Source organism: Mixophyes fleayi, chromosome 8 (genome assembly GCF_038048845.1).
Source record: "Mixophyes fleayi isolate aMixFle1 chromosome 8, aMixFle1.hap1, whole genome shotgun sequence".
In the NCBI taxonomy this organism is placed as follows: domain Eukaryota; kingdom Metazoa; phylum Chordata; class Amphibia; order Anura; family Limnodynastidae; genus Mixophyes; species Mixophyes fleayi.
The window spans coordinates 10,390,747-10,452,223 of NC_134409.1; the positions used below are offsets into that span (position 1 = coordinate 10,390,747).

Sequence of the window (61,477 nt, forward strand, 5' to 3'; positions counted from 1 at the left end):
TAAAATGACATCACAAACTCAGCCCATAATTATATTTTTAATAAATCAATTTACTCTGTGCTACTAACTTACTGTTGACATATATATATATATATATATATATATATATATATATATACATATATATATATATATATATATATATATATATATATATACGTGAGTTTGCCCCTGTGCTTATAGCAATAACTAATTAATATGCACTATATTGTTAAAATAATTATTATAAATTTAAATGAGTAAAAAAAAAAGATCTATCAACAAAGGATTCCATTCCTTTGGGAGGGTCACGGGAAACTGCTTTGTTGCTGTTTGTCTTGTCTCTGCATTGATTTGCGCTTTGCTTTGCTGTTAGGGCGCATGCAAATTTTCTTAAGAAGCATGGGCAGATGAATATTCAACAAATGGCTGTCATCGCAAGTCCAGGAAGCCGAGACAGCCACTTATCAGGGTTGTTGTTCCGCCTGAACACTTGATAAATGGTCACGATGTTATATTATAATTGCTAACTCTCCCGGAATGTCCGGGAGACTCCTGAAAACAGGGTCAGTCTCCGGCAAGCAGGCAAGTCTCCCGCATCCCGCAATTTCCCGGTCAAAATGACGCGATTCGCAGTGAATTGTGTCATTTTGGCCCCGCCCCCAGCGTCAAAACATAATTTCTGTAGTGGGAGGCGGAGCCAAAATGACACGATTGGCCATGCCCCGCCCCTCCCGCCCTCTAGTCACGCCCCTCTCCCGGACTGCACTGCCTGAAAGTTGGCAAGTATGTGTTACATTTCTTATCTGCTGTGATAAGGGATGAAAATCATTGTGCCAAAAGTACGCTCAGTGGTAAATAGCTAATGTAATACAACATTAATAACTTTAGTTGTATTGTCCTTAACGTCCTTTCACGCTGTAAAGCCCACCTGCCTACAATTTATAAGGTCAGCCTATTTCCGAGGACTTTATCATCATCATCATCACCATTTATTTATATAGCGCCACTGATTCCGCAGCGCTGTACCGTATAACTTAAAATCGATGTTCAACAGGGATTTAAGCATTCCTCTAAATGTTTATTAGGTCTAGGTAGCACTGTGGTGTAAAGCTGGGTACACACGACACGTTTATTCCAATAATCGGCTCAACCAGCTGACATACGACCGCTCGTTCAAAAGTCGGGTCAGTGTGTGTAGTGACACGATGGTCGTAAGTCTGCCCAAATGGATGATTGTCGCCTCGTTTGGTTCGTCGTACCATTTAATATTTTCATTACAATCTCGTTTCCGCTGTGTAGTGTGTATAAGCTTCCGACCGATCCACAACAGTGAGTACGAAATTACAGTCATTGCTCACGACAACATGGCTGTAAAAAATCGCCAAAGGGACGTCCGCTCTTCCGTTTATCATCCTAAACAAGGCAAAGTGTATGCAGTCCATGGACCGAGCGATCGGAACATCAATCGCATGTAAAATCGCTCGGCATAAAAAGTTGTTGGAAATTTCTGTAGTGTGAACCCAGCTTAAGACTTAGCTTTTCTCTTAGGTATTTCCTTAAGTTTAGAGTTAAGGCCTTTGGTCGTCAAGGGGAGGAGATCTCGTTTAACAGTTGAATAATAGCGAATACTAAAGCTGTCAGGTCTGTGGCTACTGCCTTGTGGGTGCCCCTTGCTAGCCTTGCCTAACTCTTCCAGGGTACAGCTATAGATTCACTCAGCAAAAATGTTGTACCCCCCTCCTCCCAGTAAACCGGGGACGCCCACCTAAATGCACCTTATTTAGATAATCTCGGTCTGTAGGTTTGTAAATAACTCACATTCATACACTTAGGTCACAGTTCTGCTCCTATCAGAGGATGCAACTTTTCCCCCTCCCCCCAGACACCATTCTCACAAGTTAAAACCAAATGTGAAGCTTCAATTTGACCCTCTATGTGTTTCCCCATAAAAAGGGGGGATGCTCGTGAACATTTGCACTTGTGTAAATGACATCTACTAGGTGCGTGCTCTGTGGAGAATATCTTATCCGCAGATGCATCATTGCAGAGATGAGGGAAAAATAATCCACTCCTGTAAATGGGAAATATTATCAAGAGTGACTGATACATATTTACTTATCATAAACAGAGACAATAAGGAACTACACAACAATTAAGTTGATAAAATACAGTCATTTATGTGCAATAAAGCAACATACGCTCTGTACATTGATCATTTCTAACAAATGTAAGTGACCTTGAATCATATTTTACTGCATATATATTGCCATGTGAAAGGATGGGGTAAAGTACAGAATGCTTGTCGTTGTATTACAGCCTCATTATTGATGACGTCTAATGCTGGTCCATTTAATAGCATCACTACCTGTAATACACCGTACATAGCATAGGCAAACCAAGGGTGGGGGGGAAGGGGGGGGGGGGTTCCTAGTGCCTGGAAACTCCCCTCCAAGCCTGTGGCACTGTATAATTGAGGTGGGTGGACCCTGCTCCCACTTCACATGGCTCTGCTTGAAAAGGGAGAGCTGCGTGCACCTAACAGTAGTGTAGGCAGCATTACCCATGTATATTATGGGGATAGGAAGAGTTGGAGAGCAGCCAAGCACTAAAGTCTAAAATTATAGCCACGCCTCCATGCATGCTGGTCACGCCCACTGACGGCGTGGTGTGGAAACCCCTCTCTACAAATCCTGCATTTGCCCCTGCATAGGGTCTGATGGATGAAATTTAATAAAAAAAATAAAAATAAAATTATTTCATGGAAAATAAGCCAGGTAAACTGGCATAGTACTTGCTCTGCACCAGTCCTATAAAATCGCAGCGCGCGCCAGCTTTCTGGATTACTTAAAGAAAAGCTCCACTCCAAGGATTTTGATTATTTAAAATAATTATGCTGACTGCTACAAGCTACTGTAATAATTCCTGAAACAGGACTGCGGCCTGAAGTTGACCGCTGTGCAAGATTAAACCGGCATTTCTACTTGAAGTCCTCCTTTCAGTCTCTTCATCGAGTCTGGTATAAGATACAATGTCTCATTGTTATACACAACTTTTATATTGACACACACACGCAAACAGATATTGAACGGTTACTGATCAATAGATTTATCCATTATTTGGTAAAATCGTACAAAATGAAACAGATGTTTTGTGAACTTGTTGATTTCTGACAAATATCTGTTCAATCCGTGTGAAAATGTGGTTTATTCTGAAGTGTCTATTGGCGCTGTTGGGATACTGATAACGGGCATTGTAACGACATACACCTGGGTAGGGGATGCTTTTTTTAATTGTTCTTCATTAGAGTCATTTTTGGCACTTTTCATTCCTGAGAGCTCGATGACCGACGGAGATGAACTTCTGACACTACCCAACTCTAAAATCTCACCAGATTCCGTCTCTGTTTCTTCTCCAGAACATCCTGTCGTACTCTGATCCTCGAAACCAGTTCCTAGTGCGTTTACTTCAGCTGGCACAGACCCCCGCCTCTCTTTCCTGTTTTCCAATACAACAGGCCTTGTTTTCAAAGGCACAGAACAATTTATATCGTGCTCCGTCCCCAAGTCTGGTCTCACAATGTCCATCGTGACGTCAGATGTTATCGAGTCCGAATTGTTGCTCTGTAAAATACTGAGCTCATTATCAGGTGACGACAATTGTTTTGAGATGGATATATAGCTCCATTTTGGCATTTCCCCCACGCTATTTAGTCGTAGACTCCGCGAACTCGTTGCTCTCACGCTACTTGGACAAAACGACCTTGAGGCCTGGTGTGACCTTGAACGTGTAGATGGATTAATATCTACAGCTTCCTTGGGGTTCATCCCATTTATGATGGGTCCAACGTGACCAGGCTCATCCTTCATCTCACGGGTAGGAAGAGATTGCAATATTGGTTTTGCTTCCTGCAAATAAGTTTTCCTGTTACTCTTAATTTGTTCCTCCTTGGAAATATTCCCATGCTTTGCAAAGTCCACCTTCTGCTTTGTTCCATCCGCTGATAAAAAGTGAATAACGACTTTGTCTGATAATAAGCCTTTATCGGCGTTGTTCCTCTTTAAAGTTGCAGTTTGTAATATAGATTTATTAGTTTTTATTGTGTGCTTGTTACAGCCCATGTTGTTTTGCAGAATGGAGCTTGTTCCTGTTCCAATCCGTGTATTACCTGCTGGTCCTTGGCAAGTGGAGTAGAAATTTGAATTTGTAGTGAGGTTCCTCTGCAAGTCGGACAACGTGTTAAAGAAGATAAACTTATCGTGGATGCGGTAACTATCCGGATGTGTTTCCCCATTTACTCTCTGCAAAATACAACAGTCATTTGTTATATGCATAAATAATCACCAAGATCCTTTAATTCTCACGTAGCCTAATCATATAATATATTTTTGTAAAATTAAAAAAAGTTTAAAAATAATTATGGTGATATTCCTTTATTCTCATATGTATTAAAGAATAGATAAATCACAAAATATAAATGTTCTCAGCAAAAAATAAAATTATGTTTTATATTAATTTACTGTGCAACAGTGCAATCATTATACATTACAGCTAAATATTTGATGGATAAACACTACCCATCACCGTACGTGGTGAAACATAATTACTTGCCTCATAAACCAATGAAACACTTAAGGGTAGAGATATCTAACCTTCTAAAAAAGGAAAGTGGAGATGTTGCCTATAGCAACCAATCAGGTTCAAGCTAGATTCATCTATTTAGTACATTCTAGATCATGATAGCTAGAATCTGATTAGTTGCTATGGGCAACACCTCCACTTTTATATTTTTATAAGGTTTGGTACATCTGCCTCTTAGAATCCAGCCCTAGAACAGACTACAAGACACATTATTTAATTAATAGTAAACTGAAGGGTCCTGTGTTATCACTTGTAAATGAGAGCGAGTTCCTACTGACTACATGGCAAGAACCATTGTCTGAGCTGTAGTACCGCTTGTGACCAGTGGGCGGACACAGACCTCTCCCATTCAAACCTTGCAGATTGTATATAGCAGTGTTGGCTAACCTGTGACACTCCAGGTGTTGTGAAACTACAAGTCCCAGCATGCTTTGCTAATATATAGCAGCTAATTGCTGGAAGGGTGTGCTGGGACTTGTAGTTTCACAACACCTGGAGTGTTACAGGTTAGCCAACACTGGTATATAGGATTTATCAGTGTAAGCAGCGCATTGAAACTGTAAGTACAGATATCAAAAAACAATAGGACAGAGGTCTCTTTGCCAAAGAGGTTACAATTTAACCAGGTATTTGAAAATATACCCAGAATATCGTTAGATAAGCATGGTAAACATTTTTTTCTTTTTATACATTCAATTTTTAATGGATGTAAAAAAAGAGTACAGTCTATGCCAGTATTGGTTAATCTGTGACACTCCAGGTGTTGTGAAGCTACAAGTCCCAGCATACCCTTCTAACAATAAGCTGCTATATATTGGCAAAGCATGCTGGGACTTGTAGTGTCACAACACCTGGAGTGTCACAGGTTAGCCAACACTGGTCTATGCAAATGGCACAGTGAACAGAATAGAACAGAAGCATAGGATGTAGATCACATAACAACATACTTGCCAACTCTCCCGGATTGTCCGGGAGACTCCCGCATTTTGCGAGAGTCTCCCGGACGAGTGTGGCAATCTCCCTGATAGGAAGGGGGAAAAATTCAGTTTAAACGCCGCAATTCACCCGGAATCGCGGCGTTTAGCCCCGCCCCCGCTGTAAAATGACGCGATTTGCGTCATTCCGTCACGGGGGCGGGGCCAAAATGACGCAATTTCGCAGCCCAGCCCCCTGCACGCCCACGTCCCAGCCGGCATCTCCCGGAAAAAGAAAAAGAAATGTTGGCAAGTATGCATAACAAGATATCACTAATTTACGTCCACGAAATACGGTATATGGTAAATATTTTAAACTGCTTATTATTTTTGTATTGATAAAGAAATAAAAAAAATTTTTTGCAATGACTGAGGGGACAGTTTTTATCGTGAAAGCTTTTAATTACATTGCTGAGAATCCTTCTAGAAACGTACGTCTCTGCTGAGGTATAACATGGAGACGCAAAGTTTAAGTGCGCTCTGCACGCACTGGGGCAAAACCAAGCGTGTTGAGTGCACGCTACAAATACGGCCAACTGTGGTCAATCAAAAATGGCGCTATCCATGGATAAGATCTAATCTGTGTAGATTTATTAGCCACTTACTAAACTAATCCAATGCATGCTGCAATATATTCACATGTTTTGTGACAGATAAATGTAATTTTTTTTTTCATTTGTAAAAGCATTCGAGGAAACACATTATTACCTCAACACGGGCTCCTACTGTCTTCTGTTTAACAGTTATTATTTTAACGTCAGATTTTTTCATCTCGTCCTCAATGCTCAGAGAGACTTTGGTCGTATTCTGGAGATTGTCTCTGTTGCACATCTTTTCTCTGTTATAAAAACAAACAAAATCTGTTGCATTCTGGAGTCATCGCTCTAAAACTTTGGGCATATATTGAAGATATTAAATAATTTAATCAAACATTTTTTGATAGGTTCAAAGTGAATCTGAATAGGAGACATAAGTCATGTATATTTGGCTATATAAGGCTATATACTGCCCCTTGTGGTGCAGTTGTTTTGATCGCTGAACATTCAGTAAAACTAGCCAAGGGTTGGTGTAGGTTTCATTTAACTTGACACCTAATGCATCAAAATGTTTTGGCTCGCCCCCTGCTGGTTCTAGCTGGAAATTAAATTACTGATGAAATCATTATTCTGTATGTTTGACACAACTTTTTAGGTTCATGATTTTGAAAGAAATGACCCGAGATAGAAACATACAACCACATTACCTGGATGAATTTTTATGGTCTGTGATATTTTTGGCACGTCTAGAATTATCGGTCGGTGTCACCGTCCCATCAGTTGTCATGTCATCCTCTCTGGGGGGCCGATGTGCATTTTCTGTTGTCATTTTTTGAAGTAAAACAAGGTGAAATGTATCAGATAATAAGGCTGAAGCAGAACTAAAGTGTAATTAAAACAAGTCCGATGCCACCGTGTAAAATGAGAGGTTATAGATGCAAAAAATTGTCATATAAACAATGTAACAAAACACACCACCGAAAAATAAGATGCCCATCACACGGGTATAAAAAATCATATATATATATATATATATATATATATATATATATATATACACACCTAAAATAACACACTGGAATAATACGGCATAGCAAATAAAGATGGCCGACAACCGCTGTGTTCCTTTGCAGCTTGTATTAACCCACATACAAAAATGAGATTTTGGGTCCCAAATATTAAAATGAGCCTCTGGAGATTGTGCATTAGGGAAATGTGGGAATTATGGGGTTAGAAGGTGGCCACAAAAGAGAATAGGTGCCTACAATACATTAATTGGGACCAATTGACAGTTGACAGCGGTGATAACTGAAGGCTTTCTGAGTAAGAATGTCAGCTCTTTTACAAGCCATGGCGGTGGTAAGATTGGTAAGGCAAAGGTGATGTGTGAGATAGACCGGGTTTTAATCATTTTTAAATGGACTAGGCTGGAGTGAGCCCTGAATCGTGACCCTCATTATTATCCAATAATTAGTATTTAGTCAATATTAACCACTAGTCTGCATTAGTCAGGATTAGTTGTTAGTATTATCCATTAGTCAGTATTAACCATTAACAACCCCCTGGTGATAGTAGCTTCCTACAGACTTTATAAGTGGAAGGAAATGACCTTTTGTGAAAATTCTATATTATACAAGGCAGGTGGTAATGTAATAGGAAAAGGTTTAGGCCCTAGACATCTGGAAGATGGGAAAAGCCTACACCTGCCTAAACTTTCACAGAAGTGTAGTAATTAAACAGGGAATATACGTCCTTCCTCAGTATTAGGCAGAATTATTCAGTAGTCAGTACTATTATTAATCATAGTCATACGCCCTCAGTGCTAGTTATTAGTTAGTATTAGCATTAGCAATAAGTCAGTATTATTCAGTGCTTTGCAAACTAACCAGCGGTCATGGAATTGTGTAGCAGTTCTCTAGGAGATAGGAATGAGCTCCGGTTACGGCTGCATGGAATGCCGGGGACACACCTGATGGGCGAGATTCTTTCCTCCTGACACAGTGTATCAAGGTTTGGGATACTTTCCAGCTACATAAAAATAAAACATAAAAATCACCAAAACCTAATGAACAAGATAAAAAGTATATTTTTTCCACCTTTAGATAACTTTAATTTACGGGTTTGTTTGTGCCCTCCTGGATAGATAACTTTATATTTATGTTTTCTGCTGAAATTTTCACCATTGGGTCTCTTTGCTGTAAACACAAAACACCTTGGTTTGGCGCCACTGTGCCTAGATAGTCAGCCCAGCACAGATTGCGATGCGCACCTACTCGCTGCCACCGGGAGACCTGCGCATCCTAGAAGTGACACCAGTTTTCTGAAGGCAGAAAAATCTGAAGAAACGCAATGTGCAGAAGCGTCACATTAAAGTCCAGCCTCCTACAACGTAAACGCCAAATTCATTAAATAAAACGTTGGAAAGTCAGGACTGTCTTTATTGCATGTAGCATGTGTGTGTTTTTGACGTTTCCTTCTACATTTGGTAAAGTGCGTCTTATATACGCTTCTCAGACAAATTTCAACATGGATGCACAAAATGGGTAGCATTACAAGTATAGGGCGACACTCAATCTCTGCCAGCCCAGAGCGTTTGCAAAACTCTTCAGCGTAATAGAAATGGCCGTAGAACCCTCTGCCCAGGAACGACGGTCCTTAAAAATGCGCCATTTGCACCCCTTTACCCCATCTTAATAATTGTGCACCTCTAAAAAAAAAATTGCACTGCTCGTCAAAGCGGGGCGCACTGGTGCGTTAGCTCCGCAAGAGACGCCCTCACTTTACCACACTCTTCCCATTGGTCGGTACAAGCTTCTCCTCCCCCAATGCCACCATCTTGGTCTGTAAACCTTTGGAGTTTGGCAGAGTCCTAGAGGCACAAATCAAGGTGAACGAGGGGTAACAACACGGACGTCCTCCACTTCCTAAATAACCTCCAAAGTCTTCAATGATCTCTGCAGGGATATTTTTATTGGAATAGACACAGTTCTGCGCATTGGTTACAACTGTACACAAAAAGCCTTTTTTGGTGTATTCAAGGAAAGCATAAATAAACAACTCCGCTTAGATGATAGAAAACTCTGATGAAACACACAGAAAGGAACAGACAAAATGAAGCAATGTAGTTAAAATTTGCCAGAGGAGACATGCAATCAATTAATTTAAGTTGGATTCAAGGTGGATAAACCCTTTACTAACTAAACAGATTAACTTAATGTCCTCTTTTAAGACATGATATCAGCAGGGAAGGTTCTGTTTGTTCCTACACAATTGTGCATATAATGGTGCTGAAAAGTGAACTATTATCTGTCATTATATTACATGGATGTTATACATAAAATACCAAGTTAAATCCTTTGTAATTGTATTTTCATGACATCACAAATATGATGTTTAAAATCCTATATTTAATATTTAAAAAAAGTTAATATATAAAAAGGTGATAAACAGATTCAAAGGTCATCAGTAACATATATTGCTGCCAACAGGACACTTTACTTATTGGATCAACGTGGAATGGATATTCACAGAAATATGGCAGCTCCAGTGAGCAACTTATTTCTGATACATAAACACTGTTCTGACAGATGTGCAACAGTAAGATAATGCAGTTTCCACTCCATATAATATATAGCAGATAATGTTACTGTTTCTCTTTTGCAGCTATTAAATACAGAAAGAATGAGGGACATTGCTGGGGAACCTCACCTCACTTCTCCAAGGTCTCCTCTGGGATGCAGAAACTGTTCTCCACTTTGTACTTTTTGTAGATTCTCTCTCTGTGGTAGGGAAACAGCCAAGTACACAACACACACTGTATAATTCATGTTATATATCAGTATCAGCTACAAACGGTGGGATGGAGGGGTGGGAGTAGTGTTACTGTATAAACTTTATCAAAAGGACAAAAATTGAGTACTTTACGGATTTTTAAACCAGCATATCATAAGCTTTATAAGCAGCAGTAAGTTCCTTGCCCAGTCCAGTTGTCTACCGGATTCCTCGCGGCATCTCTTGGCTTCCTGGACGAATCCAATCCCCCCACTGGTTGAAGGCAATTCCCCTGATAAAGTCACGTAGTGACAAAATGTATCATTTAAACCAAAAAAGTTGGGCTCTCCTGTTATGTACAGTATAAGGTTCACATTATACAACAACGAAATTAAAAGAAAAATTAAAGTTATCCTTCAATGTCCTTATTTTAATGCAATATTGCAACAATGTTGCCTTCAGTTTTTATGATTAAGATACTATTCATGGGGAAACACTTTTCAATGAACATATAACAACATACATGGAGAAATTAAGAATTTAGGGGGGGGGGGGCAGTAAACCTGTGCTCCCCCATTCGTAGTTGCACTAAATTGATTTGAGAATATGTAATCTTTGTAACTAATTCTTTCTTACACTGGCGCTGAAGAATGATATATATTGTACAGAAATACGATTCATTAATTTTTCTTTTAATCGCATTTTGTTGATTTATGTGAACTTTATACAGAACTCAACTTTTTTTGGCTGTAAATGATACATTTTGAGTGTGGAGGTTCTGAATTCATCCTGCTTTCTGTAGAGCTCTCAATTTATGTAGAGATGAAATGTATAAGGTGTGACTATGAACAGCTAGGTTAGGAGGAAGGCGCTTCTCTATCTGAGCAGACAGGGTATGAATGACAGCTTTGCAGAGTTGCTCTGAAGAAATGCACTGTGTGAATCGGCTCTTAAACAGGGGCGGGGTCGCTGTTGTCACAGTAACTCAAATGACTATGTTCCCAGATTTTTGACAGGAGATCCAATCAGGACACTGTCCTATAGATGTGGGAGGAGCTTCAGATGTCTGTAATGCAGCAGTGGAATATCAGGTTAACACTATATAATATTTTTCACCTTAATGGTTCAAACCTGAACATTTCAATTTTGAGACTTACTAGTCGTTTTTTAATGTTTTCATTCAATTGCTCGAACTTCACCTATGAAAGTTCTGTTTGGCGATGTCAAAGTAAAATCCCCCCCCGGAGGGCGCAAAACTTGTCACACGAAAAGTATACGTTACTGCCACATTACCGCCAAATAAGACCTGTTTGCGCAGGGGAACATCCACTGCAGCCACCCGCTCACGCGGGAACACCCCTAAACTGCGAAACCCCTAATCCCTGAAATTCATTCAAATATCACACCCAGCAAAACAAAATCTTCTTTGCATTCCTGCTCTTAGCCCACGTGACCATCCCCAAAAACTGGCTTCGCTCACCCTGTGCACTTTTGTATTTAAAATTTTCTATCTAACAATCTTGGATTACAGAGTACAGAAGGCAGCTTGAAAAATATGAGAAGTAAAGTGAAAACCATATATGACCTTTCTTTTAAAGAAGCTCTTTAAGATCTAAAATCAATTAGAAGCCACAAGGTCTATTTCTGTGAAACGCTAATTATTTCTTCAATAATTTCTCTACTCTTTCAAGTTGATGAGCGATTAAACACGGAACAAAGGAAATGGATTAGCGGCTGATACACTATCTACTGACCACATAGAATGTAATGTACTCTTATCTGTATCTAAGGATGGAAATAAGAGTTCATCTTATGACAAGAAATCTTCTCTACAGCTAAACTTCCCGATAAGCCCCCAAAAATGAACCCTTTAAAAGCCGGTCCTCTGCGTTACTTTGGAAGCGCCAGTTGCTTCCCCTCCGCCCTCGTATGGCTGAGATTTTGGTCTATTATGAGGGCTGGAAGCCTCGTTGTTAATGGAGACCTCCTTTCGTGGCTTTGTCAATAATAAACTACAGGCGGTTTCACCTTGTGTTTCAGAATCTTGCACGGTGCAGATATCTGCTGAGGGGATTGGTCGTATTTCTGAGCGGCCGCCCTCATTGTTCTTCAGATTTCTGAAATAAAAATAGAAGACAAGTGTAAATAGCGGAATGATGGCAGCACGATACATATAAGGCTAATGTCCAACGTGACCAGTCTTTATCCCTCCGTTCCAGGGTCCTGTTAGGTAATCTAGGGTCAGCCTCAGCTTGATAAGCAGCTCTGCCTTATGCCGTCCAACAATTGTCTATGGACTCAAAGCCGAAAAAACATTCTGCTCGGACTAATGCTATCACAGAAGCTCCATCACTCATTACACGGCTCCTGTCTGTCCGGTAATGCCACTGGTGACTTGGTATATTAATGGGGGAGTTTAATTGAAAATAGGCTTAAGGCAGATTGAGGCTGAACCCATTAAAACAAGTTTGGGAGCCCAGACCAGCCTAGTAATACTCTCGGACAAACTGGGTTTTCTGGCCAATGATAAGGTGGCAATAACATGATTTGCAAATTATTGTTACCAACTTTCTGCTGCCTAATGGTAGAAAAATAAGCGTATCTAAAGTTATCTCTAATCTGAGTGAGATGGAGAATTCGACCAACGTGTATCAAGTGAGAGTGAACAGATAGTGGTCCGGGCTCTGACCCCGCCTCTGCTCTGACCCCGCCTCCCTCCCATCCCTATATATGACAATAACATTTGCCACTTATCAAGTAAAAAGTCCCTTAGTGCCACAATTTAATCAAAATGTCACTGGGGCAGCTGCGTGATACATTCTCCCTAACAGAGAGGCATCGCCTCCGAGGGAATGTTTTAAAGTTGTTTGTAATCTTCAGTATGGCCAGTCCCAATCGTTATTACATGACCTGTGGAGGGCGGCCCAGCCTTCTGCCCTATAAATAGATTACAGCAGAGGACTAGAAGGCAAATCTCATCAGCGTATCTAACTGTAGCCCTGAAATAACAACAGGGACAGCGGTACAGGGGGCAAATGCCCCCTTTACCCCAAATCATGATTACATGATATAAAGTTTTGCCCAGCTAACACTGTCATGGCTCAGACAAACACCCCCTAACCTTGGCACCAGCACATACCCACTAGCCACGTTTTCCCCTGTTGGGAGAAATATTGTCCAAATAACATGAATGGAATCCACCAAAAAACATGATGTGATATAAGTTCTTGTATGACACCTTTATTACACTATACCTGGTTTATATTCCCTGTACCCTGATTAATATTCCGCTCTGTGATACATTCTGCACTAAGGTGTTTTACCTTGAGGACAAAAGAGAATTTCTCTGTGTTTCCAGAAGTTGTCCAGCACCGTTCTGACGAGTCTCCAGTTCGAAATCAAAATACAGGGGAATGTTTAGGGACTGTATCCTCTGCATGTAGCTGAGGTGGAATTTCTATAATAAAACAAATATTTACACGTCAAACCTGACCAATGAGCGGATACTTTGGGTGTTCGGAACAACGGCGTTCTGTGCAACATCATTATGCAACGTAAGGCTCATTAAGACTCATCTTGTAATGGTCACTGGAAAAAAATCTGGATCTAAATTTACTGATGCACCTGAAAAATTGTATAGTGAAGAGTGAAACACTATTTCCAAGTCCAACTTAATAATGGATTAGGACCCTTTTAATTTAGAGACCTGGGGCTAAATATATCAAGCTGCGATCAGATTCTAGCTGTCATTCTGTAGAATGTACTAAATAAATGATAACTGGAATCTGATTGGTTGCTATAGGCAACATCTCCACTTTTCAAACCCGCCGGAAACTCTCAGCTTGATACATTTACCCCCTGGTCTCCGGGACCTAAGAGGTGGTCCGACCCCTCCCATGGGACAGTTGAAACATTTGCATAGGGCAGCAGCCCCCTCTTGGCTGACAAATCCTCACACATAGGTGTAAAATCGGGTGCATTTGTGCTGATGATGTCACTGCTGCCTAGACAAATTACTCCACCGAGGAAACAAACGTTGGTACCATCACTTTGCCATGCTCTTCTCATATATACAGACGCAATTGCGTAAAAACTGGGGCATATAATCATCATTAGCTAATTATATAGCGCCACTAATTCCACAGCGCTTTACAGAGAACTCACTCACATCAGTCCCTGCCCCATTGGAGCTTACAGTCTAAATTCCCTAACACACACACATACACACACATACACACAGACTAGGATCAATCTGATAGCAGCCAATTATCATACTAGTATGTTTTTGGAGTGTGTGAGGAAACCCAAGCAAACATGGGGAGAACATACACACTCCACACAGAACAAGTAATTGAACTCATGAACCCAGCGCTGTGAGGCAGACGTGCTAGCCGCTATGCCACCGTGCTGCCCATATCATCATCATCATCACCATTTATTTATATAGCGCCACTAGTTCCGCAGCGCTGTACAGAGAACTCACTCACATCAGATCCCTGCCCCATTGGGGCTTACAGTCTAAATTACGTAGCACACACACACACACACACAGACTGGGGTCAATTTGTTAGCAGCCAATTAACCTACCAGTATGTTTTTGGAGTGTGGGGGGAAACCAGAGCACCCGGAGGAAACACACGCAAACATAGTGGCTAGAGAGCCTCATTTTTTGCTATTTCATAAATGTCCCCTTTCAATTAATGTCAAGGTTCTCAATATCAATCTAAAGATTAGCTTACATACAATACTTCTGATTTTGTTCTGTTATGTATGCTGCCAAGTTTCATATTCAGAGTTCCTGTAAGAACTTATTGACAGCCACAGTTCCTTAAAGACCCAACACACGCACACAAAAGTAAGAGGTGAAGATAAATCCAGTTTTGGGGCTTTTCTGGTATCTACGTTGGAGATAATATAGAAGCATGAATAGGATAATGATTTGCAGGCGTCTAGAGAGACTGAACATAAAAAAAAAATAACTTTTCAAATGAATAGAACCAAAGTAAATGGGATTATACTGCTAAAGGATTCTGAAGCTCTGGTTGCCATACGTTTATAATGTGATATAGGAGATAGGTATATTAATAGCTGCTGTCTGAGTTCACAGATAAGTCATATAAGTCTGTAACTGTCAAATGTGGTTACAAGCCAGGTCTGCAGAAAAGGGGTCATAGTGTTCAGTGGTCTCAGCCCACCTGGTAACCACGATACCCATGCGTTGCTCATTGTATATTCAGGGTAAATGCAATATCCGTCCTACATTTTAAAGTTCATCATAGCGCTGTGCTTCATGCTGAACACTATGCAAGAACCATGCAAAGTATATTTACCGAAAACATGTTACCAAACCCTGGGCTTTTATTTACAGCAATTGATTAAAGGGTGTCAATGATTCATTTCATGCACCTAGAGAGCCGGAGTGGTTTTCTGCAGACTTATCTGGTAACCGCAAGGACATCCAAAGGGACTTATAATATGCATATAATTTACAGTATCGGGGTGTGATCTTTCTTATAATGCACAGGTTTTCCTAATCATGCAAATAATAGTAATGAGTCATGGTTAGATATTATTTTCATGATGTATACATATATTAGCATTATTCATGAGTTATGTATAAGAGACCTTCCAGCACAGTCTGTTTCAACAGGTGCACAAATCTGATATTACAGTGTGTTTTTTTAACATCAATGAATTAATTCAGCCCAAGATATTGCAATAGGGATGTGGCCAGCATGTGGCTCAGTGGTTAGCACTTCTGCCTTACAGCACTGGGGTCATGAGTTCAATTCCTGACCATAGCCTTATCCGTGTGGAATTTGTATGTTCTCCCCGTGTTTGCGTGGGTTTCCTCCCACACTCCAAAACCATACTAGTAGATAAATTGGCTGCTAACAAATTGACCCTAATCTGTGTGTGTCTGTATGTTAGGGAATTTAGACTGTAAGCCCCAATGGGGCAGGGGCTGATGTGAGCGAGTTCTTTGTAAAGCGCTGCGGAATAAATGGCGCTATATAAATAAATGGTAATAATAAAAAATAATAATAATAGGGAGAAACATCCGAAGGTAATGGGTCACGTTCGGAGTATTATAATTATACTACTGTACGTTAGTTATTTGATCAAGTTGTACAGGCGTCTTAATTATTTGTAGCATGACAAAAAGATTAATTGATCTCTGATCTGCACGGTCATTTACTGCTCCTAAACTCTCTTCCTGTTGTCTCAGTTCTCATTATGAAAATGGCACAATATGTAAAATAGAGGAACATACGGGTATAATAATGGAGAAGTACAGGCAGAACAATAACATGATAGGGGGAATTCCACATGGAGCCAGTTGAAGCCAAATTTCACTGGTAAAACAGGCAAAATTCCACAGCCGAATGCACACTTAGGCGAGTATTCTGCAAACCCCTTTCTAAAATTGAGCTCAAATTTTGGCAAACACAACCCTTAAATTTACTCCTAGCCTGCACCAAAGGGATGACATAAAATGATGTCTCTCCCAAATGTCCTGGTTGGTGGACCTTAAAAGAGGGCGGGGCTTTCAAGTAAGTGGGTTGGACTTTGCCCATATTCCTGGATGTTTTTGGATGGACCAGGGTTTGGGCCGATCAGGGGATGGGCTTTATTTTATCCTGATTTAGTTTGTCTAAATGTTGAGAGGTTTGAAGCTATGCACAGCGTATGCGCCTGTGATTAATCGGCAGATCGGGTAACATTGTCACCTTTGTATAATACAGTTTATAATATACAACTTACCTTTGCATGTTTGGCCAGTAAATCCTGTGAATATTTATCTAGAGCATCGAATCCAGATAACAGCCTCTGGGCCATTTCTCCCTTAAAACTGAAGAACATGAACTGAAATACATTAACACGTCTCAAAAAAATTATTGAACGGACACTTTTAAAAAATAAATTGCAATGTGATCCTTTCTACCGAACGAGTTGTGTGACAAGTGTATAATTAAATTGCTGTCTCTATTTATTGTCCTTAGGTTAACTTGCCCTTTGTCTAGTTTAATTTATTATACCGTAAGAAACTGACATAAACTGAGAATATTTGTCACATTCACTATTTTCCTCCTGTAAAAGATATACAAATGTTGCACCATGAAACCAACACATACAGACTACATCACCAGGGGCAAACGCAGGATTTGTAGAGGGGTTATTCCACACCACGCCACCAGTGGGCGTGACCAGCATGCATGGGGGCGTGGCTATAATTTTAGACAGTGTTTGGCTGCTCTCAACTCTTCCTATCCCCATAATATACATGGGCAATGCTTTTCAAGCAGAGCCGTGTGAAGCGGGGGCAGGGTCCAGCCACCTCAATTATACAGTGCCCCAGGCTTGGAGGGGGTTTCCAGACACAAGGAAACCCCCCCCCATCCCCCCTCGGTTTGCCTATGATCACAGGAGTAAACAGAATTAACGTGTTGCACTGAGTGCCCAATCTTTGGACTTCTGTGTAGGGGTCACGATGCAGATAGGAGTACCAGTAATTAACGTACAACAGAAGTTTTATTCAGCATAAACATTTCCTTACACCAGAAGCAGATAATAAGTAACTTTCTATTCCAAAGTGGCCCACAGTGGCCCACATCCTTCGTCACAAGTACGAACCTCTTTCATCCAACCCACGTGCTTGTTTTTCTGGGGGGTTTTTGTATGATCTATTTGAATGCATATATTACACATAGACAAACCGAGGGGGGGTTTCCTAGTGCCTGGAAATCCCCCTCCAAGCCTGGGCACTGTATAATTGAAGTGGCTGGACCCTGCCACTGCTTCACACGGCTAATTAATGCCTGGAAGTGACTGTTTATTTGACTTATGCATTGTCCATTGGGACGTTAAAAAAAGGGATCACTGATCCCTATGAGGCTGTAAGGATCAGGCACATGGACGTTTTGGGGAACATTGGATAAATGCAGGATAGATACAGATACACCTTGTACTCTGTCTTTCATTGCTCCTGTGATCTAGCCCATGCGACAAGCAGCTGCCACTCTGGTTAGGATCAATGTAAGGAAGGAAACTCAGAGGAGAAGGAGCAACACAAGCTGTCTATGTTCATCCACCCTAATGTGGTCTGATGTTACAACAAATACAACATCAATGCATGAAATCAGCACTGGCTGCGGAATAGAGAGATAAGCAGTATGGGATTATGATGGAAGTTCACAATGTTATAATAAAGAGTTGCTGTCATGTTCTAGTATTCTTATAATATTATATATTTATATTTTTCAAACAAATACTATTTATTTCATTAACAGCCTACTACCAAATGTTATCACTATACCACTTTCTTTTGCAGATAGCGAACAACATTTCAGGGATTTCTGTTTGCAGAAATAGAACAAATAATAAATAAAGCCATAGAAAAAGTTATTTAATTTTTATTAAGGCAATGACATCTGAGCATTGCCCACAATGCAATCATCACAATAAACCGTCCTCAAACTGCTTGTGCTGCTCCCACCAAGTGAGTCCTTAAAGCCGCAATCCCACATAAAACACCGTGGCCGCTATAAGAAGAATGCTGGCATTTACAGTTCCCCCTGTTTTTTCCTTCAGGCTGCTATTAAAGATTTATGAGTCTAGACCACCATGGCAACCACAGTCATGTTGCACATGATGTAGTGAGTAGAGAGGCTTTTAATTGCCCCTATAAGCTCTGTCTGCACTGTGACATCCCCCCCACCCCACCTACATGGCCATCACATGACATGCTGAGAGCTTTTGAAAAGGAGGTACATGCTTAAAAGGTACTTAACTTGCTATTTAAAGGGCAAAAAAAATCGTCTATTTAGGATTGCTGCTTTAACACACATTCTGATGTGAGACCTGTCTAAAGAGCTTGAAGATACAAAGAACTAGATATATGTATTTTTAGAGCATGTTTTTCTTTGAAGGATAATAAATCTAACAATTTTCTAACTCCTCACTCACCTATTTCCTATAATCCTCCCCCCCCCCCCCCCCCCCCCCCCATACACATAATTACACTCAGGGCTGTACAATAGGGGCAACGCCCGAGGGTGCGATGCTGAAGAGGGGGGTGCAGTTTATAAAAAATTTAGGTTAATTTGGTTAAAATTGAGGGCTGGAGGAGGGGCAGCATTTTTTCTTTCTCGCCCCGGACGCTAAAATTTTAAGTTACTGCTCTGCTGACAACAATTACTTCCTCTACAGTACTGATACAGTATCTCCATGTAACAGTAAGTGATTCAGACACTTCCTGCAGATTGTCATCCCTGATGTCACTGGATTATACCCTTCAGTGTTACTTGTTATTTATGATGGCAGTTTCAGTCACCAAATCATTCATCGGACATCTGGAAGCGCGAGCGCACACGCAGACTTAACTGTCACAAAATAAACATTTGTTTAAATAATCTTAGCCTGTTTAAGGCACTTTAATTTAACTATGATTTGAAAGTAAGAGGTTTTTTTTGGGGGGGGGGGAGGGGCGGGGCTATTAGAATTGTTAGTTTGTCAGGTATACTATACTAAAAAGATAGTAAATAGCATAGTTATGCTTTAAATATGTTTATGGGTAGAATGCACCAGACTCTTCCATTAATGATGGAAGGTGTATTGTCCTCTAATTGCATGCAATCACGATACAGTGTTGGCTTGTCTCTTGGTGGTAATGAGTGTATAAGAGAATTATATATAGGTAACTAGTCTTCTTCTTGCAAGTTATGCTATATACAATGTCTGCACACACACAAGTAGAATAGTATAATAATATAATAGCTACCCAGGGTGTATTCTGCATGCTTCAGATGTGCACAGGAGCTTGCATTCTGCAGCCAGTCAGATGGCTCTATACCCCTGTGCAGGTGGGTCATTCACAAGCTGGAGACCCCTCTGCTGATACTAGTCTTTAATGTGTGTGGCTCGTATCCTGTCAGTAGTTGATAGAAGTCTCTGCCTAAAAACAACTTGGCCGCTCCGGGCAGCGTCTGTCTAGTTGCTTTGGATACGAAAACTAACTGTATTCTTATTCTCTTCCACTAGAGGGCGCATCTTGCAACTAATCTAGTTTTAGTCTTGTGTTAGTGGATTTGAGCTGGAAGTGGGTTTAAGCTGAAGGTTAATGAGTGTTGATCAGAGAGTGTGAGACTGCATCAGAGGTGGAGCATAAGCAAGAGAACAGGAGGTCCAGAGTCCATCATAGTAGGTGAGAGATGTGGTCCACTGGGAGAGAGGATTGAGTTATATGATGTTAGAATCACCAATATAAGTGGGTTTCAGCGGATATGGAATATGGGTGCCAGGCAGTGAAGGTGTCCATAAACTCCCCTGTCCAGCACGAAAGTGAGGAGTAGAAAAGAGACTTTTTATTTTTAATGAAGTATTTTACATAATTTTTATGTCAATTCCCTGAAAACGGCTGTTTTGGTGGAATAGACGCCAATTAAAGTATTTGTCTAATCTATCAACAGTGCATCGCTGCTTTGCACTTTTTTTTCATAATACTGTCTATGGGGACTGCTATGTACCGCAATTTAACAATAAATTAAAATCCTTTTACACATCCCTCCCTGGCACACAGCGCATGTGTGGAGGGATCACATGATTCCCTCCTGTCACACACCGCATGTGCGGAGGGATCACGTGATCCCTCCCTGCCACACAGCGCATGTGTGGAGGGATCACATGATCCCTCCCTGCCACACAGCGCATGTGTGTAAAGATCACGTGATCCCTCCCTGTCACACAGCGCATGTGTGGAGGGATCACGTGATCCCTCCCTGTCACACAGCGCATGTGTGGAGGGATCACGTGATCCCTCCCTGTCACACAGCGCATGTGTGGAGGGATCACGTGATCCCTCCCTGTCACACAGCGCATGTGTGGAGGGATCACGTGATCCCTCCCTGTCACACAGCGCATGTGTGGAGGGATCACGTGATCCCTCCCTGTCACACAGCGCATGTGTGGAGGGATCACATGATTCCCTGCTGTCACACACCGCATGTGCGGAGGGATCACGTGATCCCTCCCTGTCACACAGCGCATGTGTGGAGGGATCACGTGATCCCTCCCTGTCACACAGCGCATGTGTGGAGGGATCACGTGATCCCTCCCTGTCACACAGCGCATGTGTGGAGGGATCACGTGATCCCTCCCTGTCACACAGCGCATGTGTGGAGGGATCACATGATTCCCTCCTGTCACACACCGCATGTGCGGAGGGATCACGTGATCCCTCCCTGTCACACAGCGCATGTGTGGAGGGACCACATGATCCCTCCCTGTCACACAGCGCATGTGTGGAGGGATCACATGATTCCCTCCTGCCACACAGCGCATGTGTGAAGGGGTCACATGATCTCTCCCTGTCACACAGCGCATGTGTGGAGGAATCACATGATCCCTCCCTGTCACACATTGCATGTGTGGAGAGATCACATAATGTATAGAGATTGATAAGGCAGCTGGAGTGAAACAAGTTGAAATGAGCGTCCAGTTATTGCAGAACCAGGATGCATGTAATGTCCAGTTCTAACGCCATACTTTGGATGTTACAGTAAGATGGATAAGTAGTCTCAGCAGGGTCAGCTCTGTTTATCGTTACAGACAGTTTTACAGAATTCAGGTCACGGTCTGAGTGTATCTGGTGCAATATAAAGGTTGCATTTGGAGTATTGAGGTCACCTTTGCATTTGCATCCGTGTCCCAGATTCAAGATACAAGACATGGGTAGGCGGGTTATAGAGATGAATAGATAAAAGGAACTTTTGCTTCAGCAGTGTTAGAAGCTGGTAAATCTTCACTCACAGGGGATAAGGTAGGACTGACAGAGAGTCTCTCTACATTCTGATCCATCATAATTATATTATCCATGCACAGAGCCAGCGTGGTCAATATAGAGACCCAATACTTAATGCTAGAACCTCAGTGTGTTTATCTGGTAAAACTATTTATATCTCAGTCACAAACAAGTCTAAACTCAATATCTGTGACATGACTTTAAATCATAAATTATAGTACAGAACATGTGTGTCTCTGCACATGTTGAACGTATATTATTTGCAGCTGTAATTAATGTCTTCTTGGTTAATATATTTATTTTTAAGTCCTGAGTGACACAAGTATCAGATCAATTCCTAGATCCCCAGGCTGTTTGTAATGTGCGGTTTCTCAGCCTTAAAGGTGCTAAAACAGCTAGACTGTCTAACTCTCCCTCTTCTTAAACAGAAAGCCGTTCTTTTCTTTAAACCCGCTCCTCATTTTCCTTGTGATTCTATTTGGGATTGTTAGAGATATTGTAAAAATATATTTTAAACTATGACAATTTGTTTTGTATAATGATAGGTAAACAAGGTGCAAACATAGATCCCATCTAAGCAGCTAAGAGAAATTATTTGATTACTTTATATATAAATGCAAAATCCAAAACGTTTTGTTTCTGAATAGTGATTGTTGAAAACAAACGCTGGTTTTATTTTAGTGTATATTTTGTAAGACATTTTCTAGGGCTTGTACACAGGGAGGGTTAATATTATACATGTTTTTAAAGTCTAGTATAAGACACAATTAATTTTCACTAATGGACTTGCACACAATGTCTCACAATCAATCGCTTTGCTTTGTTTTGTGTAAATGTTGGCGTTAATAGCAGCGCTCACTAATACTGCCATGAAGCTTTGAGACGCCCCAATGAACGCACTTTTAACGCAAGTGCAAAGCCCCCGTTTTTATTCTTTTATCAGACATGTGTGTATGAGACCTTTACAGTTTATTTATTCAAACTATTTGAAACCTGTATTTTCTAGCGTTGTCATATCCTCTTTCAGGTCTAATCTGCAACATTTTCCACCAGCCAGAAATATAGTGATAATACTGAATACGTTTGAAAATTCCGCTATATTTCACTGTATCCCCCACAAAAAAAAAAACAGTGTTCATCGTTCTCAAATTAAACAAGAATTATCTGCTACTAGATATATTTGTAGATACCGTTATTTGTCAGTACTTCATCGACCTGTCCCATGACTTAAAATCTAAAACAATGGTAGGGAAACTGCAGCACTCAAGCATTTGCAGAACTATAAGTCCCAGCAGACTAGGTTGGACAGGTCGTACCATCAGGAGCGTGTCAGGCGACAATGGAAATCCCCACTTTGTGCAAGTCTGGTCTATAACGGCACACAAGCATTTACCAACAACCAGACAAGTAAAACAGGAAATAAATTAATTGCTAAAAGCTGAAATACAGAGAAATTAGGAACCGTGTGAAGTGTGTTTATGTCTACAAATTCAATCCTAGTGAGTCTGATTACATTATCCTAGAAGCGTTGAAATGATTGGATCTATTCTGAACTGTACCTTTCACTGAAATAATCATTATTTAGACAATTATTTTGTATCATTTTCGAACATTGTAATTATGTTCCAAATTTGCATTGAACATAGTGCAAATGTTGCACTTAGATTCAGTGTTAGTACACAAGATCCTTGATATTTTTGTGGTTTTACGTAGAAGCAAAGGATCAGGTTAGAAAATTCACACTTTTTTTTCTTTAAAGGTAAACGGGATTGAAGCAGAAGCAGTTTTGCAGTTACTTTAAATGTAGTCAACCACTCACAGAGCAGACATTTCCATTTTGCGGACTAGGACAATATTTATTGCAATGTCAATTGTTCAGCTTCCAGAGGGTATAAATCAAAGGGACAGTGCATTTAAAATAATAAATAATAATAATAATTTAATATATAAAGCCAATGACCCAATTAGAAAATCTATCTTGTAGCATTTACAAATATACACTAATCAGCCACAACATAAAACCACTGACAAGTGAATAACATTATTTATCTTGTTACAATGGCACTGTCATGGGTGGGATATATTAGGCAGCAAGTGATCTGTCAGTTATTGAAGTTGATGTGTTGGAAGCAGGAATAATGGGCAAACGTAAGGATCTGAGCGACTTTAACAAGGACCAAATTGTGATGGCGACTGGGTCAGAGCCAGGGCCGGATTAACCCTAGGGCTAACTGGGCTACAGGGGCCTCGGGCATCCAGGGGGCCCTTGAAAGTGCTCAGCAGCAGTATTGATCGATCGGGGGCGGGGGCGCCCCCGGCGCGATCAATGCTGCTGAGCACTTTCACTGCGGTCCTTCCCCGGCGCACTGTAGTCTCCTTACTGAGGAGATCTCGTGAGTCTCACTCTCACGAGATCCCCTCAGTAAAGAGCGTACAGCGCGCCGGGGAAGGAGGTAAGTGCCTTTGGGGCGGCTCAGATCACTAGGGGGGGGGGGGACTCAGATCACGGGGGGGGGCCCTCACCAGGGGCGGATCTAGACAACTGCTTTACCCGGGGCGATTTTAGGGGATGGGGGATTTAGGCCCCGCCCACTTTCTGATTTCTAAGGCTGCCGGCGGCTGCACACTGTGTGCAGGTCCTCTGCAGTGACAGTGTGCTGCCCCGCTGCTCTGATTGTGTTTAAAACACAATCAGAGCAGCCGGGCAGCACACTGTCACTGCTGAACGGACCTGCACAGTGTGCAGCCGCCGGCAGCAAGCCCCTGCTAGGGGGGGCAATCGCCCCGGTCGCCCCCCCCCCCCCCCCCCCGGATCTGTCACTGGCCCTCACGGGGGAATGGAGGCCTCCTTAGCCCAGGGGCCTCCATTTCCTTAATCCGGCCCTGGTCAGAGCATCTCCAAAACGGCTTTAACGTGTGGGATGTTCCTGGTATGCAGTGATGAGTACCTACTAAAGTGGTCCAAGGAAGGACAACCAGTGTCATGATCATGGGCGCCCAAGGCTCATTAATGCGTGTTGGGAGCGAAGGCTATCCCATCTGGTGCAATCCCACAGAAGAGCTACTGTAGCACAAGTTGCTGAAAAAATTTATGTTGGTTATGATAGAAATAAGTCAGAAGACACAGAGCATCGCAGCTGGCTGCGTAGCCACAGATTGGTCAGGTTGTCCATGTTGTTCCCTGTCCTCCAATGAAAGCACCTACAATGGGCACTTGAGCACCAGAACTGGACCATGGAGCAATGGAAGAAGGTGGCCTGGTCTGATGAATCATGTTTTCTTTTACATCATGTAGACGGGCGGGTGCACGAGCGTCTTTTATCTGGCGAAGAGATGGCACCAGGATGCACTATGGGAAAGGCAGTGGCAGTGTGATTCTCTGGGCAATGTTCTGCTGAGAAACCTTGGGTTCTGGCATTCAAGTGGATGTTATTTTGACACGTACCACCTACCTAAACATTGTTGCAGACCAAGTACACCCTTCATGGCAACGGTATTCCCTGATGGCAGCGGCCTCTGTCGGCAGGATAATGCGCTCTGCCACACTGCAACAATTGTTCAGGAATGGTTTGAGGAACATGACAAAGAGTTCTATGTGTTGACTTGGCCTCCAAATTCCCCAGATCTCAATCTGATCGAGCATCTGTGGGATGTGCTGGAAAAACAAGTCCGAGCCATGGAGGCCCCACCTCACAACTTACAGGACTTAAAGGATCCGCTGCTAACGTCTTGGTGCCAGATACCACAGGACACCTTCAGAGGACTTGTGGAGTCCATGCCTGAATGAAGTCTTTTGGCAGTACGAGGGGAACCTACACAATATTAGACAGGTGGCTGATCGGTGTATATGTAAATGTTAACCTGCTCAGAGAACTCTAAGCTGCAATGCTTCAGTCAAGTAGCCTGCTGTGCATAGAGAAAAAGCCTCCCCCACCATACAAACATATCCCTATCTTTAGTTCTATACATTTCCTCAGAATTTAGTGCATGTAGGTGTATATTTGTTAATGTCACTGTTGCTAGCAGCTGTTTATTTAATGTTATTACAGCAAAAAAAACAGACATTTCCTGTGAAAGGCACATACAAGTTTGGTGCAGTGGTCACAAGAATACAATGTGGTTAACTCGTGATAACCGCACCACAGGTAAAATATATGGATTAAATAGTTTCATAGTTATTTATAATCATCTGAAATACCTGTTTTATTTCTTTGTTCTGGGCTCACCCTCCATCTATCTCATCTTCTCTCTGGTCGTGGAACATGTTAGGAGCGTAAACATAAAATATAACTCTATACTACCCAGAATCCTTCATGCAGGACCCTGACGGGTGCAGGGACTGTCAATCACAGTAACGAAAACATTGGTGGCAGCTCAGCAAGGGTCATGCTCTACCCCTACTATAAATCTGTCCCCACATTCTAAATTTACCTCCCCCTCCAATGCAACATGATTTTGTCCAGGTGCAAAGTTACTCCTTTTTTTATGCTTTGCTCTCAATGAATCAGCCCCTAAGTCTTATTTTCAGATCTATATCGTGCAACGGTTAGCAGGAGGTTAATAAGATAAGTCTGTGTTAAAGCTGACATGTTCACACATTTAAGAGATAAGGCTTCTAAAATCTTTGAATTTCATCAAGAACTTTCCGCTCTGTCTTTCTGTGTGACATTTAAAAAAAATAAAATAGAAACCGGTTGTGGAAAACTGATTGTTATCCCCTCTGTGAATGGTTCTTTTACCAAGGAAAACGTTAAACTAAAAAAAAAAAAGCAAAACAAAAAAAAACAGAAAAACTAAAAACACTCGAGGGAGCAACATAAAGTTAAAGCAGGGTGCAAAATTTTGTAACATTTTTCAATTTGCGTCACTTGTGACAAACTACATGCTATAATCTAGGACAGAGGTGCTTAAACTGAGTCCTCAAGAGGGAGCAACAGGTCATGTTTTCAGTATTTCTTTAATCGTGCACAGGTGAATTAATCGATTTTCCTGGGTCAGTAATTATCCTACCTGTTAATACAGACTGATAACTCTTGATGACTGGGTTAGTCCCCCCACACAACGCCCCCCCCCCCCCCATCTCAATAAATAACAAAACACAACAACAATACATTGACCAGGTGGCAGTCAAATATAGTAAATTAACGGGGTGCTCCACTTAATTTTAAGACTTTAATAAATCCCCCCCATACCCCATTATATTACTTTGGTGGAGGTCCATCTTCTGAGACCCTCACCGTTGGCTATATTCAGCAAGATCTTGTCACACCTTTTGCGCTGACCTTTGGCAACCTCTTGTCTTTCTCTCTCTCCGCTCAGTCTAGGCAGCAGGTACACTATAATGCAGATACAAGTCATATGATTGTTTGGCGAGGAATATGTTCTCAATTAATGTGTTTCTATTTTATGTCACAGGAGCAACAATGACTCTCGCTCTGTAATTTGGGACAAGATATGGGAACCAAGCCTTCCAAATGGAATATATTTTGGATGTTTCAAGTATTCACCATAAAAGCTTGTGAAGGTGATGACCGTTTTGAACTGATTTATAATCCCTATTTTGCATCACCCTTAAAATAATCCATGTGTATATTTACATAATGAGCATAATGAGCTTCAAAGATGTACTTGTAGAGTTATGCTGTTTAATAAATCCATCTTAAATTTATATATTTTATTTTATTTTAAATTATCTTGACACAGACTGTTGCTCACAGTGTATTCAGTTAGTAAGCTGATTTATATATATATATATAGCATTTTCTGAAATGTACTAGATAAATTCTAGCTAGAATCTGATTGGTTGCTGTGGGCAATACCTCCACGTTTCCCTTTAGTTGCTATGGGCAACACATCCACTTCTACCTTTTTAGAAGTTTTAGTAAATCTACCCCGGTGTAGGTCCTGCAAGTGTGTGTGTTATATTTGAAAGACAATCTTGGTTGTATGTAAACAAATGTTACGTCTGTTCAATCCCCTCCTGCAGGTTTGGCATCAAAATCGGGAAATGTTATATTTAAACCGGCCTCACTTGTGTCAGTAGGATCCAACGTTTCCATAATCTGCATCTCTACAGGAAACCAGTGCAATCGGAAAGCTGAATTTCTGCTTCAATTAAATGAAAACATAAGAAAACCAGATTGGAAAAACCGGTCGTCGGCCACTGTTCAGCTCCTCGGTGTCAGAGAAGATTATCATGTTGTTTGTTACACGGAATGTAACAGGTTAAAGTACGTTGTTGACATGGGCTTGTTAAGAGTAAGATGTAAGTATTCTGTATAAGTGTATGTGACTTTCCTCATGTCCGTGATAACACTTAGGGTGTAAATGTATCTAACCTTCTAAACAGGAATAGTGGAGGTGTTGCCCACAGCAGCCAATCAGCTTCTTGCTGTTATAGTAGATAAATGATGGATAGAATCTGGTTGCTCTGGGTAACACCTCCCACTTCCTCTTTTTTGATACATTTGCCCATTAGGCTCAAAATAGCTTCTTTTTCCATATTAGATCCTCCTGATAAACCCACAAATATAAAGTGTTCAATGGATGAGTTTTCCACCGAGATGATTTGTACGTGGGATCCCGGACAGAAAACAGGGCTGTCCACACACTATAACGTACGTGTAGAAAAGTAAGTTCTGTCAATAACTTCCTCTGTTATACATGATAAATCCTGGTGACATTTTTCTAATTTGATGTTTGTACATTACAAGATGTTGCTTGTTTTGCTGTTAAAAATCCATTCCTCCTATGCCAGTAACTGACCAGATTAATGAACGTTTCAACTTGATCACAGATGGGCTGATCGATGTAAGGGCTCTATTGATCTAATGACAATTAATTACAATAAATTATATGATGTGATTGATGCTGCAACATATATAGTTCTATACTGTTTGGGGACCCTGCTCCTTTCACTATATAAGTTTCAGTCTGTGGCTTTCTGCTGCCTCCATTCCCCTCCTCACATCATGTCACTGCCCCTGTCACATGCAGACCTGTCTTCATTAACACATCCCTCATCTCCTGATATACTCTGTGCTGCTGGATGACCCTGCTCCTTCCTCTATATAACTCTCAGTCTGTGTCTTCCTGCTGCCTCCCTTCCCTCTCATTTACATACAATGCCAGTAGCGAAAGAGATTGCAGTAAATAACTATAACTGTAAGAGTTTCTATTTGAAATACCATGAATAACACATGCGTGATATAATTGCAGAATATTAGAACATAGTTATAGGTTCAGTGCTCACAACCGAGAATAACAATTACTGTCTCATTTTCATTCTCCCACATATGATCGTTATCACATATAATGATCTCACTATTTTTACCCCTTATCTTCATAACCGTGATCACGTTTTTGGTAAAATGAGAGGAAGTCCTCAGCTGGAGCGCTTGAGAATTACTGAGGTCAATCAGTACATATGATGAAATTCAGTTCTAGTACCAGTAATCTAGTACTGATAACAGTGATAACAGGAAACCACTAACACTAATACATCAATATCTACTATTGCTAAACTTCAACAGAAAGTATCAGCCCTTCATACGCTGCACTAGGCGTAATGTGTTCTGGTACTTACAATTAATGTATCTCTCTCCCCACAATCATTTGGGTTGAGTCCTCCCGTTTAATCCTCACATCATGCTTAATGATTTCTCACATACATGTGTTATTTTAACAATTCCGAAAGGGAAAGAAAAGCATTGACATCAAATACAAACGCAATGGATCAGCTGTTTTATATACATCTATGCGGTATTGATTTAAATCAACGCAAAACAATGTTTAGCCAACTTGCGCCCTGGCCCAACAATGGCTATTTATCCCACCTAAGGGACCAGCTACATCTTTAAGGATAACCACATAGGTTGAAAACAAAAAATAATTGCAGGTTATAGACAACATAGAAACATAACTTGGCTTAAATGAGTCGTCTGCTGCAGGGGTATTAAGTGACGCTAACCATCCCATACCGAGCTCCCCTCTCATTTTACCGCTTGGCCGTTTTAAAAATGTTTACACCAATGATAGAAGAACAAATGCACTGGAAATTAATGTTTAAGATACAACAGAAGGGATATAATTCTCAACCTAAATATAATGTGGCTTCCATTGTTGCAAGTTTGCAGCGGTATTCATTAAATATATGTTATGATATTGTCATTTACCACTGTTTTTCTAGTAAAACTGCAAAAAAAATAATAATAATTTAAATACTGTTTCAAGACCAGAGATTTCAGTAGTTAGAAACAATCTTGTTTGTAATTAAATATGTCGTGGATCAATGGTTTAACATTCTATCAGTAGGGATTACAAGAATATGGGGACAGGCAGCCCTGGCGCTCCAGTTGTTGTGGGACTACAAGTTCCAGCATGGATTTAGCTTATCTTGAAATCAGCTTGTAGTTCTATCACAGATCTGACATTAAGGTTCGTCTTTGATGTCGGCTGACGGATCATGAAACTTCTTCTGTCGCTGCAACAGATTGTGGTGGACGTGTGATCTTGTCATTTGCTTACAATGGTTATAACTTTTTACAATCTAAACTTGTATCATCATTCTGTGGTCACAGTAGCAGCTGCCACAACCTTAATGTACTTTAATCAATGTCTTATAAATTTGCATAGCGGGTTTGCAGTAGTTACGGTTAAATTGTCAAGTCTACAGCATAACAGTGATAAACACACATCAGTGTATATATCATTCCTCCATATCTCCCAACAGTCCCGATTTCAGTGGGACAGTCCTGATTTTAGGGCTCTGTGTCCCGCAGGTGGAAATGTTGAGGTGAAGGGAGATATCTAATGGGTAGTCTAGTGTTTGTAGCACTAGGCAGCCCTGAGGGGGAGTAACCACGCCCATCATACTGTCGTGGTCACGCCCCCATACTGGTGTGGTCACGCCCACATTCTGGTGTGGTCACGCCCCCATACTGGTGTGGTCACGCCCACATACTGGTGTGGTCACGTCCCCACACTGTCATGGTCACGCCCCCCATACTGTTCCAACCACATCCCATCATTACATTACCAGAAAAACTTCTCTTTATTTTTACAAACTTTTACTAATTTTTTCTTAGTGCCTATAGTATTACAATTTATTTTATACATATATATATGTGTATGTATATATATATATATATATATATATATATATATATATACACACACACACATTATCATCATCATCATCATTTATTTATATAGCGCCACTGATTCCACAGCACTGTACAGAGAACTCACTCACATCAGTCCCTGCCCCATTGGAGCTTACAGTCTAATTCCCTAACATACACACACAGACAGAGAGACAGAGAGACTAAGGTCAATTTTGATAGCAGCCAATTAATCTACCAGTATGTTTTTGGAGTGTGGGAGGAAACCGGAGCACCCGGAGAAAACCCACGCAAACACAGGGAGAACATACAAACTCCACACAGATAAGGCCATGGTCGGGAATTGAACTCATGACCCCAGTGCTGTGAGGCAGAAGTGCTAGCCACCGTGCTGCATATATATATATATATATATATATATATATATATATATACATATATATGCTTTCATGATAATTTTATATCTTTACCAATCAGTAAAACAGGATTGGTAAAGTGAAATCTTGTATTACAAATATAAACGTAATATCAATTTTATTGTGAATCACTGTTGATTAAATCATCCAGGGGGCCCTTGAAAGTGCTCAGCAGCAGTATTGATCGGTTGGGGGAGGGGGCGCCCCCGACGCAATCAGTGCTGCTGAGCACTTTCACTGCGGTCCTTTCCCGGAGAGCTGTAGTCTCCTTACTGACGAGATCTCGTGACTCTCACTCACGAGACCTCCTCAGTAAAGAGCGTACAGCGCGCCGGGGAAGGAGGTAAGTGCCGGGGGGGGGGAGGGGGAGGCGGGCAGCTCGGATCACAGGGGAGGGGGCCCTCACGGGGGAATGGAGGCCCCCTTAGCACAGGGGCCTCCATTCCCTTAATCCGGCACTGTGTAGAAGTCATAAGTAATGAAATGAGGAGGGTCCTGCTCACAAGAGCTTACAATCTAAAGACTACTACTACCACTGTTGCTACTCCCCAATCCTAAATGCACATTGTAACTCGGACTGTTCTTTAGTTTACAGACAGGACAAGAGAACACCATGAATATGGACGTTGCTAATGTAAGCATCCCAGTAAACAGGACTCAGAACGAAGCATTTGCAATTCAAATTACTGCTACTAACCAACTGAATCTCTCTGAATCGGACGTTGTACAGGTCCATCTGGCAGATATAGGTAAATCTGTATGCTGTTAATGCTGCCCAATTTATTTATAGCATTTCCAACTTAGTTTTTTTTCTCTCCAGCAGTTAAATAAACTGTATAATAAATTTAAATATATTATATTTCGATAGGAACATAACAAAGTATGTGGCTTCACGTGATGAACATGAATTACATTACATTAATAGCTCCCACATTACATTAACATCCCCACATTTCATTAACAGCTCTAATTATTCCCCACTTATGTCAATAGTCCATTCATCTTGCATGGATACCCAATCAGTGCTTCACTTTCACTGTGTATGCCCAGAGGAGCAGAGAGGGGCCCGTGTGGAGTAGCGGCATCACTGGGTCCAGCCCCAAATTTTGCTATGGGACATGGTGATGCCGTGTTCTGGCCCTGAATGCAGGTCTGGTCACATGACTGCATACTGACTTACGGTAACCTTCGAAGATATATTTTCGGGTTGCTCCCAGTTTGCCAGTAAATCTCTTCAGCTTTTTTGAATTCATTAAATATTTTCTGACCTGCAATTTTTTTTTTTTTTTTAAATTGATATCCCCCAATCAATAATAAGATGATTGGCAGATTATTTTTTACTTGTTTTCCTGCCAACAGGTAGGAAATATAAGTATAGAAATTACAGAAAAAACAGGTGCTTCTAAAGGATGCTGCTTGATCCTCACCCACGAGGGACACACTAACCTCAAGAAAGTAAATAAACTAAACAGTTTGGGAATGGAATATAGGCGCTTCCTATAGAGAAAAAGAGGAAACTCGAATAGAAGCAAATTCATCTAAAAATATAGAAATGAATGGATATAAAATAATTAAATAAATTGTCCTTAAGTATAGTCTTCTTTTTAATTACCGTCTATGTTTGGTGATACTCACAAGGAGGTAAATATATACATGGCATCTGGGTAACCCAACATAGCAGTCAATAATACCCAATGTTCATCTCCGTATTTTTGGATGAATTGGTTTAGTATATTTCTATTATTCTTTTTCTCTATAGGAAGTGCCTATATTCCATACCCAATCTGTTTAGGAAATAAAAGTAGTCTCCACACTACAATCTTTTCAAACTTACTTGATACAGGGTGGCTGAATTCTCCATCGTACAAAAAGTAAGTTAAAAGTTACTTTAATCTATGATTATTTTTCCACCAGCAGCAGAAATAAAGTGTAATACACATAATTCGGAAACCTAACGTATTTTGAAAGATAAGTATTCATAAAAAAGTGTTGTGTTTTCTTTTTAAAAAAGTAGATCCAAGTATTCCGTTTGGTCATTTCCTCACAAGGGGGACCCTCATATTGGAAAATGGGAGGAAATTTATTCCCAGTGATGAACCGCCGGACATCATGGAGATGTCCGGTACCCAAATATCACAGATTTTCATCCACATCTATGGTGTGTGGACAGATCTGTAATGTTACATCGCAGCAGAGAGCCTACAGGGCTGTTCCAGAGGCACGTAGCTGCGTATTGAAGCATGGCCTGCATTTGTAGGGATACTGATATCTAAATAAATATATTTGTTTGTGCTTCCTATCCTTCACTTCCCTTCATGTGTGTAAAATATCTTTATTATAACAGTGGTCCCCGTCACACCTGTGATCACTAAGATTTACATCCAGGGATCAGACTTCATAATTCTCATCTATTGGAGAAATCAGACATCGGAGAACCAGCGTTCCTGCCAGCTGGAGTATAACACACTGACGGAGCCGGCCTGGACATTGGTGGGTAGAATTCTTTTGCCATATGTGTACTCTGCCATCCACTTCTTTTTCATCCGTCTCACAGCAGAATGTCACAGTGAAAACCGGGTCAGATTGGTTATTTGGCACAGAAGGCAGTAGCCTAAGGGCTGAAGAGAGAGACGGGGCGGAATTTCTCTATACAATGTAATTGGCAAACTTGTTTTTTTCCTCTCCATCAACAAAGAAGACCGTGCAGACAGAATAAGGCTGGGTACGCACTATTTCTCCCAATGCGTTATACCACCGACTGAAATTCCTGATCAGCAGCCGATTCCTGTGTACACACTATACACGTTTTACAAGATTTACCTTCAGGTCTGTGCTCTTCATCTGTCATAACCATAGGCTGAAAAGATGGTGACTCTGCACACTCCATAGAGATCTATGGACACTGCCGGTCCTGAGTGCAGACACACTGCAGGATTGGAACAACATCGTTCCATCATTGAACAACAGTTTTTGTCTGGTTTAACAATCAAACGAAATGATACGATGTGCATTGGAACGATCATCGTTCATTGTTGCAGAGTACACTCTAATGCAGTGGTCAGGGACCAGGGGTAAATTACCCCAAATTGGGTAAAAATGAAATTCCTGGGGGTAATGCTGCCGATTCACATGTTGTCAGTTGGATTGTAGACCCCTTTAAATGTGAAATTGCTGTTGTACCAGAAGAGCCTCAAGGGTTGGCAGAGGCACTTCTTGAGCTTCGATGCAATAATGAAGCACGTATTGCAATTGAAAACAAAGCAGATCTGTCATATTTTTGGATGCCAACAGCTGCAAAGGCATCAAAATTGCACATGAGGAGGCAGTAAAAAAGTTGCTGCCTTTTGCAACAACCTACCTTTGCGAACAAGGATTTTCCACTCTAACGAACATAAAAACAAAGCAGAGAAATCGATTGGACGCTGAAGACTGTATCCAAATTGCTTTAACATCAATATGCCCCAATATTGATGCCCTCATATTAAAAATGAAGCAACATCATTTCTCCAAAACCTGAAGTTTTGAAGTTGAAGCATTCAAAGAAATTTTGAATAGATTCAATAAAATGTTGAATTCCAATCATTAATAATATATGATTTCCTTCCTTTGAAATCAAGGGGGTAACGTCGACGTATCTAAATATATTTGGGGGTAAAAGGTAAAAAAGTTCCCTGACCCCTGCTCTAATGCGATATCTGGCCGAACAATTGTTTATCGTGTTATTGGCTCGATTATCGGCTGAAAAACCTGTAGTGTGTACCTAGCCTAAGACAAATCACATATATAATACGCAGATCATGCTGTGACATTGCTTGCTGCAGGAAGTACATACATTTGTAACTACAATCAGAGAATCTGTACTGTATTCTTGAATTCCCATTAAAGGTTACAGTTGAGTTTCCAAGAAAAGACAGCTCTCTCTCGCACCAACAGTCATAGTAAACCACAAGCCACGTATGTCAAGAGAGAACATTTTCAGTCTCGCATCTATTATATAGGAAAATGTTTGCAAATTAAATCAATATATGGGACACAAAACTACTGTACCACTTGTAATTGTTGCTACAGTGAGATACAACGGCTGTGTGTGAAGGCTGCACAATAGTATAGATATTATATACAATAATATAGATGAAGGAGGAGGACCAATGGGATGGAAGATAAAATATAAATGGAATATACAGTTATATGTGTTAGACTCAAATATTAGTCTTCCAAAAAAGCAGGTCTCAGCTTAGAACAAAGTACAGCTGGGTTCAGGGTGTTTCTCCTCCCAGCCCCCACAGTGGCTCAGTGGTTAGCACTTCTGCCTCACAGCACTGGGGTCATGAGTTTGATTCCCGACCAGTGTATCATTTCATTAAAATACAAATGGCAATTTAGACAAAATGCCTAGCAATCTGGAGATTGTATACAGTCACTAAATTATTAACTAAATATTTTATTTTTTTGTTTCTTAGATCGGGGAGAAAATCAACATAAACAATAATCTTTCCATTAAGAAAATCCGCAGAGCTCATTCCCTGCGCGTCCGATGCAGAGAGGAGATAGGACATAGTTACTGGAGTAAATGGAGTGAGCTGCACCTTATACCACCTTCAGGTATGTGGTCACATCTTGCAGTTTGGTTTTATCTATTTGTATAAGTGCATGCAGTAAAAAGAGTTGCCAGTAGATTGCGCTGTTGTACAGTTAATTTGTAAGCAGAAGAGGTAACAGGTAATTATTATAGACACATTGTAGATTTGTATTTTCTCCAAAGCTGGACACCCGTGTAACAAACATTTTTTTTCAGGGTAGAGTTGCCAAACGGTTTCATTTTGGAATGTGCAACATAGTTGATACAGTTCCACATGTTTGGCAACACACCCAGTCTGCTGGAATAATGCCCTGAATTCTAGGGGAAAACATTTATACACAAATCCAATATTTGTATGTTTTACATATGGTTTATCTAATGCAGTTATAGCTATATAATAAAATGTAGTGTTTCTATACTTTCTGTATAGCGTCTGTACTTGTTTTCAGGTAATGCCCCCAAATGCGTGGGTTGAAATCCCCCACCCCCATCTGCCCAATTTCCCAAACAGTATTGTTATATAAATGATATTTCTTCTTTGATGGTGGAGTAATAGCCCCATTTATTTTCAAAATAATTTTTCCCTCTTCAAATTGTGTTTATTTCACCTTAATTTCTGATTTAAATTGGTTATGAGAACGAGGGGACATCAGGGCTGTCGTTATCACACGGGTCACGTTTGTGTGTTTGAATGTGCAAAATAAATCTCATTAAATGTATAGGAAGAGACTCGAAGGTGACAGAAGAGTCAATTACATTTACAGGGAGATATGTGTGTGTGTGTGTGTGTGTGTGTATATGTATATATAGGGAGGGGGAGGGAGAGAGATACTATACACCATATAGCTATATTGCTACGCTCACATGCAAACGTCCTTAGAGGGCATTTGTGATCTGGTTTTACGTGTTTGCAGTTGTTGAATGACCCTCAGCAAACTTATTAAAAGACATTACTGCCACAATTACTGTCCTGCACACAACACATGCAAGCAAAGACAATTGGCATTAGCTTGTTATATTAGATCCCTATGGATAGATCATAGTTACCTACTCTCTCGGAATGTCCGGGAGACTCCCACATTTTTGGGAGCTCTGCTGGACTCCTTGTAATGTAGGGCAGCCTCCCGAACCCTGCCTGTTTCGTTGGTGAAGTGGCTGGGGCGGAATAATCGCATCATTCTGGCCCCGCCCCTTGTTATATAGGCCAAAATTGATATTGTATGGCAGGGGCGGGGCCTAGTGACGCGATTAGCGTGGTCACTCCCCCAGGTCATCTTTGGAGATCTCTCGGAGATGTTGCCCATAGCAACCAATCAGATTGTAGCTATATTTTATCTAGTACATTCTAGAATATGATAGCCAGTATCTGGTTGCTATGGGCAACAATTATTTATAAATTGGTAATACATTTTAGAATTTCAAAACCTTTCCTAATTCTCGCTTTTTTCCCCCAGCTCCTGAGGATCAACCAGTTGTGTGGAGGATTGTTGGTCCAGAACACCCCAACGGGACCCAGGAAATCACCATTCTTATTAAGGTAACAACTCGGTTATACTCCAAGAACAAATCATTTGCACATTGACTTGCACTGATTTAATTAAAATAATTTTCCTAATTTCTCCGTCTCGACTGTTTCTACTAATTCCATCCTATCGTGTCACAGCCGGATCTGGACGAATTACAGGAGAGAAGAATCTCAGGATATGAAGTGTTTTACTTATATAACGGGATCCGGTCTGTTCTCCGGTGGTGTTCCCCATTCGGGATACAATGTTTAGCTCTGGTACCAAAGAACATAAATTCCCTATTTATCTCGGCCAATAATCCGTACGGATCGTCACCGGAAAGTGAATTACCCATCCAGGAGAAAGCGGAGTCTGGTAAGAATTGATTCCTTTATAGCAGGGGGTTGGCAACCTTTTTCTATCGGTGTGCCGGAACAAATCTAGCTTAGCCCAGGTGTGCCCAAAATTCTTATTATGCCACAGTAGTGCCCCCAAATCATATTATGCCACGTAGTAGAGCCCTCAGTTCATAATATGATACATAATTGTGTCCCCAATTCATATTATGCCACAGTAATGCCCACAATTCAAATTATGACACACATAAGTACCCCCAATTCCTATTATGCCCCCAATTCAAATTATGCCTCACAAAGGTGCCTCCAAATAAAATTATTGCATATATAAGTGCCCCCAATTAATATAATGCCTCGTTAGGCAGCTTGCCCTCTCTCTCTGTCTCTCTGTTCCCTCTCTCTCTGTCTCTCTGTTCCCTCTCTCTTGCTGCCTCTTTGTCCTTCCTCCCTGCCTCAACTCCAGGCTGTCTCCCACACACACTATCTCATCATCATCATCATCAACATTTATTTATATAGCGCCAGCAGATTCTGTAGCGCTTTACAATTGGACTCTCTCTGTATACCCTCTCAATATGTCTCTCTCTGTCTCTCCCTGTGCCCTCTCTCTCTGTCTCTCCATGTGCCCTCTCTCTCTGTCGCTTCCATTCCACTTACTGCTATAGCCCACACTGATTCTACCAGCCGACCACTTTACCTTACGCTGCCACACTGCCGGTTCTGACTTACTACCCTGTACAGCTCATCTCTCTCTGCCTCTCCCTCAATAAGAACAGGCAGGGAATTGGGGATGTAAGTGATACTGAGGACTGCACTGAATTGATAACTATTACTGCACTCACCCCACGACCGTTCCTCAATGGTGCCCAGGAGTACTGCTGCGCATGCGCAGCAGTTCAGTGCTGGCGATGTCCCGCAGTGACAGCGACCTGGAGTGCCGGACTAGAGGGCGCTGTGTGCCATGTCTGGCACGCGTGCCGGGGGTTGCCGACGCCTGCTCTATATGAAAGAACTTTTAGAGCAGGCCTGTCCAACCTGCGGCCCTCCAGATGTTTGTGAAACTACAAGTCCCAGCATGCTTTGCAGGTAGACAACCAGTTGATAGCTGGAAGGGCATGCTGGGACTTGTAGTTTCACAACATCTGGAGGGCCGCAGGTTGGACAGGCCTGTTTTAGAGTGTTGTTAGATTATTAGTGTTTGTACAAAGTAGCAGAATACTATCAGTCTGAGACCGTATATTTCATCTTCTCAAATCAAGCAAAATGGAAGTATATTACTCATTTGCAGAAACGTACACATCTCAAACGTCAATTCATAGGCGTAAGTTCCACAATCGTACAAGTCTGTATAGGCACATATGCGGCCTCTTTCTGGGCATGCACAGAGCAAGTTCACACAAGATACAAAAAACTATAGTATATCTCATTCTGCATCAGCCCATAACAGTTCAACTGTTCATTTTGAGGAAATGCACTGGTTGCTCAGCGAGTGATGCCATATTTCTGTGAAACTACTTCACACTAACATTGCTGCAAATATGTGCAATGCATTCACCCATAAGGACCATACAGGCACTTTTATTAGTCTACATTGCACAAGAGTGATGAAAGCTAATTCCTGATAGCTGCTATTGGTAGCTTGCAGCAGCCAAACAACCCTTACGGACAGTAAGACAGTAAATCTGCTACATCAGAATGTTTTATTTTATGCAACAGTCTACGTTTCATATGAAAATGATATCATTAGAGCTGGGAATTTTCTATACCGTGGGATTTTATTCTGCTCTATTCATACAATGGGACGTTCACGTGTTGGATGTCAGTCCACAGGGGCTATGATTATACAATTGATGAGTCATTATATATGGCCCATTCATCACACTGACATGTACTGACCTCTGACACCAAGGTTTAAAATGTTTCATTGTCACCTTATCTGTAAATTGCACCCACCACAAATGACACTACTGCTTCTCCCCCTTTATTGATAGATTTACCGGCACCACGAAATCTGACAGCTGTATCCGGACTCCTAACATCAATTCCAGTCCGGTGGCAGCGTCCGAACCGCTCAGACGAATCCCTCCAGGGGTTCATTGTCCAGTGGGCTCCTGACTCTTGTGACGGGAAACAGAAAAATATTTCCTGGCAGAAAATTTTGAAGGAAGAAACAACGTTCACCATAATCGGTAAACATCACCTCCACTTTACTTGGTTTCTACAGAGTTTTAATGGGAGCAATCTCCAAATGACTTTAATTTATTGTTGCGTACAAGCCTTGCTGCAAGTTTTGCTCAATACATTATTTTAAATTTGATTCTGTGTCTTTTACCCATGTACTTATATAATCAGGCAGAGGTGTTTATTTCCATTGCCCTCTGTGCTCTCTGCATTGGATACATTTGTGATGAAGGATCGGCTTTGTGTTGTATCCAAAGTTAGCAGAGAGAAACAGCTCTGCTTGATGATGCAACGACGTGGCTGAAAATCACAAAGGGAAGCAGAAAATAAATGAACGTGATAGATCATTGTGGCTGGGGGGCACATACAAGCAAATACAGTATCCGAGGGTGTAAAACCCATTTAATTTGCATTTGCTCAAAATCAATACAATGACCATTATAAATATGACTGCAGGCAGTGAGGCGGCTATCTGTGTAGTGGATTCTCTGTGACGTATTACAGCTTTTAAGAAAAATAAATGAATAATATTATTATTTCTTATGTGTGAAATAGATATACTGTACGCGCATTTCTGACCTTTATCAGGTAAATTTGCTGCTGTTCTGGACGCATTTTGAGATATGTGTGACTCTGCATATAGGACAAACTATATGCTCTTTTTTTATTTTCCTACTTCTTTACTCCCATTTTTACGTTCTACTCCGTTGGCACATAGGTGTTTCATCCATAAGGTAGCAGAGAAATTAAGAACAATAGTAATTATCATTTTATTCCACTTTCAGGAAAGACACATTACACACAGATACAATGATATCAGATCTTTAGCTGTCATTGACTGACATGCTCATTGTGTTTTAGATCAGATCTCCCCAGGAAACATGGTCACTATATCCGTCTACGCATTATACAGCTCCGGCGTTAGCAGGCCCAGCACGACCTATGGATACAGTCAAGAGTTCGGTGAGTTGTTTGCTATAATGTCTTTATTGTCTTTATTGAACTTTTAATTGCTACCTAGAATGATTTTTGTTTTAGATATTATTTAAAGCACAAAAATGTTACAGTTTACAGCTCAGGAATCTGAACAATAAGTTACTTATTATCTACAGTCTTACAGAGTGTATCTTACCAACGCTTAGATATAGGGTAACGACATAGTTTCCACATCTGGGGAGTCATATTTATTTACCAAGGTGAAAGAGCCCCCTTGGGGGTTTCCAAAATCATTCTAATCAATGTAAATTAGATAGTCCTAGGACGAGCTGTAGGAATTGTAAAGGGTTGGGGGGTGATGAATATAATTTTACCATAACAATACGATGATGTGTATACGAACAACAAGTTCTTACATTATACCAATAGATATTTATTATAACCAGAATTCATTTGATTTCATTTTACTTTAATCCTCCACAGAACCGAAGACAGGGCCTAAATCTAAACTAGAGGACTCCAGGTATATCCGGTGGACTGAGATCCCTCCGTGCGACAGACGAGGATTTATCACTGTGTATAAGCTGTATCTGAAGCAGGAATCAAACGGTTTACAGATGATAGATGGTGAGTAAAGCAGAAAGTATCAGAAGTAAAGAACGATACATTTGTATCTCTGTTGCATCTCGAATACTATACGGGGACAGCGCATTCTGTAAAATGAGCACTAGGTGGCGATGTAAACAACTTGGCACAATTACCCTTTATTCATAGAATGTATCTCTGCACTGAATCAAAATCTACCAACAAGTCATGTTTTCAGGATTTCTGTCTGTAGAAACAGGTGGGATAATTACTTGCCCTGAAAAATAGATTAACTCACATGTGCATGATTAAAGAAATCCTTAAAACATGACCTGTTGGTAGCTTTTCAGAACGGAGTTTGAGAACCTCTGCTTTAAGGTAAAGTTTCCTTCACCCAGTAATTGTGGCCTCCTAACAGTGCAGGTTTTCCATATCTCCTTGCTAGAGCACAGGTGTATTCATTACTAACTGATACATTGTAACAGATCCACAGGTGGTGGTGATTATATCACTTGTCACCTGGAAAACCTGCACTGTTAGGGGGCAATGAGGACTGGGTTTGGGAAACCCTGAGTTAGGGTAAAGAAAGGCAACAAAGTGTTTGGGAAATACATGGTTATGTAATTTCTGAAAAAGTCAGTGGAAGTGATCCAATGAGGTAAAATAATATATTTATAACTTCATCACTACGTTTTATATTCCCTAATTTCACTTTCCCAGAATTTCCACTCTTTCTAACATTGCACCAACCTATCTTATGCTGTCCTATTACTGCGCAGTAATTTGTGTATTACTGAACGTGTTCAATACACTCATTTGTTTTAACAATGGAACAGTACACATACATCATGAAGCACTTATAAGGAAATGTTTTATTTATTGTTCGCATGTTAATAGTTGTTGGACAGAGGTCACATTTCATGTGAAACTCACCTTCTGTGCACCTGTTAGATGCAGGAGAACTGATTAACACAATAATTCAATGCTGTCACCTTGTGTGGTCCTTCTCTTATTTATTTGATGTTGTTTGTAGAGTTTTCCCTGTTTTCATACTTTCCTGGAGTTTTCAACAATTTCCTGGTCCCTTGAAAAACATAAAATGTGGGTATGACTTAGTGTTTCCTAAATTGAGCTTACAAATCATCATCACCATTTATTTATATTACGCCACTAATTCCACAGCGCTGTACAGAGAACTCCCTCACGAGAGAGAGAGAGAGAGAGAGAGAGAGAGAGAGAGAGAGAGAGAGAGAGAGAGAGAGAGAGAGAGAGAGAGAGAGAGAGAGAGAGAGAGAGAGAGAGAGAGAGAGAGAGAGAGAGAGAGACTAGGGTCAATTTGTTAGCAGCCAATTAACCTACCAGTATGTGGGTTTTTTTAGTGTGGGAGGAAAACCACGCAAACACTGGGAGTACATACAAACTCCTCACAGATAAGGCCATGGTTGGGAAATGAACTCATGACCCCAGTGCTGTAAGGCAGAAGTGCTAACCACTGAGCCACCGTGCTGCCCAAATGGTAGATGATTGAAATGTACAGAAGACATTTATACAGTGACTGGAAAACAAACCACCCTCAATCTCTAAGATTGTTCCTTGATCAAATGTGGGGAGGTGCGAATCTAGACTGGTCTACCACAGGAAAACCATCGCACACATAGAAAGGATTGGTTTAGCCTTAGAGGTTGACTGTTCAGCCACTGGAAGTAGGGTTGCCACTGAGATCTTCGTGGTACAATGCAACCGTTTAATTATGGAAATGAGTCTGGTTCTTTTTTTCTTTTTAAAAACGCGCAATTTTATTTCCTACTCAGAATTCCCAGAGTCCACAAGAGACTTTGTCCTGGACCGATTTAATCCAGATGAGCTGTACTCAGTTTGTATTTCCGCCTCTACGAAAGCTGGAGAGGGACCTGCTGACCACTGCACTCTCTTCCAGCATGGTAAGACCACTTAACCTTGTGTTATTTGTGTAATATATCTACACTGTCCCTCCAAATACAATAGTGGTGGGTTTAAACGACTCCTAAGCACAAAGTGGAAATCTATTTTTTTTAGCTTAAGAAGTAGGAATATCATTCAGAGATCTCTCGATGTCTCAAACTACCAGATTCTCTGCTGTCTTAGGGTGGTCCGTGGATGACTAACCCACAGCCGATAGCCGTCTTATATTGATCTCATTTTCTACCCAATCATAGGAGCCAGCACTGTGGTTACCTCCCCCCCCCAGGGGGGGTTTTTGGTTCTCCAGAAACCACTCCCCTCCGCGAAGAACGGGGGCTAAACAGTGCCCCTACATAGCGGCACTGTACTGTACAGCAGCCGCGGCGCTGTCAAAGAAGTGTCCGCGGCAGTGCTGTATTGTAGCCACTAACTCTGTCTATTCATGACATTTCCCAGACATATGGGGGTAATGTGAGCACCCCCAGTCATTTTGGAGTTAGCTCCTATGTGCTCAATAATCCTCCTGATTTCATTAAGCTAATTATTTAGCATTGTGGTCACTTTGGGTCTACATAGACTTCCACACTGGAGCGACTGATCGGTATAGATGTCAATGCATGTGGGCCCAGATTTACCTATTGGTAGACACCACGGGAACCCTTACAGAGCCTAAAATAACTTTTACAGAAGAGAAAAGTAAGGTTACAAACTACATACATACATTATGTACCCGGGGGTCTCTTTATTAAAAGCCCTAATCCAGTGAAACTGGTGTTTTCTCTACAGAATTTTAGCACATGATGGTTTAGTAAATCAGCCTCTTAGTGCTGTAATTATTGTACAAATCCCTCATCTATATGTTGGTATATGAACATCTGTTGTATATAACTGTGTTGGGTGTGATATGTGATTGAATAACTCATCTCCACATTAGAACTTTTTAATATGAAGATTATTTCCTCAGATAACAGTTTACACAACTACCTCGGGCTGCTGTTGGGGATGAGTTTTGGCGCCATTGTTTTGACAGCGTTCGTTTTCACTTTGTCAGCCATACGGAAAAGGTACATTGTGTCGTCTCTGTTGCTCTGGTTTTTAATAGAACTTTCAGTTTCTTTTTGAGTTTACATGTGTCTTCCGGTAATGCAGCTCAAAGGCTGAGGTTACTTCTACAGCTAATAATAATTCACTAATATTACACCGACTTTGATCACCTCACTATGTGCTAATCAGGAAAAGCACCTGTGCCCCATTATGGGGTAATTTATCAAACCTTCAATCAGAGATTCTAGATATCATTTTCTAGAGTGTACTGGATACATGATAGCTAGAATCTGATTGGTTGCTGTGGGCAACACATCCACTTTTCCTTTTTGGAAACTTCAGTAAATCCGACCCCCGGGTGTTGCCCCATCAACTTTAACCAGTTTGAGTAATGCTTCTCCTTTCCTCGATTGCTGTCTACATCTGTACGCTGTGTTTTTAACAACTTTAATGGGGTTAAGCCCAGGAACAGGAAACCCTCCAAATATATTTTTTCAAACCCCCTCCCTCGTTACAATGTGTACTACCTCTTGCTAACCATTATTCGTCATTGAGAAAGGTCTTTATATGAGGAGAGAGTGGGATTACAACTGCTACATTACAGGATTCCCCCTTCTGTATTCCTGCAGTGTTTAGTATGAGCCACAAAACAAATCCTCTGCATTCAGTATGTGCACACCTCCCAACATTAGGGTAGGCGGCCTCCGGACAGGGGGAGTGGCTACGGCTCAATGGGGGCATGGTCACAAACAGGGGGCGTGTCTAGAACTTTTTGAACTGCTAGTCTGCTCCGTTCTCTCCTTCCCTCCGCTCCAGAAACCCGTTCTCCACTGCTCTGCAATGCAGGAGATATCTCCCAACTTCCTACCCGTCGGAATTATGCTGCCCTAATTGGGGTGGCCTCAAATTGAGACTGTCCTGCCTAAATCGGGAGGGTTGGAAAGTTTGTATTTGGCTATCATTATACACTGCACCTCTCTCCCACCATCGATCAATAATCAATTATTCAATAATATACACGACACCAAGCGGTGGATAAGAATATGGCCACAGCCTTCTACTTACATTTGTGTAATTTAAATTTTAAGGGGAGGGATGAACCAGACAACCAGTTGTCCCCAACGGGCCCCATATAATCCAAATTCCAAGGGTTATTGGCCACCCAGCGCTATAAAGAATCTATACTAGTGGTATTCAACCTCTTTTGGCTGGGTGCTCAAGTGTCCGTGTTCCTTTGCTTTTGGTATTGCATATCTGACAATCGGGGGACCACAAAAACAGCTTCTAGCTCCCCACACGGGGCTCTGACCCACAGTTTGTGTCACTCTAATCTATGCCCCACAAGTATATAGGTTAGAAACCACTTTATTATTTATTTTTCTAGAAGACAGCACCATAAAAGTTAATAGTTAATTTGCAACCCGTCTTATCCACCGGAGGATATAAATGAATAAAGATGTTTAGTTCCTATTTAATACTGTGTATTTGTTTAGGTTTCTATATGTGTTTGTAGGCCTGCAATTCTAGGAGTATAAAATGTTTTTGGTTAGTTCACTTAAAGTGTGAAAGTTTTTAATGTAGAGGGGCCTGATTCATTAAGGATCTTAACTTAAGAAACTTCTTATTTCAGTCTCCTGGACAATACCATGTTACATTGCAAGGGGTGCAAATTAGTATTCTGTTTTGCACATAAGTTAAATACTGACTGTTTTTTCATGTAGCACACAAATATCAACTTTAAATGTCAGTGTACAAATAAGCTATCAAGTATTTGTGTGCTACATGAAAAAAACAGTCAGTATTTAACTTATGTGCAAAACAGAAAACTAATTTGCACCCCTTGCATTGTAACATGGTTTTGTCCAGGAGACTGAAATAAGAAGTTTCTTAAGTTAAGATCCTTAATGAATCAGGCCCGAGATCACCTATGTCTGTATTGCTTTTCCAAGAGAAGTTCCAAAATTGCTCACAATTTAATAGTATTAATAATGATGCAGCCAGCAGGGGGCAGCACAGTACAGTTGCCCGATTCAGAGCGGTAAAGCTTGAGAAGTATTCTAGTAATATAACAGTGATGAGATAGTGGTTTTGCACCCGCGTCTGCAAAAAAAAAAAAAAGTACAACCTATGTGGTAGGAGATTAACTGAACAAAATGACCAGATGTCAGCAACAATTACCAGTTGTTGAAAACCACATTGTCTTGTATTTTCTTCAGGGTTGTTTTAAAGGGAATGTCCGAAATGCTGCAAGATTTTTGTCTTGCAGTTTCTGTTTCTTTACCATGCAGATGGGTTACACCTATAACCGGGCAGAATTCTCAGGCTGCATATTTTGGGGTGCAGCAGAATGTAGAGGCATTTTTCTTTTTTGCAGTTAAGTTTGTTGAACTGATTTTTCAATTGTGGGTGGCATTGTCTTTAAAGTAAAATATGGCCCCAAAAGATTACTTACCTGGAGGTGCAGGTGAAGGCTGTCTGCCTGGTCACCTGACATCTTGGTGTAAATGTATCAAGCTGAGAGTTTTCCGGCGAGTTTGAAAAACCAATCAGATTCTAGCTATCATTTATTTAGTACGTTCTACAAAATGACAGCTAGAATCTGATTGGTTGCTATAGGCAACATCTCCACTTTTCAAACCTGCCGGAAAACTCTCGGCTTGATACATTTACCCCCTTGTCTGCTCGGTTACCTCCTGCATGCTCCCTCAAGCTTACCGCTCTCTCCAAAAAACGCCAGGGTGCGCTCAAAATGAAAGTGACCCGTTTTACCTGAGTGCAGCACACCAGGTAAATAACCTTTAGGGATCTGATTTTGCTCAGGATATTTTCAGTTTTAGTTGGAATTATCCTTTAATGGCTTTTACATTGCTGACAGCTCTGTAATGATTTAAATGACAAACTGTATTTCATCTTACCGTATCGGTGCCCATCAAATGGCAGAATATTTAGGCACACCCTTAATTGCATCCTGACTGTGACAGTGTGCCCTGCACTTTAACCTCCTGATTGTCGTACGAGGCTAATGGCCTGATTCTTTGTGTTGATGAATGTCAGTCTATAGGCTGATTGTTAAGCTCAGCCCACACTGATACTGGTAGAGGTGGCAGAAGGGGAACCACAGCTTAAATGTTTGTTTTCAAAGTGACATCCTGCGATTTGCTCATCTTCCTGATTTCACACTTGAAGTGGCTTTATGGTCAGCGACTAGTTGCCCGGAGCGTATAAGAACTATGAGGGTTATTTCATAGCATTGCAGAGTGTGGTTGGATGTGCTGTTACCCATAGCAACCAAACTGATTCTTACAAACATCTGGTTGCTATGGGCAACGCTGCTTCATCTTTTCCAACAGTTTGCATAACTATCCCAGAATGTGTTTGTAAAGTCTTCCATATAATATTTTATAACACATATATAACATCACAATATTCTTCTTTCTAGGGTTAAAACCGCATTAGCGCTCTGGCTACCTAAATATCTACGTGAAGAATACCCCCGTGTAGACAATAGCTCGGCAGTGAAGTCTCTGCAGGTAACTGATAATACATAATATATATTATATGTTAGCAGTGCTGTGTCCATGACCTGTGCTCTCCTGTCAATCAAACTGAGGTGTGTAAAAGACCAGTATATATAAAATTACATATTGCTTTATATAGAAGATCCACTCGCCATATTCATAAACATTTATGTTAACGTTTCAGGAATATGTCAGAACTGATGCAATTTGTGACCTATTTGGACCCCTAGAGAAACTGCTTCTCCATCCCATCCTTGGTGCAAAGCCAGATCGGGACCCCAAGGGGCCCTAGACAAAATACTTGGACCCCTTGCCACCACCCATTTGTGACAAAACATAAAAAGGGGTTACAATAATCCAGGCCCCTCAGAGCCCAACAGGGCCCTAGGCGGAGGCCTAGTTTGCCAGATGGACCTTCTATGTGCCGAGCCGTAATGCCCTAAGGGTCTTAAAAGTCATGGGGTACCTCTGTAAGACAGGCATCTAGACAAGGGAGGATTGTCCTCACTAATCTTCACCAATATGTTGAGCTAATTCATAAATAAAAGTGATAATAGAGCACCAGAAATTGATATATTATTTAATTTCTGACATTTAATATCACAAATGAACAAAAAGAAAAAGATATCAATCAGACAATTGTGGTATACGATGAACACGAATGCTTTACATATTCTGCATAAAGTTTGTATAGCAAATCCCACTTCTAACACCAAACAAATTCCCAGAGTACAGCATATTGTGTTGTCTTAGTACTGTATAGTAGTTGGTTTTCTGTGTGTATTCCTAGAAGTGTTTCATAATGCCATAGTAACAGAATACTCTATGTACATTATATAGGAGTGAATGTGTTTAAATAGCTAAGGACAAGTTTTTGTTTTTTTCACATTTCAAATTTTATTTTATTGTACAGATGAAATTTGTGCACGAACGTCCACAATGTAAAAACTTTTTACATGCTGGAACAAGCTGGTAAAACACAATAATACAATACGGTCGATTTCAAATTATCGTGTGTTACAAACTTAAAAATAGATTTTGCCCATATGTTAACAACATAGAATAAATATTGTAGAAATATACAATTGTATGATGATGTTGTATCTATACTTTGTAATCTTTTGAAAAGCAAATAAGTTTAATTTGAAAAAAAACCTAAGAAATGCGTGGGTAATACTGTACACACACTCTACCACTATATCTGCAGACGAGATAAACCAACTACTTATTTTCTACTATCAATTTATGTTTCTTTAGTCCTTGGTGCATGAGCACTTGTAGAAAAATCAGAGGACAAACTCCCCCCCCCCCACCACCCCTCCCCCCATAACAAAATTGTGTTACTACTTTGTTTATGTTTTGCTTTATAAATGTAATAAAACTTGTTGTATTATATCTATGTAGGCAAACACGGAAGATACTGAGCCCCCCTTCTATCCGCTATATAGTGACCCGGATATCACTGAGATACAAGAGCTACTACAGTACCAAGCTACGGGTTACCAGGTCACACCGGCAGAATGTACCGACGGCATTGAGGAGACAGTTGTGGCGGATGGCATTTCCCTTAACCTCCCAACCAATGACGATGTTCCTGAGTTCACGGTAGTAGGATACCGGCCACAGGTCGGGGCGGCCAACATACAGAGGTTTGATTCCTATTGCAGCCCCTCTCACATGTTGGATATTCAGACAGCCGCTCTGAGGTGTGAGAGACGTATGGTTGCCTCCGACACACAGGAGAACACCTTGTTATGGGACGATGGAGCGGAAGTGGATCTAAATGTTTTCAAAGAGATTAACCTGCTGGTCGTCGATGACATTGATCCGACTGAAGAGTTTGGTTTCGTGCAGACAGCAGATGACCACTGTACTTTAAAAATCAAATGGAAACCTCAGGTAGTTTCTAGAGACCAACTAATGTGTACCTTACCAAGCGGCCACCAGGAATTGTACAACTCACACTCCTATTTCCCACAAATGTTTGCAAAAGGAAATGAACCTGTGTGTGTAGGACGCTGCATCAGTCATCCCAACGTTGACCACCGTTGCGTTTTGCCTCATGAGATCTCTTGATCTGCTCATTCTATGAGTCTGTCTCTGATAGAGTCTGATGTGTTTTCGCCACCACTTAGGAGTGTATTGAATTATGAACTCATGGGTCCTCTTTTATGGAGTATTGTTTTGCAATGTGGCACCGGTTATCTGTAGACACTGGATCTTGCTTATGAAACGCGTGGGGTACACGTAAATATTCTTGGTTTTACAATGCCTAGAGGGTCATTAGAACGCATTCGGAGGTGCGCGTCTAGGCTCTAGATACACCTCTACAGTCTCAGGAGACACCTCCACAGAGTAGAAGTGCGCCTACGTTTGTGGTAGGAAGAAATGCGCAGTGTGCAATCGGGGCTGTCATTGCTAGATGTGGCACTTCTGTTTCTCCATAAATGTCGCCATCTTTTGGGGGATTTGGGAGATATTGATGTGAACTGCGGGCCGCGCCTCCGTTTGTGTTGCAGTATTACTTTACGGACCTCTCTAGATCTGCAGAACAGTGACACCTTCAAATGATGAAGGTCAAAATAAAAGGTTTTGGATAATCTCGTTACTAATTAATGTGAGTGTGGAAAGGGGTGGTTTTTTTTTATAAAAGGTGGTCAGTTGTCATCAAACCGACAGCTCCCGTGAAATTCTAATGTTCCTGCAAATAATTTCTTATAGAAAATCCATTCTTATTCAGTGAGCTACGTGCAGAAAAAAATAAGACACGGTTCAGAATCAACAACAGAGTTGAATTTCTTAACTTTTGTCTTATAGGAGAACATTGTATTAATAAATTGAGCCAGTAGGAAGACATTCCTCCAAAATGTTTAATTATACATATGCGTATATAGGTAATTACCCTAGTGAACTTAAAATAATTGATTAATAGTTTATTAAATATTTTTTGGACGACTGGGGCTTTTTACAAGGAAACATTTTTTGGTATAAAACTTTGTGGTTGATGGAGGAAATGGCTAGAACACGCTGTGCCCACCCAATACCTGTTCTTCTGGCTATCATATATAACCAACATTAAGGGTCTGAGACATTAAGGGGAGTAAATTTGCTCCTGGACAAACCAAGTTACAATACCAGGGGTGCAAACTAGTTTATTATTTTGCACATAAGTTAAATACTGGCTGTTTTTTCATCTAGTACACAAATACTTGATAGCTTTATTTTCTTACATTGAAATTTAAAATTGCTCTAGGACATGCCCTACCCCAACTGTAAATCTGTCCCCGTATTTCAAATTTACCCCCCCCCCCCTCCAATGCAGTACGGTTTTGCCCAGGTGCAAAGTTCTCCTTTTTCTTTATTTTATTTTTTATTTGCTCTCCTTAATGACTCGGGCCCTAAGTATATGGATGCTCAATATTTATTTTGTATCTCCAATATTTTCAGTGTCCAATTCACATTTTGTTCACAAGACATAATTTTGTGGACAGAATGATGTATAGACAATTAAGTTCTTCCTGTGTACAGAGTGGGCCTGATGTATTAGGGAACTTAAATGCTCATATTATTATTATTACCATTTATTTATATAGCGCCACTAATTCCGCAGCGCTGTACAGAGAACTCACTCACATCAGTCCCTGCCCCATCGGAGCTTACAGTCTAAATTCCCTAATATACACACACACACACACACAGAGACTAGGGTCAATTTTGTTAGCAGCAATTAACCTACCAGTATGTTTTTGGAGTGTGGGAGGAAACTGGAGCACCCGGAGTAAACCCACGCAAACACAGGGAGAACACACAAACTCCACACAGATAAGGTCGTGGTCGGGAATTGAACTCATGACCCCAGTGCTGTGAGGCAGAAGTGCTAACCACTGAGCCACCGTGCTGTATTTTGCATAAAATCGCTCTGAAAAGCTCAGAAAAGGACTATACGCCAGTGAGCACAAGTATACCCAATTCATCTTTGAACGCAAAGGACACTTTCTATAGCTGACGATTTCATGGGCGGAATAGAGGAGTATGCACGTAGCCATTGTCTTTGTAAGGGAGTGCTAAGGTTGAGCACACGCACATCCGTCCCATAAAAGTTTTGCGCATCCCTAAGGTAGGTGATTTTCAGCCGTATCACTTGTCCCGGCTACACGGCAGGTGTAAGTGCCAAGTGATGGTGTTGACTGCCAATCAAGAGTCAGGAGACATTAATTACATCCTTATAAATGTATTTTATGTAAAATAACTTTATTATTAGGTGTTAATGTGTTTATGAATATTTTTTTAATCTGTGCATCCTGATGGAACTTTATATATACTATTGTGTATCCTGTAGTATGTTGAGTCTGCATGCGGCACGTGCCGTATCGGCAGAGGGTACTTACACTCGTCTTCAATTAGAACCATTCCCTAAGATCCTCTTCTTGCTGATTTTGGACTCAGGTGAGCGCATTTTGGTTACGTTTTTTTTTCTTTTTAAAAAACGCAAATTGTGTTCACTCTTCGCCTCTTAATGAATCCAGGCCCAGTATCTCATTCCTTGGACTGGACACACATTCTGGCAATTTACACCGGCATTGGGACAGTATCCTGGGTATAATTTATTAATGAGCACTTGAGCCTTTTACAGGAAGCAGTTACAGCCGTTACTGAGAACTACCATGTAATTGTGCAAGTGAAAACGAATGTTGTGCGGTTTATAATGTCGATGAAATAGGAACAGAATGCTTCATGGCTCGCAACACAGGTCTTAATTTAGTGACACTTTCAGGCAGGTCAGGAAGGAAGTGGTTCACCCAACTATTATATGCAAAAGCTGAAACAATGCACAAACCTTTCATCGTGTAATGCAATAGTAAAATTATGCAAAGTGGAGATATTTACTACAATCTGTCTCCAGAAACCACCGTGGAGTAACTGAGCGTCGGTCCCTTCGTGAGTCCCTATTTTTCTTCATGCAGTCCTGTTTTTTTTCCCCACTGGAAATCTAAATTCTGGTAGTTTTCCCAGAATTCAGATTTAATTATGCACATAGATTAATAAGAATAGGATTCTATAGCTTAGAATTCCTAGTGTGAGGCAGATGGACACCTGTTGGGGGCAGTAGTGAGCTGGCAGAGTTTGTCCTATTTGATTACCTCCCCTTTCCTTACCTCAGCCATCACTGCAGCCCTCAGGGGCAAACGCAGGATTTGTAGAGGGGTTTCCACACTACGCCGCCATTGGGCGTGACCAGCATGCATGGGGACGTGGCTATAATATTAGACAGTGCTTGGCTGCTCTCCAACTCTTCCTATCCCCATCATATACACGGGACAAGCCACCTCAAGCATACAGTACCCCATGCTGGGAGGGGGTTTTCAGACACTAGGAAACCCCCCCTCGGTTTGCTTATGGCCCTGACGTCTAACACCAGGCGGGCCGCCAAGAGTAATTTCTGGCCCAGACGCAACAACTTCGAGGGGCCCACTTTCATAGCTATGAAAGAGTGCTGTAGTCACACCAGGTTGGTGGCTCCTATCACTACACAGGCAGACCTAGGCCCCCAGGTAGGTCCATTGCCCCAGTGCTTTTTACCTGACCTTTTTACAAATATATTAAGGAAAGTGTCGATGAATCAATAACCGCAAAGTACATTTTAAAACTGTAAAATAGAGAATAGACAGTAAATGATAACGGGATTTGGTGCCTTCGACTGGTGAAACGGAACCACTGATTTGGAGAAGCACATGGGCGCTGGGTTTGGATTACTTCATGTACACGGTCTGAAACCAAGTAGGTCACATTGTCTTTGTCAAAGTAGACCTGCAATAAATCTGAAATGATAAAATACTTATTTATATATATCGAGGGGCGGCTTCTGATGTCCTGCGGTGCCCGGTCTGGCTCCTAAAGGTCATCGCTGGCGCCCAGCTACCAAAGTCTCGCACATGGGCAAGAAATGCTGCCGGATCCGCCCATCTCTACCTGCGCTGTTTACCTGTTGCTGCCTGGATGAGTGAGTAGTATAATGATAGGGGCCAGATGAAGATAGATCCTGATCGTGACGTTTGCTCTAAATATGGTCCTGCAAGAGGTGCATGACATACAATGATAACTGGTCTGCGTACTTCACCCACAATCTGTACAAAACTAATTAGTGTCTCTTTCCTTACAGGCATTGCCCCCCCCCCTTCCCCTCCGAATTATGTAACACCACAGGGGCAACGCAGGATTTGTAGAGTGGGGTTTCCACACCACGCCGCCAGTGGGCGTGACCATCATGCATGGGGGCGTGGCTATAATTTTAGACGTTGCTTGGCTGCTCTCCAACTCTTCCTATCCCTATAATATACATGGGCAATGCTACATGCACTACTGTTAGGCGCACGCAGCTCTCCCTTCTCAAGCAGAGCCGTGTGAAGCGAAGGCAGGGTCCAGCCACCTCAATTGTACAGTGTCCTAGGCTTGGAGGGGGGTTTCCAGGCACTAGAAAACAGTGGCGGGCTGGCCCGAGGGGCAGGGGGGCATTGCCCCCCCCGGGCTGCTCCGACCGGCCGCAAAATACAATTCTTTCCCCCGAGGCCGCATCTGATGACATCAGATGCGGCCGTGTCAGCGCACAGGCGGCCGCATCACATGACAGAGGATGTGGCCGCGTCATTGATGACGCGGCCGCATCCCTTTTCATGAGATGCGGCCGCCTGTGTGCCCCCCGGCCACGCCTCTCCCAGCCTGCGTCTGCTAAAAAACCACCCCTCCCCCTCGGTTTGCCTATGCACCATGGACCGGAAATAGGATTTCTTGCAGAGTCCACATTGTGACCAAATTTACGCAATTTTGTATCCAGCCTCACACCCTGGAGCACTATGTCCTCTGTTCTGTAATACTTTTGCCATTATTACTCTCTGGGTGTCCTCTGGGTGCTCCCACCCCAAAAACATACTGGCTGCTGATAAATTGAATCTGTGTGTTGGGGGATTTAAGTTGTAAGCTCCAATGGGGCAGGGACTGATGCGAGTGATAAATATTCTCTGTACAGTGCTGCGGATTTGGTGGCGCTATATAAATAAACGATCATAATGATAAAATAATAGCGCCAAAGGGACATAGGGATCAGACCAAGTGAAAAAATATGTTAAAATGATACGCTTAATATTATTCAGACATGTGTTACTGCGACACTTTTTATTTTCAGATGACAGTTACATGTTTTATGCTTAATACAAATCTACAGCTTCCTCATTTGTAATAACGAGACATGAGTAACGTCTACGGAGAGCAACATTTCAACGCATCAGCATTCCAGCAACAGAGGTGGGAAGTGTTAGATCTTGTTTAACCGTCACCCCGATCATAACCCCGGTGACTTAATGGTGATATTTCTCATTTACTGTATCCTCCATCATCATCATCATTTATTTATATAGCGCCACTAATTCCACAGCGCTGTACAGAGAACTCACTCACATCAGTCCCTGCCCCATTGGGGCTTACAGTCTAAATTCCCTAACACACACACACACAGACAAAGACTCTAAAAGATTATTAAGAGAATCAATGTATAAAAGGTTTTCTACGTCTTTGAAGAATTGGATGACTACTATGTTCTCAGACGGAAAGTGTGAAATATCTCCCTTCTCTGCCTGTAAATATCTTCCGTCGGGCTGTATACCAGGGACATATTATGCAGACATGAATTTTATTTTGCAGAAATGTTTGTCCTCCTTGTGCATAGATGGGGGTACAGCTACTGGACAGTTTTAGGAAACACCCCTGCGGAGCCTTGTGCCACATTCATTCATTAATTATTGTCACATTGTCGCACTGATTAAATCGCCTTGTTATAGCTATACACATGTCCTAACGGATCTCGTTAACTTCTGTGACTCTGAAACTAAACATTCTGTCTCCGAACTAAATGAATTATTCCTTCTACAGCAGTCTCTACATTTATTCACTGGGACATTCATCGCTAGCATCGGCTGAAAAGAGCCCGACCCTGTAAACTCTATAGAGATCGTGAACATGAGTGTATACACACTACATAATCGGTCTGTGATTGGATGGAAAATATATACCAGTACAACCAACCAAATGAGCTGACAATCGGCACTATGGAACGACTTTGGGCCATTGTGTCACTATACACACTGACCCGACTTCTGACCGGACGGTCGTATGTTGGCTGATTTGCCCGATTATTGGATGAAAACGCTCCAGTGTGTACCCAGCCTACGGAGGAGATCTAAGGTTCCTGGAAATTATTTTACAATGTTGGGAACTATGGCTTGGAGCACGTCCATTCTGCCAAAACAAGACCCTGCTGAGAATCGGGAAAAATTGGGACTGCTGGTAGGTAGGTGTGGGCATAAACTGCAAAAAAAGCCGATAGATAGAGATAACTTCATATTTGAATGTTTAGGTGTAAAACCTCTGAGCAAAACTTGAATGGAGGCCTGAGGCGATACCTTCTACCATTTAAAATTCTGAAATAGAGACAAAATAAGCACCACCCCCATTCTGGCGAAACTCTGCCCCCAATTGTTTATAACTCCACCCACTTTTGGTTAAGCCCCACCCACTTTGCAGTTCACGGATCGGATTGTTCCGCCACAATAGGGACAGTTGGAAGGTATGCATGCGGTCACTAAGGGTCCAGTAGGTTGCTACCTTCAGCATATACTTGGGGAGACTCTCCAATTTTGGCGAGTCCTCCCGGACTCCCGGGGGAGCAGGACGCCGCCCTGGACCCCTCAAGCGTGTGGTGGGAGGGACTTTATGATGCAATTTCCAGCCCATTGCGTTATCATGGTCCAGATGCACCATGCCGCGAAGTACGTCATCACGCTCTCCATATTTGAGGATAAAATGTGCCTCCTAAATTCGGCTGCATATTGGTTTATTCCACCAGCACCGGGATTCGGCATCTACTGAAGGGATTGGGAATATGGATATAGTTTGGATTATCACATTGTGATCCCAACAGCGCGTCAAGAAATATTGCTAATAAAGTTTAATAATTTATAAAAAAAAAATTGCAGATGCATTAAAGCTGCGATTCTCCTTTTCACCACTAGATGCAGAATCCTTAATATGTATTATACAATGTCATGTAGACTATCCTAAACATAATCCCTCTATACCATACTTGTGTGTATATTATATTAGCAAAATATACACGTGTTGTATAAAGGTAAAATAAGAGTTATTAAGGAGTAATTACGAGGAAAATTTATGGCAAGTGATGTTAAGTCCGCATACCTTATAAGCCATAACCGGTGCCATTATATTTACCTGCGCTGACTCCACCTGCCTTGGCTGATAGTATTAAAGACAGGAGTCAGTGAATGGTTAGGGAAGGGGCAAACGCAGGATCTGTAGAGGGGATTTTCCACACCACGCCCACACCACGCCGCCAGTGGGCGTGACCAGCATGCATGGGGGCGTGGCTATAGTTTAAGTTAGTGCTTATGTGCTCTATAACTCTCCCCATCCACATAATATACATGGGCAATGCTGCGAGCACTACTGTTAGGTGCATGCAGCTTTCTCTTTTTGAGCAGAGCTGTGTGAAGTGGGGGCAGGGTCCAGTCACCTCAATTATACAGTGCCCCAGGCTTGGATGGGGGTTTCCAGGCACTAGTAACCCCCCCCCCCCCTCGGTTTTCCTATGTAGGGGCACCTAAAACATTGAATAAGAAACATAATGTTACTCATCCTGTGTGTTTAATGTCCCTTACATGTGAATCTGCTCCTCCTCAATGACCATGTGATGTTGGACGCGTGGCGCTTGGCTATGATGTCACAATCAAGCACCACGATCTCAGTCTGGGGAGCCAAGGCTGCCGGCCCCAACTTCCTGCCTGCCAAGGTAAGACGCAGCAAGAGCTTACACCAAGCAATGGGGGGAGTTTGGCGGAGCAATGGCATCCTCTGCCGCCTGCACCCAGCTCTCCAGACCCATGCAAAAACAACATTTGATTTTGCGTAAAGAGATTATTACAATTAGACATATTGTAGAGACGCACATCTGTACTTTGAAGAACGGCACTCAGCTATTTCTACTACGCAAATATGCTTTGAACTTTTGTTTAGTTTTATCCAATTAATTTGTGTCCAAATTTGGGAAAATCATCACAAATATAATCTCTAGGTCTTTACACATCTTTAGTTGGTGTAAGTGAGATGTATAAGTCAGGTCTCCATCTCCCCATCTCTCCTGGCTCCATCATCCAGCCACAGAACCTGTTTACACGGCTGTTCTGGGAAACGTGGCTTTGTTTGTTTAATGCTGTTAAAGCTGTTTTATTTTCACTTCTACCCACCCCCTTGTTTCAGTACCTTTTTCTACAAGTCACAGACGTTGTTTCTCACCTTGACGCACTTCCTCTTCTTCACACAATCCCCCAAGAGCAGAGTCACTACACCCCCACATACATGACACACTCACCTGCCTGTCAGAGGCAGGGACCTGACCAGAGGGGTCTCCACTCCCCCTTAATGATTGTTTATTGATGTTCGGGGTGTCTGTGTTGTTGGCAATAACTTTTTTTTTGTTTACATTTGAAAGAAAATTGTATATTGTATTTCTCAGGGGAGGGAGTGAATTCATGGTTCGTGTATTTTGTTTAAACACTAGGGGCTAGATTTACTAAACTGTGGGTTTGAAAAAGTGGAGATGTTGTCTATAACAACCAATCAGATTCTGGTTTTCATTTATCTAGTGCACTCTGCAAAATGACAGCTAGAATCTGATTGGTTGCTATAGGCAACATCTCCACTTTTTAAAACCCGCAGTTTAGTAAATATATCACTAGGGCTTGAGTCATTAAGGAAAGGAAAGCATAAAAAAAGGAGTAACTTTGCAGCTGGGTAAAAACCATGTTGCATTGGAGGGGGAGGTAAATTTAAAATGAGGGGACAGATTTATAGTTGGGAAAGAGCATGTCCTAGATCAACTGTAAATTTCAGTGTAACAATAAAGCTATCCAGTATTTGTGTGCTAGATGAAAATACAGCTAGTGTTTAACTTATGTGCAAAATAATAAAGGTCCGTAGTAATGGTAAAGCTGCACTACCACCTAGTAAAAGATTTAGTAAGGTGCCCCCACTAGCTGGAGCCCCAGGGGAAGCAGCCAATTTCCTGAGGCTTCTCTGTTCCTCTTACAGCCCAGCCAAAAGCCAAAGGGGTGGGTATATGAGTGGCAGGACCAATCACAAGTGTGTACTCAGCCGTACAGACACGTTACACTTCTCTACATCTAACCCATACTTGCCAACTCTCCCTGAATGTCAGGGAGACTCCCTGAAATAGGGGTGATCTCCCTCACTCCCTGAAGAGTCTGGCATTCTCCCTGATGCTGAGCCAGTAGAAGACGTGGTTGGCTTCGCCATCTGTGGCATGATGACACAGCTCAGAAATTGTGTCCTATGTCCATGTATTGATGCCTATGGAGGTGGCCATTTTCATGGAGACCAAGATTTAATCAAAGACTGACAGGTAAGACAACATGACTTCAGTAATGGAGACAGAAATGTAAAAGACACTTCAGTCTCTAGAGATTCATTAGCTGCTTTTCTTTAATGCATAGTTGCCTACTCTCCCGGAATGTCCGAGAGACTCCCGCAGTTCTGGGAGACCACCTGGGCAACCTCCCACAATAGATAAGTGGTGGGGGCGGGTTAATGACGCTAATATTGTATTATCTTAGCCCCCAAATGGTGACAAACGTGTAGGGGGCAGGGCCAAAATGATGCGATTCGTCAAGCCCCACCCCTGCACGCCCCCCTCCCCCGGGATCTCCTTAAAGCCAACGAAGAAAAGTATGATCTAAAGGTGTTAAAAAATATTACCAGGATTAGATGCAATTAATTAATTAATTGCAAACCAGGATGCCGGGTGTTCCTCTGGTGACCGGTGATTATAACTATAGTCCAAACCGGGATTAATAATCGTCAGTAAATTAACTGAATACAAATGTAGTTAAATGTTTACCTGCAAGAAAAAAGGAACAGTCAGTAAAATATTGTGTATAATGCTGATTGGATGGTTACTGACACACTGCTGTGAGCGCTATATTTACTGACACTTGTTTAGCTGCAGCATTTATTTAACCCCTTCACCACTGAGACTTTTCTCACCCCTGTGCTAACCCTATTTTGGCACTTTTTTGGACTGTCACATTCCAACATCAATATCAGTAATTTTTTTATGCAGAATTATAATTATAATTACAATTATACCTTGTCTTAAGCTGGGTGCACACTACAGGGTTTTTGTCCAATAATCGGCTCAAACAGCCGACATACGACCGCTCATTCGAAAGTCGGGTCAGTGTGTGTAGTGCAGGGGTGGGCAAACCAGTCCTCAAGGGCCATATAACAGTTCATGTTTTTAGGATTTCTTTAATCATGCACAGCTGAGTTAATCTATTTGGCTGGGTCAGTAATTATCCCAGCTGTTTCTACAGACAGAAATCCTAAAAACATGAACTATTATATGGCCCTTGAGGACTGGTTTGCCCACCCCTGGTGTAGTGACACGATGGTCGAAAGTCTTCCCAAATAGACGATTGTCGCCTCCTTTGGTTGGTCGTACCGTTCAATATTTTCGTTCCAATCTCCATTCCGTTGTGTAGTGTGTATCAATTTCTGACCAATCCGACCGATGTTGCTTCAGTGAGTACAAAATTAAAATCATTGCTCACAACAACATTTCTGTAAAAAGTCGCTAACCGGGCGTCCGCTCTTCCCTTTATCATCTAAAACAAGGCTAGTGTGTATGCAGTCAATGGACCGAGCGATCGGACCGAGCGATCGGACCATCGATCGCATGTAAAATCTATCGGCATAAAAAGTTGGTGGAAAATTCTGCAGTGTGTACCCAGCTTAATTCAGAGGAGTTTTCAGAAAGATAGTAGTTTGCTTACACCCTACTGAGATGGCAAAGAAAATTTACCTAAAATAAATAGTTTGTGGTTCTTGCTTTGGCATCAGTGCACCTTCCCAAACCAGCAAAATGACGGATTCTTAATAAAAAAAAAATCAGCATTTTTTTTTTGCTCGTGTTCAATGAAATGCAGACGATATAGAAATAATATGGATAGCCCAACAAGGCTTAACATCTGGAAACTAAACAACTACTGCATGAAATGAAGGTACCCCTGAGAATATTGAGGATGGGGGAAATGTGGGCATTATAAACCCCCTCTATTTTTGGACTTCTAAGGGGGTATTTGATTTGAAAAACGTGACTGTCCTTTTTCAAATAAGGAGTCCCTATATCTGGGCATTATCACACCACTCCCCCATCCATGGGCTCCTTAAAGTTTTAAATACAATAGGAACGGTTGGACAGGATTCTGTTTCTGCATCTCGGCAACACAGGCAGTCACCCTTCTCGGGGGGGGGGTGGAGGTGCCCCAATCGCCCCCAATGGATCCGATACTGGGCAGTGGCAAGAGTTAACTTACTGCTTTGCCGGCCCAGTACGATCTATCTGCACATGTGAGAAGCCCATATGCCGAATCACACATGTGTAGTAAAGCTGGAAGTCTGGTCTTCGACTTTCAGATTAACTTTGTAGGAAATTTAAAAATAAATAAATAA

General features: G+C 41.5%; 2 protein-coding genes across 4 annotated transcripts; one reads left to right on the forward strand and one right to left on the reverse strand.

Annotated features, from left to right (window-relative positions):
* Positions 1 to 2,584: 2,584 nt before the first annotated feature.
* Positions 2,585 to 8,404, reverse strand: LOC142100001 (uncharacterized). Its single transcript, XM_075184006.1, has 4 exons — positions 8,017 to 8,404; positions 6,838 to 6,949; positions 6,303 to 6,432; positions 2,585 to 4,280 (listed from the first exon to the last, which is right to left on the reverse strand). Exons 1-4 carry the CDS (start codon positions 8,024 to 8,026, stop codon positions 3,186 to 3,188), a joined length of 1,347 nt encoding a protein of 448 aa, XP_075040107.1. The 5' UTR covers positions 8,027 to 8,404; the 3' UTR covers positions 2,585 to 3,185.
* Positions 8,405 to 25,754: 17,350 nt separating this feature from the next.
* LOC142100002 (interleukin-31 receptor subunit alpha-like) lies at positions 25,755 to 50,465 on the forward strand. Of its 3 annotated transcripts, XM_075184007.1 has the most exons (16): positions 25,755 to 25,846; positions 27,117 to 27,225; positions 27,688 to 27,966; positions 28,209 to 28,332; positions 31,828 to 31,988; positions 33,584 to 33,729; positions 35,700 to 35,841; positions 37,273 to 37,355; positions 37,482 to 37,698; positions 39,671 to 39,868; positions 40,722 to 40,823; positions 41,280 to 41,423; positions 43,193 to 43,321; positions 44,287 to 44,386; positions 47,806 to 47,896; positions 49,289 to 50,465. In XM_075184007.1, exons 2-16 carry the CDS (start codon positions 27,156 to 27,158, stop codon positions 49,958 to 49,960), a joined length of 2,658 nt encoding a protein of 885 aa, XP_075040108.1. In that variant the 5' UTR covers positions 25,755 to 25,846; positions 27,117 to 27,155; the 3' UTR covers positions 49,961 to 50,465. The 3 variants fall into 3 exon arrangements, with proteins under 3 accessions (XP_075040108.1, XP_075040109.1, XP_075040110.1); XM_075184008.1 differs by lacking the exons at positions 25,755 to 25,846; positions 27,117 to 27,225; positions 28,209 to 28,332 and having other exon boundaries at positions 27,897 to 27,966; XM_075184009.1 differs by lacking the exons at positions 25,755 to 25,846; positions 27,117 to 27,225; positions 27,688 to 27,966; positions 28,209 to 28,332; positions 31,828 to 31,988 and adding an exon at positions 33,037 to 33,110.
* Positions 50,466 to 61,477: the final 11,012 nt, after the last annotated feature.

Bases quoted from the DNA above. Each gene is read 5' to 3' on its own strand.
- LOC142100001 (XM_075184006.1), bottom strand. The intron at 6,433-6,837 runs GTAATGTGGTTG...TTTTTATAACAG, and splicing joins GACCATAAAAATTCATCCAG to AGAAAAGATGTGCAACAGAG. The intron at 4,281-6,302 runs GTAATAATGTGT...TGTATTTTGCAG, and splicing joins CAGTAGGAGCCCGTGTTGAG to AGAGTAAATGGGGAAACACA.
- LOC142100002 (XM_075184007.1), top strand. From the start codon at position 27,156: ATGGGAACCAAGCCTTCCAAATGGAATATATTTTGGATGTTTCAAGTA. The intron at 31,989-33,583 runs GTAAATCTGTAT...TTATTATAACAG, and splicing joins GGTCCATCTGGCAGATATAG to TGGTCCCCGTCACACCTGTG. The intron at 35,842-37,272 runs GTATGTGGTCAC...TTTTTCCCCCAG, and splicing joins GCACCTTATACCACCTTCAG to CTCCTGAGGATCAACCAGTT.